The 66,007-nt window shown below is 38.7% G+C and overlaps 3 protein-coding genes across 5 annotated transcripts; 2 read left to right on the top strand and 1 right to left on the bottom strand.

Moving 5' to 3' along the window:
* The first annotated feature begins 28,781 nt into the window (after positions 1-28,781).
* Positions 28,782-34,748, top strand: LOC131229743 (uncharacterized). Its single transcript, XM_058225786.1, has 7 exons — positions 28,782-29,100; positions 30,014-30,697; positions 30,796-31,016; positions 31,306-31,537; positions 32,839-32,924; positions 33,409-33,500; positions 33,604-34,748. Exons 2-7 carry the CDS (start codon positions 30,605-30,607, stop codon positions 33,840-33,842), a joined length of 963 nt encoding a protein of 320 aa, XP_058081769.1. The 5' UTR covers positions 28,782-29,100; positions 30,014-30,604; the 3' UTR covers positions 33,843-34,748.
* Positions 34,749-37,642: 2,894 nt separating this feature from the next.
* LOC131229606 (alpha-galactosidase-like) lies at positions 37,643-47,369 on the top strand. Of its 2 annotated transcripts, XM_058225626.1 has the most exons (13): positions 37,652-38,016; positions 39,139-39,197; positions 39,982-40,038; positions 41,423-41,561; positions 43,570-43,645; positions 43,858-43,916; positions 44,110-44,175; positions 44,298-44,381; positions 44,495-44,559; positions 45,243-45,325; positions 45,410-45,550; positions 46,353-46,493; positions 46,745-47,369. In XM_058225626.1, exons 1-13 carry the CDS (start codon positions 37,850-37,852, stop codon positions 46,832-46,834), a joined length of 1,227 nt encoding a protein of 408 aa, XP_058081609.1. In that variant the 5' UTR covers positions 37,652-37,849; the 3' UTR covers positions 46,835-47,369. The 2 variants fall into 2 exon arrangements, with proteins under 2 accessions (XP_058081668.1, XP_058081609.1); XM_058225685.1 differs by lacking the exon at positions 46,353-46,493 and having other exon boundaries at positions 37,643-38,016.
* A 6,565-nt stretch (positions 47,370-53,934) lies between these two features.
* Positions 53,935-61,807, bottom strand: LOC131229484 (beta-glucosidase 18-like). 2 transcript variants are annotated; one of them, XM_058225541.1, is made up of 12 exons: positions 61,488-61,807; positions 61,343-61,409; positions 58,384-58,442; positions 58,234-58,309; positions 58,081-58,155; positions 57,732-57,819; positions 57,380-57,632; positions 57,115-57,230; positions 55,863-56,112; positions 55,333-55,435; positions 55,016-55,124; positions 53,935-54,344 (listed from the first exon to the last, which is right to left on the bottom strand). In XM_058225541.1, exons 1-12 carry the CDS (start codon positions 61,785-61,787, stop codon positions 54,236-54,238), a joined length of 1,605 nt encoding a protein of 534 aa, XP_058081524.1. In that variant the 5' UTR covers positions 61,788-61,807; the 3' UTR covers positions 53,935-54,235. The 2 variants fall into 2 exon arrangements, with proteins under 2 accessions (XP_058081524.1, XP_058081463.1); XM_058225480.1 differs by having other exon boundaries at positions 53,935-54,349; positions 61,488-61,799.
* Between the last annotated feature and the right edge of the window lie 4,200 nt (positions 61,808-66,007).

The raw sequence follows: 66,007 nt of genomic DNA, 5'->3' as shown, positions 1-66,007 counted from the left end.
TACGATGTAGCCTTTGAATTACCTTAATTAGACTCGTACTTAATTAGTTATGAGTTTTTCAAATTAGGTGATTTTCATTATTTAACAAAATATAAGAAGTAATTTTTTTTAAAAAAAAATATTATAGGGTCTTAAGTTTCAAATATCATAACAATCAATGATATTATATATTGCATCTCTTAAAATAACCAACGGAATATTTTAAATTTGAAGTCACATACACAATGTTATTTACAGAATTTTAACATTTGAATCAAAAGTCAGAATGACTTGAAATTTGGAAAGTTTGTCATTAATTATATAATGAAAAAAAGAAAAAAAAATCAGATTAAAATTATTACTTTTACTATGGTTTTTATCGCTGCTAAGGGTGAAAAATTATGTTGTCTAACAGTCGTTCTTATTATTTACAATCTAATGCTTAAATGTTTATAATTTCTCTACAACTCAAATCATCATAAAATTTTATGGAGTTGTTTAGGGGTATTTATATGACTAAAAAATATATTTAGAAATTATTTTGAATGATAATTTTATCTGGTTTGATCAGGGATACTAAACTGGTTTAGATTTTCACTCTGTAATGTTGAAATTTATTAGAAAATTAGAAATAATTTAACCATACCTTGAAATTTAGGGAAGACATTGTCCTATACTTGAAAAAAGTTCTAGTGAGTTTGATATTTTAAAATTTTTTTTTCTATTTTTTTAAGTAAATTTTTTTCCACCAAATATGGACTTATGATCCTATAAGAAGGAATTTTTAAATTTTAATAGATATTATGGTTATTTTATTTTATTTTATTTTATACTTAATATATTTTTTTTCTTTAAGTAAAATACTTTAAATAAAAATATTTATTTAACCAAAGGTAATTATCAAAATGAAAATTTCTGTTAATTAAATCTATATAAAGCCAGTATGGGCAGATTGAATTTCGGTTTGATGATTATTGTTTATATCATATTTTATTATAGTTTAAAATTTCAGATTAGATTCAAATTTTTTTCTGAATATCTTATTATAATTTTACTATGTCTTTGTAAAATCTTATCTAAAAATTTCAATTATAATTTTTTTTCTAAAATTCCTGCAGTCAGACCTCTCCAGAATTTGATGATTTATGACCAGCGTATACTAATTCACTAGAACATTATAGTTACTATGAGACCCAAATTTTATTATTATTTTTATCTTAATTTAGACTTCTTTATCTTCGATCGGGCTTTTGAATCGCCTCAATCGGAATAGTATTTTTATAGTTATGAATTTTACAAGTTGGATAATTCTTGCTGCCCATTGCTGTCCAGCAGAATTTTATGAATTAAAATATCTTTAAAATTCATTTTCATTATATTAATCCATCTTGATCTAAATTATATTCAAATAAGAGTATGGAGAATCTAAATTCTTATTTCTACGTTTAACAAAAATTAATAGGAACTTAGTTTTGAGTTTCTAAGTTCATCAATCCATACATCAATCAAGAGGGATATCCTAATGAAATGTTTCTAATTTCAAGGGTCTAATATTTATGAAATTTAATGAGGTACATAACCTACAGGTCACTCTAAGTTTTAGAAAAGACCTTTCTCTGATATCATTCTGTCACGCCCCGAAATTCGAGTACAGAGTGTGCACCCTCAAACCCGAGTTTCAGTTTGTAACTCGTACACAAAGTGTACTAATTTAATTCATTAATCAGTTTAATCAGAGATAATAATTATATTCAATTTAAGGTTCACCATAATCTCAATCATACATGCATAATACTTAGCACCAATCAACTAAACATATATAAATCTTGACGACTCTTAAAATAAAATGAACCTTAAAATTATTAATTTATTATTCCATTATAATATAATGATATTTATTCCATGCTAACATTATTACAAAGAAATAAATCTAAATAATTGCTTAAAGTCTTAAAATAAATGCCAGTATGCATTATTTGTTGATTAAACTGTGCTAACAAAATAAAAAATATAATAAAAAATTTTCTAATGCTGTCATTTCATCCTTGGATAAGTATGGCCATGTTTCAGGTAGGTCGTGTTCAGGTACAGTAGATCCTTCCGGTTCCTGCGTCACATCATCTGTTAATGGCTCCTCTGTACGATTTTTCCATCAATAAAAATGTAAGCTGGACAGGCTTAGTGATATAACCCAGCATTGTTTATAATCATAGCAATTAAAATAATATATAAATACATGTACAAAGATATGAATGTAAAATGATGTATGAATGCATCAGATGGGATGATCGTCCATCTGCTTGAGTTGGAGGTCGTCAACCTACATCCAGCCGTTGGGTAGGCTTTTACTTTTCAGTAGGCTTGGGCATAACCCGCATCTGGTAACGTTCTACCAGGATCGACATTTCTTCCAGGGAGGGCCCCTAGGATCGACCATGTATTATGCAATGTAATGAATGGAGGATGATATGTAAATGAATATTTTTCATATTTGGCATAGTTGTTTCGATTAAAATATTCACATATAAATTTATCGTACAATTATCATATTAAAATATTCAAACCAGTAAATTAATCAAACAATCACAATGATTTATTTTAATTTTAATGAATTATGAGACAAGTTGGGTTACTCACCTGAGTTTCGTAGTATTGACTCTGCAATGTAATTAGGTTGATTTGAATTCCGGGGTCCTATCAATTATATCAACAAATTATTATTCATTTATTTATATTACATGGTGGGGCCCACCTCTGATTAACATCCTAGGTGACTAGATCCAAAATAATCAAATAACTAAAATTTTTATTCTATTTTTTTTTTCATTTTTAAGATTATAAAATTGAATGATAATTACTTGATCGGGGTGGTCCATTGGATGGTCAGATCAATCAGATTCTTGAGGTATTATCATGTTTTGCCTCTACACATTAGATGGATGGTGTGGATCTAACCACACATACACCGATGGCCCATCTCGACCTTCTACGCCAAGTGATACCATCACTTGCGCAAAAATCTAAGATTCCTTTATTAAACACTTTTAGATCTGACTAATGTGGCCTATCTGATTGTTAGATTGATCTAAAAATTATGGCCCTTGTATATTCTGGCCTTAAGGATCATATGATCCGTACAGATCTATCTTAGCACAATCAGATTCCATCCATTTAATTTATTCCTAAAATATTACTAATTAGACCAAAATCATAAAAACATCACTTTATTAAAATTGCCTATATACACATATACAATGATGGTGTGGATGATCCACGCCATCCATTGTATAGATCAAGAAGAAATTAATAACATAATAAAAAGTTAAAAAGATCTAATGATTAAAACTTACCTGATCGAGCCTTCTTAGATTTTCCTCTTCCTTTTACTTTAGGGTTTCCTATCTCCTTTTTTTTTTAATGCAGAAACCTTCCGTATCCATTTTTAAAGAAAATTCTCATAACATAAGATGAGCACATTTATTATTACTACTTCAAGAATCGATCCCTAAACCTCTCTCTCAATTAAGAATTTCACTACCAACTCAACTATTGACTTGTTGTTATTTTTTATTTAAAAATAAAATCTTTAAATATTTAATTTAGTTTTTTTTTTTATAATGTACCAAAATTTAGGGTTGTTACAATATATGTCTGCTTGGTAGACTTCCAATAGATTACTCCTCCACTCAAAGTGAAGACATATTCACTTATAGATTTTGTCTCATCTGAATCACTGATCCAGTTAGCATCATTATATCCTTCTAATACAGCAGGATAACCGGTATAATGTAAACCATAAAGTATACTGCCTTTTAGGTATCTCAAAATCCTAAACAAGGCATTCCAATGCTCTTTTCCAGGGTTATGTGTATATCTACTTAGCCTTCCTACTGCAAAAACTATGTCTGGTCTAGTGCAGTTTGTTAGATACATAAGGCTATCAATTATTCTGGAATACTCCAATTGAGACACACTATTTTCTGTATTCTTCATAAGAGTCACACTATAATCATAAGGAGTACTAATAGGTAAACAGTTAAAATGGTTAAACTTTCTCAATATTTTCTCAATATAATGAGATTGTGATAATATAATAACACCATTTTTTCTTGTTACTTCAATACCCAAGATTACACTAGCCTCTCCTAAGTCTTTCATGTTAAACTTAGATGACAAGAATTTCTTAGTTGTATTAACTAATTAATATTAGTTCAAAAAATAAACATGTCATCAACGTAAAAACATATAATAACATAATCATTTTCAGAAATTTTACTATATACACATCTATCTACATCATTTATATGATAACCATTTGATTTTAAAACACCATCAAATTTTTCATGTCATTGTTTAGGAGTCTGTTTTAAACCATATAGTGATTTAATTAGTCTGCAAACTTTATTTTCTTTACCTGATATCTTATAACCCTTAGGTTGCTCTATATATATTTTTTCTTCTAAGTATCCATTTAGGAAAGCCGTCTTAACATCCATCTGGTGTACCACTAGTTTATATATGGAGGCTATCGCTATTAAGACTCTAATAGTTGTAATCCTAGTTACAGGGGAATATGTATCAAAGTAATCTATTCATTCCTTTTGTTTAAAGCCTTTCGCTACCAACCTAGCCTTAAACTTATCAATAGTTCCATCTGGTTTTAGTTTATTTCTAAACACCCATTTACAGCCTATCGGTTTGTTTTCAGGTGGTATGTATACAAGTTCCTAAGTGTTATTAGATATAATAGATTCTAACTCATCATTTATTGCTTCCTTCCAAAAGGTTACATCTGGAGAGTTAATTGCTTCTATATAAGTTGTAGGATCATCTTCTGCTAAGAAGGTGAAAAAACCATCTCCTAGGTTAGTTTCTCTTCTAACACTAATACTTTTTCTTGGTTGTATCTCTTCTATTACTTTCTCGTAAGCATTTTTACTAGTATGCGTGATATCTGATTCATTGACTTCCTTTATTCCTATAGATTTAGATTTCATAGGAAATACATTCTCAAAGAACTCTGTATCCCTAGCTTCTATAATTATATTAAGATCTAGAACATTATCCTTAGATTTTAAAACTAGAAACCTGTAGGCTGCACTGTTTTGTTCGTACCTTATAAATACACAGTCGGTCGCTTTAGGACCTAATTTTCTTTTCTTAGTTTCAGGCAATCCTACTTTAGTAAGACACCCCCACACTTTAATATATTTATAACTAGGAACATGATTCTTCCAAAGTTCATATGATGTTAGTTCAAAAGATTTATAAGAAATCCTATTTAGGATATAACAAGTAGATAGAATTGCTTCTCCCTACATATTTGAGGGTAAGCCTGAACTGTTTAACATTGCATTCATCATCTCTTTTAGAGTTCAATTCTTACGTTCTGTTATTCCATTTTGTTCTGGTGTATAAGGAGCTGTAGTTTCGTGAACTATTCCATTCTTTTCACATAATTCTCTAAATTGAAAAGATTCATATTCACCTCTTCTATCTGTTATAAGTCTTTTAATTTTTATAATTAACTGATTTTCAACTTCAATTTTGTATTTAGAAAAAGCATCTAAAGCTTCATCTTTGTTTCTTAACAAATATACTCTAGTGAACCTAGAGTAGTCATCTACAAAAGTTATATAATATCTTTTTTCACCTCTAGATATGTGATTCCTAAAATCACCTAAGTCACTGTGTATTAACTTTAATAGAATAGATGATCTTTCTATTTGTTTAAAGAGTTTTCTAATGAATTTTGATTCGACACATGTTTCACATTTATCGAATCATTCATTAGATTTATTAGGTAATAAACCTAATCTTTTCATTTTCTTTAAAGATGCTATATTCACATGACCTAATCTGCTATGCCATAGATAAAAAGGTTCAACGATATAAACATAACTGAATGTCTTCTTATTATTATCATTAGGTACATTTATAATGAATAAATCATTGCTATAGTACCCCTTACCAACAAAGGTTCTATTCTTAGTCATTACAAGTTTATCTGAATCAAATACTAACTTAACACCAGCCTTGTTGAGGAGTGAACTAGAGACCAAGTTTCTTCTAATGTCAGGCACATGTAAGACATCATTCAACATTAGAGTCTTTCCAGAAGTGAGTTTCAAAAGTACTTTCCATTTCCCTACAACTGGAACGTTCTAGCATTACCCATGAACACCTGTTCATCATCTCCTGATACTTGGTAGGAGGTAAACATGCTACGATCCTTGCACACGTGCCTAGTTACACCAGTGTCTAGCACCCACTCTAAGTTATTTACAAGGAAGACTTCTGACACCACAGCTACTACCATGTCAGACTCATTGCCTGTTTCTTTAAGAACAGCCTGCGGCTTATCTTTGTTTTTCTTAAGCCAGAAGGTTTTGACATGATGCCCAGGCTTTCCACAGTTATAGCAGTTTCTTTTTTTCTTGAATTGCTTGTTTGCATTTTTCTTTTTGAGCCTGCATTCATTTGCATAGTGTCCAGGTTTACCATAGTTATGATAGTTGCCTTTTTTCTTATTATTTACCCGACTTGATTGCACAAGATTTGCCTTTGAATCTATGTCGTTTTTATTTTCTTTTTGATCCATTATTCTATTGGCCTCCTCTATTCGTATGTGTACGATAGTGGTTTCCAAAGAAACACCGTTCTTTTTATGTTTCAATCTATTCTTATATTCTTTTCAGGAGGGCAGTAACTTTTCTATTAGCACTCCTGACAGAAATACTTCATCCAACTTAATTCCTTCTGTCGATAGTTCGTGAACTAGACTTTGAAAATCTTGAATCTGATTTGTGACAAGTATATCGTCTGTCATTTGCTAATGAAGGAAATTAACAATTGCATGTTTCTTAGCGCCTGCATCTTCTAATATGTATTTCTTTTTCAAAACAGTCCATATGTCTTTAACAGACACGTAAGAAGCATACACATCATATAATTCGTTGGATAAAGAGTTTAGAATATAGTTTTTATAATTATTTTCATCTGTTACTTCAGTTTGATTTGCTGGATCTATAGTAAGTGATTCAGATAAAATGCATGAAACTTTCAGGATGGTCAGAGCGAACATCAGTTTCTGTTTCCACCGTTTAAATGATTATCCAGCGAACGGTTCGATTTTGTCTAACTCAGCAGAAACATTTACTGTTACTGTAGCCATAGTCTATGTAATTCAACACAAATTCGATTTCAAGATTGTTGAAAATTTGGTTAAATTAAATAGACTATTAAAATCGAGAACCAAAAAAGGAAAATAAAATTTTGAGAAAGAAGAACTTATTGAATTGAGTCGAGGCGTGACTGAGTCACTCGGCTTGAAATCGAATTTGTTCCCCTTGGACAGCGTCCCAAGTGCAACAGGTTTCCAGAGCAATCGACCTCCAGGATACAACGACTATGACCCGGTCCCAGCAGTGCACTCACTGTACATGGGCTCGAACCACTTGCAGTTTAATCCGAACTCGGACTCGGCTCGGCTCGGCGCACATGCACACGGACTCGGACTCGGACTCGGCTCGGCTCGGCTCAGCACGGCACGACTCAGCTCGGTTCGGCATGCGCACGCGCGTGTGTGGTCAATGACATAAATTAGAGCTATTGGCATAACCCCCCCACAGGACCAAATTCATATGCCCCCTGAAAGGGGCTCAAGCCCTAGACAAAAATACTATCTTATATACAAGATAGTTTACTTTGTCAAATCCGATGTGGGACAAAACCCACAAGAAAAAGTACCACAACTTTTCAAAAATGGAGGAAAATCACCGAAAATTTGAAAATTCAAATTTTAATATTATTTTAAAACAAAATATAACAATCCCCCACATATTTTAAAATAAAACTCTTTCGGATTAAAGCGTAATAGTTGTGCAATGGTGCCGGTGTCACCATAGACTTGAACTGACATTAAGTAAGCAAGACAGGTCTACAAGAATCAGGTGACACCATTGTAATACCCAGTCCATTCCGTACTAGTTTCTATGCATATATGCACGATGATCGACACCCTTAGCTAGACCTAGATTAGCCGTTCATAGTACACACCCAACTAATCGGGACCTCAAGACCTTGAAACCTATCTCATATCGATCGCCCCATCGCCGCGATCGTGGGGTACCACCCGTGCATCGGTATGATACTCTGTTAGTGAGATACGCCGTGAAGAATAATAAGTGTATCATGTGCGCATGACACCATGTATTTCATTCCACACATGTGCACAACACATGGGTGAGAGAATCTCTACCCATGTGTGTGATGTCACATACACATACCTCTTCTCTCTCATGTGCATGAAAAGTCAACCTTTCTCCATGCCATACACTATGCATGACATCACCACACCATGTCATCCCATGCTCCTTTAATCCACCATTAATTACAAAGCATGAATTAAGTACCATAATCCTAACCTAAGCTAATATTAATCACATTAGATTAACTTAACCAAAATTTTATCCATTTCTTTATAAATACCCATCTATCCCTTAACATTTCACCATTTTTCCATAAGAGAGAGAGAGGAGTGATCTTGGTGGGCCATCAACTCCATCAATCCCATACCTTTCATCCATCTCAACCATCAATTCCATCCCTTCCATCCATCTCAACCATCCATCTAATTCATCAAGGTGAGTACACCCACCCTATTCATTCTTATTTTGTTTTTGTTGTGTTTTTGTATGGTGGAGATGATGTTGATCATAATGATGTGATAATGATGTGTTTAAAGGTGTGGATTCATGGGAGAATACAAAATAATAATAATAATAATAATAATAATAATAATAATAATAATATTTTTATAGACTTTATGTGGGACCCATTGATTGTGGGCCCCACTAGAATTTTGTAGGCCATCCAAACCATCCCAAAGTGAGGCCATTGTGCTGGCCAAACACACATGTGCACACACGTGCACACACACCAAATAAATAAAACAAAAAAAAAAGAGAGAGAGGAAGGCTAGACGCTGCAGCAAGCAGCGTCTAGACGCCCCTGCTGCTTGAAAGAAAAAGAAGGAAAGAAGTGTGGGTCCCCAACAGGCCCCACCCATGATATATTATTCAATCCACGCCATCCGTCCAATTTCCCAGCTCATTTTAGGTGTTGAGCCGAAAAATGAAACTAATCCAGCTCTCTGGTAGGCCACACCATTAAAAATCATGTGAAGGCATGATAAAACATATAAAAGTACTTGTTGGGGCCCACTTGAAATTTTTATACATCTTAAACTGGGACTTACCCCTCCACCACGTGGGACACACACAACAGATGGACTGCATCGTCCTGTTGTGGGCCCCAAATATAAAAAAATAAATTCAAACAGCCGTGACGCTGTTGCTGTCAGCGTCTGACGCTACAGCAAGCAGCGTCTGCTGCTGACGCTGGAAGAAAGTGGCCCGCACCACAGGCCCCACCTTGATGTATGTCGAACATCAACATTGTGCATTTGATAGGTCCCCTTTAAAAATGGGCCACCCCCAAATTTCAGCCGTACACGGAACTCAGGTGGCCCACACCATCAAAAAATAAATATAAATATAAATATATGAAGCTAAATAAATCAGCAATTTTCATGGGTCTAATCATAAGGTATATGTTATATCCAAACCATCCACCCATTTGGTGAGCTTGTGGAAAAAAAAAAAAAAAAGAAAAAAAAAATAGAAAAATCTAACTATCAAGTGGGCCACACTACAAAAGCAACTGGGATTGAATGTCTACCCTTGGAACCCTTTTGGTTCATAGAAGTTTTGGACCAATATGAAATTTACTTTTCCCCTTAATTCAGGACTTGTGACCTTATGAACAGATTGGATGGAAAATCAACGTTAAGGTGGGCCCTGTGAATTGTTTAACGGTGAAATCATTATCTCCACTACTATTTGTGGTGAGGTCCAAATAATCTTTGGATATGATTAATTTTGATTGGATAGTGCTCTAAAATGATATCTAAAAATAAATGAATTATGTATATATAATAAATATATCACTTTGGGGCCCATGTAACTTTGATCTCCTTGAACCTTTCATACAACTCAGAACTCGAGTATATAGAATTACTTCTGGGGTCCACCTGAAATTTTGATGCATATGAAACTTGGACTGAAGCCTCAACCAAGTGGGACCCACATAATAGATGGACTGGATTTATAAACCACATCTCTGTGGGCCCAACAAATGATTATGAATATTTAATGGAGGGTAAACCTCTCAACTTGTGTGTGGTATGGCCCACTTTGATGTAGGAGTTATGGCACTTAATCCACCATGGTTATGACATGATATATATTTAAGATCCTCACCGTTTATATATTTTATCAACCCTTTTGACGATATGTTACCAAGACTCAGGCTCATCCAATGATTAGATACTCATACATTATGAAATAATGTAAATTGAACTCTCATCACTAAAAAGTTATTATGGGTCATCCTGATGATGTATTAGATATCCAACCCATCTAATCCATGTACCAGGTCCCCTTTAGGGCATTGTCCGAAAGATCAGTCAATCCAACCTAAATTGGACCATACAATACAAGGCTGCGAGAATAAGGACCTAACTATTGAATCCAACCTAAGGCCTCCATGGTGTATCTATTTAATCCATACGGACCATCCACTTCATCATATCATTTTAGGATTTGGACTAGAATCAAGGTAGACCTAAGTCTTAAGTGGGTCACACACGACTTAACCTCATGGGAAAGCCCCATGAGCTCCACCACATAGATCTCATTGTAATTCCATTGATGTGTGGGCCTGTAACACCCCATACTTTCAGTACTTGGGTGTCACCACGTAGATCCAAATTAGCTTACATATATGCATTTACCCACATAATTTACCTTACACGTCACTATCCAACAACCCTCAATCTATCCATCTTAACCCCTAGATTTTAGACTATGACAACTCACAACATCATAATAAGATTTGGGATCAATCTGTCTGTTTGACTATCACAAGTTGAACTATATTTAAATAAATGAAAATCTTATTTGTATAATCTTGAGCGTGATGACATCTTATCATACACCTATTTAGTACAATCGATCCGTATGAAACCAGTGTAGGGATCAAAATTACAAGATCCACCATTCATTAGTCTACAACGCCCCGTAGAAAGATCCATCTTATTCAACTCCCAAATTTCACCTAAAACATTCATTAGGACCCTTAGAGTTATCAATAATGAAATATTAGGCAATCCAATCGTTGGATTGGTTTATAATGGTCCTAACTCCTAATGACCTACGGTGTGGCCCACAACATGAATTATATATATAGTGTGCAGACAATAGTAATAATAATACAAAAATAATATAAATACATATATACACATAACAAAATAAATGAAATAAAATAAAATTATTATTATTATATGGGTAGTAACAAGTCTTGAAGATGTGGACAACCCATAGGGCCACTTTAGCCATTGACGATCGATTTGGGTTAAATCTGACCATCAGAACAATTATAATCATTCGTTAAGGATCAAGATCTGGTTGGCATGGCCCACCTAGGTCTCACCATCGACCCGAAACGGGCTAGGGTTCCCAATGCGAATGGACGGTGTGGATTATGATACTGACATCTCAGCGGGCCCCTACATGGTGCATGTACACTAAGGATGCTGGTACATGAGCCACACTGGGACCAAGCCTTTTTGCAAACAAGAAATATCTCCCACCCTTCTCTCTCTGTTTTAAACCGACATACTTCAAACCTATAAGTGGGCCACCACAGCCACTTTCCGAGCCATCCAAGCCGTTCAAATTCTTCATGGGGCCCGGTTTAACAAAACGGTATGGTCATTTGATCACTTGTAATCGGACGAAGGAGATTGAATGCCACCGTCCAATCCATGCCAAAAACTGCCCGACCTGAGCCTGTGAAAGACGAGAGGGAGGACCGCCCTTCCTTTTTGGGAAGGACGAATCCTAGCCGTCCGTTGTAGGAGTAATCTCAGTCGTTCTCTCTCTCTCTCACTCCTATAAGATGGGTCCTGTAGCCCTAGGAATTTACACGAAGAGGGAAGAAAAGAGAGAGTATAAGAAAGAGAAAAACAGGGAGTTCGTTCCTCCCATTAAAGATCGAGTGCAGGGTCGGCACCCACCCACCTCAGGTGATCCATCTTTCCTCTATTTATTTTTATTTCTGCATGGTTTCAATACGTTGTAGGAGATGCTCATCTGGACCAGAACCAAGCTCGAGCAATGGCAAGGTTTGGACCAGCCATAGCGATATCAGGTTAGGCAGAACAATGGCCATTTGAGGCCACACTTTAGGCCTCAGGACGAGTCTGTTTTGAGCTCTCTGTAGAGCTTCGAAACTAGCTCAGAGGGCAAGCCAATCAATGGCAATAGATTGACTGTTGAGACTGTCGTTGGGTCCCTGTTTTTAAGCTGGGACGGAGCCAACCCATGGCCCTGTTTTGGTCTAGAACTGAGCCGATCCATGACTCTGTTTCAGTGGGGAATCTGACCCTATTACAACAACGGTTTCAGCCTGACCTGAGCCAATCAATGGCAGCAGGGTGAGCTGAGAAATCGTTAGGCTAAACCTCTATTTTGGAGCTTGAAAACTGGCCAACTAATGGCCATACTTTCAGGGTATATCAGTCGAGCAACGGCAACATTTCTTGGGTTGGAGAAAAGTTAAGAGAAGGCCTTGTCTTGAGTTGAAGCTGAGCCAAATGGTTGCTCTGTTTGGAGCTGAACACAGGCCATCCATCAGGCCACCGAATGACCCTGTTTCGGGTTTTGTTTGAGCCAAAAATGGATGCCGATGGGAGCTCTCAGATGGCCCTTGATCAGCTTTAGTCCGGCCTCAAGGACTGACCGAGGATTGGGTCGTGAGGGGGTCCCAAACCGGACCGCTGCAATGAGTTCTGGAGAAGAACTCCAAACGCATGCAGAAGCACCTGTTCACGTGAAACGATGGTGGGCTGCGCCATTTTTGGGCCCTGCATAAATGCAGGTGGGCCTCACCCAACGTCAGTGGGCCAACCCTGACTGAGAGCCTTGTATTGACTGTGGACCCCACCAAATGTCGGTGGATTGCTCTAATGCTTGGCCACCATGGGCCATTTGTGTATGAACCGTCCATCAGGGACGATGGTCCAGATGTGGGCCATGGGCTGGATGTCCCTCAATGACGTCCAGCGCTGGACGTTCCCTTTGAAAATATATAAATCTATATATGTATAGCATGTGCATATGCACCGTCCATGCGATGCAACGTAGGTGGGGTATATCCGGGCCGTCCATCCATTCTGGCTTCAGACATGGGGCCCACCTTGATTTGCGAACATGAAGGGTCCACATGGGACCCACCTATGAGGTGAATAAAGGGTGCATGCATGCACCAGGACGTTGAAACAGATACATGTATAGTTGAACGCTCCTCTGCCAATCAGTTCACGTAAACTGATTTCAAAATTTTGAGATCTCATCATGACTGATGAGTCTGGAAAATCTGAACGATCCACTTGGAGCAGAACCTCATGAAAACCCCTGGTTCCAATTTTTACTTTGAACCAAACTTCGGTGGGCCCTGAAAAGTGCAAACAGTTTCTTCCCTTGATTGGAAGTTATCTTCGCTATGGGCCACTGGAATCTTAGATCAGGGTGAAAATTCACCGCCTAAGGTTTCTTGGGATTCCATATCTTATGGACCGTTCGGATTCAACACCCATGTCACATGTGTAAAGGTGCACACGTGCCTGGGTGCATAGGTGAGCATGCCTCATATTCGTACCGTCCATCTGTGGATACTGGACCATCCATCCATGGACAATGTGTCCAGACCATCCATCTAAGGACGTCTGACCACTGGTTGTGGCTGCATGCAAAGATATATATATATATATATATATATATATATATATATATATATATATATATATAGTAAGAATAAAATACAAATAAATAACTAGGATGAGAAGTAGAATAATGTATATGTACTTTTGGTGGCCCCATGAGGGACCCACCTGCCTTTAGGATGGTTTGGGTCTGCTGATCCAGACCATCCATCCACTTACTCGCTGGACGGCACGTGTGGTCCCCACTATGACACATACAAGACGGTGGACTGGTGAGCTCACCTACTATATAATTGGTATGTTAGTCGGCAAGTGTGCGGGACCCGTGTGACGTAGGTGTGCATTCAAACCATCCAAGACCTAATGGTCTGATTGTATTGAACCCACCTTGATGTATACGTGTGGCATTCCACCAACAGTCAGGCGAACCACCTTGGGTCCTGCCTTGGTGGGTTAGATCGGACCCAGAGAGGGCTCACCCACTGGGCAAATTACGATGGGATTTAGACGCTTGTGATGTAAAACGAACCATCGTGATTTTAGGTCATTTAACCGACCCTGGTATTTCAAAAGCCTTAGAATCATTGTCTAATACAATCTAACTTCCTTTAGGAAATTATCCAAGTATCATGGAGCCACTAACTACCTGCAGGAGCCTGCATCTAGAGACGTGCTACCATAACTCAGGTGATGATTCTTCCCCTTGAGCTTTCCATCTTCTCATTAGCTTAAGTTATAGTTTTTATTTAAATTCATAATTGATATCTCCCTTTATAATCACATTTGTTAGCTGGTGGAAATTGAATTGATGTATTACATGCTTTATGATTATCCTGTATAATTGTTCATGCTTGTGGATTGCTTATGGAACTTAAATTGGTACATTAGTGAAAAATTCCCACTTAAGAATATACACCCATACTTGGGATGTAACTTAACTAGTTGTGATCGTAATGGACCTTCGACTTGGTGGTTATTGAGTGTGGTTTAGATGGATCATTGATGTGGGCCTACCATCTAGGGTTGTTGTGTCCAATGACTTTCAAAGATGGTCTTTTATCGCATGGTTCTGATACTCGCCCTATGTGGCCTTGTTCTAGTATTTTCCCTATATGGGTCCGATGTTTTATACTATGCAACCGTGTGATGCTAAGCCCCATATACTATAATATGATTGGCCACTAGTCGACAGGTTTCCATTAAACATCCCAAGATGGTAGCCTCATGGGCCAGGGATGGTAGTCATGGGATACTATGCCCAAGCCGTCGGCCTACGCTAGGCCATGTGCTCCCCGTAATGACTGTGAGCTTACTTAAATTGGATAGTTGCAAATGGACTAATAATGGGCTGACAAGTCATGCATACATGGCATATTTCGATGACTTGAATCACTCTGCCCTGCGATTACGCTGCGTGTTGCGCTTATGACCAGTTATTCGATTGTGATATTGACTCGGATTATCATGCTCTGCGATTACGCTGCGTGTTGCGCTGATAACCAGTCTTATCCCTGGGTGGCGACCCCATTGCCCGTCCGGATGTTTTACCTGGGGCACAGATCGTCTGGATGTTTTACCCGGGTCGATCATTACATTCATGCATCCATACATTTAACAAGACTGCATTTACTCTGTTTTGGTTGTCTGTATGTTTTATACTATTTCTTACCTAATGCGGCGGTGTGTAATCTTGAGGGAAATTCACACTGAGTTGGCCACTCATCCATCAAATATAAAACCGTATTGGTAGTATAGATGGCTTAAGTGATATGCATGTACAGACTTGATAAGGAGCAGGGTACGATCACCAGGAATGCATGACTATATGCTTGGAGGAGCTGTGTGATCTTGCGGCTTATATTTATATGCTTTCTATTATTTCTCATATATTAGATCATGTAATTCTTGTATTTGTTAATTTTGGAGACATTGATTTGTATAAGTCATTATGGGCATATTTGAATAATAATGAAATTTTTTTTATGTCGATTTATCCACACTACGCTCATTTGCTTACTCTGATAAAAGAAAATTATTATATCTGACCATCCTTTAAAGTTAACACTTGAGTTTTTGAGACACGGGTCATATACTCGGGTCTTGAAAACCGGGGCGTTACAGGGCCCAAGAATGTTAAGGCCCACTTTAAGTGAACGCCATGTGAGCCCATCAGTGGTAGCCTTGTTTGGGCCAACCATTGGGCTTCTTCGAAAGAATTTATAATCTTCATGTGTTGAACATATGACGAACTGGTATTATAATTCTTGATGTAATGATGATTAATCCCTTAAATGGGCTGATTGTGGACAGCCCTTGATCACTTGGCACTTTGGTTAGAGTGCAGCCCTAAGTAATAAGATCATGTTACATATGTTTAAACCCTTAATCATGTTTAATTATAGCAAATATGTAGACTCTAGTGGTGTGAGGGTGTGATATACCTGTTTGGTCCATTAATCATGTAGGTATTTGATGTATATATAACCACCTCATCATAGGCAATGGTGGGGTATATGTAGTATATGTAATCATCTAATTGTATGAATGTGAAATATGTACAAGGCCACCTAACCGTATGAAATCAAGTGGTATTGATGGCCATTCAACAATGTAGGTTTGTGTTTATCGATATAGATACCGCCACTTGAATCACATATAACCAAGTTATACACTAAACCGAATGTAATATAGGGTTATGTTACTCAAGCTAATGCCATCAAGGTCCTGTATTCTATATGTTGTGATCTCTAAACCATAATTGGTACGATGAAATGTGACTCTTGGCCCTTAACCATGCAACACCAAATATGAACCATTAACTATGTGACATGTGATATAAGACTTATCATAATTGGTGTAGCCCTGTATTCGTGGCCTATGGGCAAGGCCCATTAAGATATATTTTCGGCCCATGTGATGTGGTCCATAGTGATGTGTATTAGGCCTAGGTATGTGGCCTACCTGTGAAATAGATTTGAGGCCACTTGCAATGTATTCGAGGCCCAATGTGATGTATTTGAGACCCATGGTTGTGGCTCATTGAGATGTACTTTAGGCCCATGGGTTGTGGCTCATTGTGATATATTTGAGGCACATGTGTAGGGCCCACTTATTGTGTAGTTGAAGCCCATGGGTCGTGAAGCCTGATGTGGTGTATTCATGGCCCATGTGACGAGGCCCATTGCGATGTGTAAGGCCCATATGATACGGCCCAATGTGATGTATATGCGGCCCATGAGTGAGGCCCAATGCGATGAATGTGCGGCCCTTGTGTGAGACCCAAAGCGATGTATCTGAGGACCGATGTGATGTGTGATTTTACCATGATGTATGTATTGATGTTTATGTGGGTTATTCCTTGGGGGCAATGTTGGTTAAATGTCCACATTGTCGAAGTCGATTGTTGAGGCCGGTTATTGATACTGATTATGAGTATGTGACAGCATAACATCATTATACATGCCCATACGCATCATCTGCATGTTTGTTATGAGATGTGGTTGACCATTGCATATGTCGTTGGGCAGATTGTTATAAGACTCCCTGATAGGCGGAGTTATCTCACATGAGCGCACGGTATGCGCAGGATTGATGCATGATTGTATTGTATGACTCATGCATCTTTTATTGTGTGCCCTAGCGACATCAGGGCCGTAGCCTCCATAGGCATATCGTGGATGGCCAGATGGGACACTGAAAATATTTGGTTCTAGCATACGAGCGTCATAGATGTCCCTGGGTGAAAATCCCTAAACCTCCGAGGCCAAGAGACGCCCCAACGTCGAGACCGAGTGGATACATGAGCGCCCAAGTGCCGAATACCAGGAGGCCGCGTCTCCCACTATGTCGTGGTCGGTTGGGAGGGGGTGTGGCCTTACTCGCCCGAGGGTAGGGGGCATTACTAGGCTGAGTTTGACCAGCTCGTGAATGAGTCCTCTATCGACATGTCGGATAAGTATTGGCAGACTATTGGCCAAGTGGATAGTGAGGTTTCTTACGCTCACTTGGACTGTGCTGCTAGGAGAGAGACAGTGCCATTTGGAGTGTACTAAACCCCGGTGATGATCCCAGAGATGAACTGTACTGATATGTGGATTTATTGAGCAGGAGTTACATACTCATTCATTCATTCATTCATTCATGATCCACTCGGGCTAGTGGTGCGCAACTATTTGTTACGTGTACCTTTGCAATGGCTAGGATTTCGGTTGGGACGCGCGACTAACCTGAGATCAGTAGTTTACCACATTGAGTCTGACTATCCAAATTAGGTATGGGACTAGTTTGGATAGAAGTCTTTTATGATAGACCCCATATTCTGCGATACTACGTACTATCATCCCGACTTCACTCCAGCATAGTCATTTCATTCGCACCACATATTGCATTGCATTAGTAACATTTAGTATTTCAGGTTACTATGTTTCAGTATTTAGATACCGGTGATGGTATTTGTGAACTCATCCGGAACTATATATTGCATTGCATCCTCAACATCTGATATTTGGCTCTTTATAACTCTTCATTTGCATAGCTGATTTATATTGCGTACTCTGATATTGTATGACTCATGGACTTGTCAGTATTTTCGATATTGTATAATTATGGCATGACAATATGATGATGATGATGTGATTACGGATGCATGTAATATGGTTATGGCTATGGTATGATTTTCTTGTAGCATATTTATCTTGCTTGCATGTAAGACACACTACACACACGTGTGTACTCACTAGGCTTTTTGCCTAAGCCTCCTATTTTCCATTTTTTTCAAGGCTAGAGTAGCTTGGAAGACTTTGCTTTCTCGATGCGTTGTATTTATTTTTCGATTTGCCAATGTTGACGTTGTGTACCTTTGGAAAGTATTGTACTTGTAATAATCAGGATTTCTATTGGAGAGTGTTGCTTGGTAATTTGATCATGGATCTTTATGCTCAGGTATTACTGTGTATATAAATTAAAAAAATTTCAGTCAAAAAATCTTCCTTTTAGTGCGCCGAACTCGGGACTTGGTGTATGGAAGTCGAGTGCCGAATTCAGGGCATCATAGAAGCTGTCTGTCCTCGGATTTGGGGCATGACAACCACAGTCTTGAACCTAAATCCTTTTAATGTAGATCGCAAGTACATGCTACTCACACAACTCTTCCTCTACAAGTAATTTTGCGGTTCAGTGCGTTTCGGCCATACACCATTACCTGGATTTTATGAGTGCTCTAGAGAATTTGCCTAGATTCTCATAGGAAGCGGCCTCCACCTCCACACCCATATAGGTGAATTCCATCAAGTGTATGCAGCAACTGTATACACCACCAAATATATGGCTATGAATCCATTAAGAGTTCTAAAAACTCATCCTTCTACGTTGCTGCTCGCACTGTACACCATAGAAGGGGCTCATATAACTCAGTGCAATCATCTACCTCATGTCTTGTTGTTTACCCATTGAAACTATCTCATGGGATCTCCACTTGTATAGGTTGGGTTGCCGACACTGGCAACTCATATTTTAGGCTCAGCCCCATTCCCTTCGATGTATCATTGACTAACCTTTTAGATAGTCCTTTGGTCAGAGGATCTGCTAGATTCTTTTCTGACCTCACAAAGTCAATAGATATGACTTCATCACGCAACATGTTTTTCACTATTTTGTGTCTGAGTCTAATATGCCTGCTTTTTCCATTATATATTTTACTCTTTGCTTTTGCTATAGCTGCTTGACAGTTACAATGAATAAACACGGTCGATACAGGCTTTGACCACAATGGTATATCAGCTAAGAGATTTCTAAGCCACTCGGCTTCTGTTCCAGCATGTTTTAAGGCAATAAACTCGGATTCCGTATTCGACCGAGCGATACATGTCTGCTTGGTAGACTTCCAAGAGACTGCTCCTCCACCCAAAGTGAAGACATATCCACTTGTAGATTTTGTCTCATCTAAATCACTGATCCAGTTAGCATCACTATATCCTTCTAATACAGTAGGATAATCAGTTTAATGTAAACCATAAGCCATACTGCCTTTTAGGTATCTCAAAATCCTAAATAAGGCATGTCAATGCTCTTTTCCAGGGTTATGTGTATATCTACTTAGCCTTCCTACTTCAAAAGCTATGTAGTTTGTTAGATACATAAGGCTACCAATTATTCTGAAATACTCTAATTGAGACACACTTACACTTACATCGCACCCCAGCCCAGCCCAACCCGTCCTGTCGCGCACGCGCATTCGGACTCGGCTCTGCTCGGCGGGCGCACGCGCGTGTGGTCAATGACATAGATTAGAGCTATTGACATAGCCCCCCATAAGACCAAATTCACATGCCCCCTGAAAGGGGCTCAAGCCCTAGGCAAAAATACTATCTTATATACAAGATAGTTTACTTTGTCAAATCCGATGTGGGACAAAACCCACAACTCAAAAGTACCACAACTTTTCAAAAATAGAGAGAAATCACCGAAATTTTGAAAATTCAAATTTTAATATTATTTTAAAACAAAATATAATAGAGAATGCACATGTAGGAAATGTTGGCAATATTGTAATGCATGCATATTACAATTAATGAAGTTAGTGACTGTCGTTGGTTAGAAGACATGATTATGCTTCACTAATTGTAATTAAGGGAAAATAGGAGCCATTTGGTTTTTTGATACTATGAAATGGGTTCTAAAGGACTATGCAATCGATTTTAAAAAAAAATAAAATTAAGGGGCTCTTGAAAATCTTACGTATTAGTAGTTCAGTCTCATGACATCAATGGCCTCCGGTCTTCAGTTTCATGGAAGCAATGGTGAGTCTAGGTGATAAAACTACAATCTGGTTAGTTCCAGTTTATTAGGCAAACAATGCAATTCAATTGGAATGGGTATCCAAACAGCACTTTGAAATGACCATGTTTTTCCATATCGTTTCATTCATTCGTTTCCTAACCAAAATTAAATGGATTAGGCTAAAAAAGGCCCTTCATATTGGGCTTGGATACTTGTAACACCATATACAGATAAACGTGGATGGATGCACTTACAGGATTAGTTTAATTAGAAGAGCTATCCTGATAATGATAATAATGATTATTTTTGATTGGGGTTTCATGTGCACTTATAAACAATGTTTCAATTGCTCTTCTCGTACATGAAAACGTGGCACATGTATGCAAGATCAGATATGCTAGTTGAATGGGAAGTTGTTTGATACTATGGTGGAGTGTGATGGTTGACAGGCAAGCATTCATAGATATTATGAATGGGACATACATTAAAAAAAATATAACCATCCAAATAGTTGACACAGCCAGGATACATGTCATAGAGAAAATCAGACCGCTTAATCAATGGGAAACTTTGACTAGTTCTCATTTCAACCGTCCATTAAATGTCCCCAAATCTTCTAGTTGGAAAAATGAATCAGTGCAGATTTTGGTTTAAGATGCATGTGCTGAGAGCTTATGATTTGGATTGGTTTGATTTGACTTGCATGCTGAATGTTGAATGAGTGCAGATGGCGTTTTGAAATATGATGCTTAAGTGAGCGACAATAAGACAGGATAAATCAATGGCTAAGACAAATGATCAAGTCTTTGATGTAAAGCGGGTTGCGAACACTTTCATGTCCAATATAAATCAGTGAAGGCCCAATCAGAGGCATAAGTGATCAGGACCGTCAGAACCCTAAAACAGGAATATCTTGCAAATGGGAAGTGACCATGAGAAGCGACTTTAGCCAATCAACCCACTGTGTCGAGTTTCCCATGCCTGAGATTCTATCAAATCGATGGTTAAAAGTGCCTTTTATTTTCATTTTTACTATAAATAGTAAGTTTCAATTTGAGTATAACTTTTGATCTTTTGAGTTGTAGGAGTTGTGCCCAACGTAAAAAGGGCGTCGTTAAATTAGGAGAATAACATGGTTAGGCTAAATTGGACCCTTACTAATTTTGGCTGAAAACCAAGATGTCTAAGTAGAAATCATGACCCTTATTTAAAGGATTGTAAATTTGTTTTCATCATCAAGAAATCTATTTTCAAATTATTAGAAATTACCTCTATTTTTTTCTCCTACTGAGTTCAAGGAATCTCTACAAGGAGTACAGAGAAGTTATGTGGATTCGGAATAATTATCCCCTTAAGGAAGACAGTGATCGACCTCATCATGTCCATCCATGCGATGGAATTGTTCCTCCACACCTAGTAAATCATATTTGCTTGAATTTAAATGCATGGAATTCAGACCGTGAGATTCAATCTAACACGATGTGAGGCAGGTGCACCTTTAAAAAGCACTCTTGCAAGTACAATTAACATTTTCTGCTAAATCTACTAAAATTACCTTAGTTGGATGCTCCTGGACGTCCAAAAGGTGGGAAAAAAGAAAACAATTAAAGCAGAAAAAGAGCAAGCGCCTTCATTCAATATGTAAATTTTCATAGATATGATGGCTTAGATTTTCTATAGGGTGGCCCATCATCGAATTGATTAAGCTCTCCAGATGGACCAGATTACTATACAGTTGGCCCATAGTTATTTTTATTTATTTATTTGGATATTAAAATATTGAGTCGGGTTAGCACAAGAGTAGTAGCCCACCAAGTTATGGGTTTTGAAATTTTCAATGAAAAGGCAATGTTATTTCATAAAGAATTATTCTTCTTTTATTCTTAGAAAAAGGTGTGATTTGATTTAGTAGATATGGGAGCAGATATTGAATATTTCATTTAAAAGGGTGCTGGCTTCCCACCAAGAAACTCAGAAACTCGCCCCCACCTCTCTAATATCTTTTATTGGGACTCAGATTCGGTGGTGTACCGACGTTGGTACTAATATGTGCTGGAAAATTAGCTCTATGGCCCCCACCATGATGAGTGTGTTTTATCCACACTGTCCATTCATTTTTTTTCAGTTCATTATTGGGCATGAGCCCAGATCCAAATCTCAAAAGTACAACACCACAAAGAAACAGTGTTGATTTAAAGCTCACCATTAAAAACTTCTTGGGGGCACAAAACTTCTGGATCAAGCTGATATTTGTATCCTCATTTCATCTAGGTCTGCATGGCCTAATCACCAGGTTGGATAACAAATAACCATTACAGTGGGCCTTACAATGATTTTAATTGTTTCCTATAGGGTTGTTCCCATGATATTTGTATCTACCTCGTTCTTTGGTCCATGCCCTAAACTGAAGTAGCAAAATGAAAGGAAGGCAATGATAAAAGATATACATCATGTTGGGGTCCACAGGAGCCGATCAGTACCCATGTGGGCACTTGAGGGTCACTGCCAAATCTGAGTCTCATTTATTGACTCCGATCTTATTTAAAAAGGCATTAAGCTAAAATACTGTTATTTGTTTATGTAATAAAGAGACTCAATCCACCCATCTGTCTGACGTGGACCTGGGACATTCGGACGCAGATTGGATGACCCCTACATCACCCAGCTAGCTGGTGGAAAAGTTTTATGGGCCCACCATAATGTTTGTGTTTTATATATCCATGAGCCCAAAAATGAAGCAGAACCAAATCTAAGATGGACCATACCACAGGAAACAATGGTGATTGAACACCCACCACTAAAAAGGCATAAACTGAACTAGTTTTCTGCAGTTGCTTTGATGAAACACTGCACTAAAGTACTAAGAACTTACATTTAGAGAAATTCTGTTGGGATCCATTGGGGGATGTGAGAAGGCAGTAATTAGAGCCTGTTTGGGAGCGAGCGTGGATTTGTAACCCCACAGATTTAGAATCCTCTCGTTGTGCTTCTCACCGTTCATTCAGAATCCTCTGTAATCCAAAGGCAATCTATGCATAGTATATTTATAGGGTTTGGAATTTAATTATTAAATCAACTTTAATATCTCTAATTATTATATGTATATAATGTTTAACACAATGGTTGTAATAAGCTTGTTAAAATATATGCTTTGCCCAAAAATGATGAAATTCCAAGTCTTAGATGAGCCACAAGTACAAAAAATTGCATCCAAGTGACTAACCAACGATTTTTAATCATTGATTTACATGGATAATGTTTGGAGTATGCCTAAAGCTAAGATAAAATATAAGAAATCTGAATTTTGGCATGTCATGAGTTTACCATAAATGATATAATTGACAAATATAATTCACACATCAATTGGGATGACCATGGCAATTGTAACAATTGCTATGACTTGGGTGGAGCTCATGTTTTATAAGTCAAAAGATGCAAAGGCGGATATATTTACAAGATTGTTAATAGTTGATGGTCCCACAGATACAAACAATCTTATATTTCATAATAAAAACAAACAAATCATCATCAAGTATCACCATGTAAGTGATTTCATAAAAAGATTTTTTTTTTTTTTTTTTTTTTAAAATGATGCTCAAGTTTTATAGATTTGAATATTAGATGACCATTATTTTTACAACGACATTAAAAGCAGGAGAATTTCTTTAGTGGAAGAGTATGATGGAAATGAGATAAAAATTAAGTTTAAGAGAGGCTATTAGAAGTAAACTTGATTTTCAAATCTTTGTACAACTAAGATTAGAATTAGTTATTATTTTGCTTTTTTTTTTTAGCAAGTTGCTATTTTGTTAAAATAGCAAGTTGTTATTTTAACAAATCATGTCTGAGTTGTAAATAAGCCGATCTTCAGTCATTGAGCTGAAGACCTGTTACAAAACAAACTTCAGGCTGTTCCACTACTCATCATGCAGGCTATACTATTTTTTTTTTTGGTAGTTAGCTTGTTTAGTACACCCCCACGGTGAGTTCACACTTCACTGTTAGCCAACCCCACTAGGGATTAATACCAAGTCCTCAATGTTGAAACGAGGTATCTTTCACTCAGTCTACCACTATTAGCCACCCCCACTAGGGATCGATACCATACTTGTCACAAGAGAATTCACTATCCAGAGAGGATTTTGTTTTGTGTAGACATGTGTTACTCATTTTGAACCGTTCATGTCTTATGTAGTGTCATAGATAGCTTTGAATGAATCAAATCCAAACGCTCACTGATCATACACTTTGAAGTGAGGGCATGTTTGGCTTTGCTAAAAGAAGTATTTGTTTTTTTTTTTTTCGTAATTTTGATTCTGAAAATTATTTTTTAAGCCCTAACTCGTAAGTGTGTTTGGCTAGCCACTATAAGGGCCAACAGAATTGATTCTCGAGAAAAAATTCTCTGGGATTGTTTCTTTAGAATTGTTTGTGTGAAAAAGTACATCTTGATAAACATCCATGAGTAAAACAATTCCCAACTAAGTTTCAATTCGTGACCGTTGAATCCAATGGTTTCCCATGGTGTGGCCCACTTAACTCTTGGATCTACTTCATTTTTGGAAGCATTCACTAACATGATATGCAAAAATAGATGGATGCAGTGGATCATCACAGTGGACCCCATGGCCCTGCAAGGCCGGGTTATAAGAAAGCCTTGTTGGTATGCCTTCTCTATATATGGGATTTGCCGAGCCCACGCGCATTGTGCAAGTACAACTCATGGAGACGCCGTGCATTTACCATTATGGCACGTAGGTCTGACATCCAATTCATCTGTTAAAAAGGCACTGCTGTATTAATGCCCTAACCCAATAATCAGGTTAGTATTTATCTCCTTGAAGGTGGCCATAGTTAGCAAAACAAATTAGGTACGGCATTAAAACATTTGGCCTTAGTTTTCTAATCAATCCACTTGCTCCCAATATTGGGGCCACCTTCTAAGTGGACCAAATAATTTTAAGAAAAACATACTTAGAACAATCAATAAAAGGATTTGATCTCAGGCCTACATGTCATGATGGCACATGTGTGGAGGCATACAACTCAGCATTCATGTGCAATTAATAAACCTTCAAGAGGATAGATCTTTGATTTTATGAGTACTTTTAGCAAGTTGGTAAAAGCAGATGGACGGTAGGAGTCGGGCCTAGTCATTGCGAAAAAAAAAATGAAGAAGTGCAAATTTAGAAAAAAAAAAAATGATTAATAAATAGTTAACCAAATGCACAAAACTTAAAAAGTATTTTTAAGAGGAAAATTTAGCGAACCCAAAGAGACCCTTATAGAACATGTGGGGGGACTAGGGTATACCCATTTATGGATGTGGAACCCAATTAATACATGGGTTGACTCTAGGCTAATGGTAAAATCCAATCACCATTTGAAAAATGTTACCATCCAATTGACTGCTATCAAATGGATGCTAAAAGAAAAAATAATAATAATTTTAAAAAGGTAAATCAGTGAGTGGTCCAAATTCTAAGGGAAAAAATGACGGTTGCTATTATCTTCTCTATGTAATTTTTGTTGGTTAATGCTTCGTCACAACTAGGTCGGTACCGGTGATCTTGGATGTTCAGCAGGCTCTATATGGCGCCATGTATACGGTTGAAGGAGTCACTTTCATTATTAAAATGGTAGTAAATTATTAGGAGAGTCTAGCCTGTCAAGCCATAAGAGAGAGAGAAGGTTTGAGTTAGACATATACTAAGCTCTTCTTATGCTATGGGCCAAAAAACTCCCTCCCTTTTCAGTATTGTCAAATTTTTATTTATTTATTTATTTTTTTCATATAGTGTCAAACACCTTGGGTTTAACTTCCATTAGATTGGACTGTTGGTCATTGAATTTGACCACTAACCACATAAAACAACACTTGCATCTCTAGCTTTTTAGAGATCAAGAGATTTTCATTTCGTGTGAGATTCAAATTGTTTGGTTATGTGCACCCTAACATGGCAAAATGATCTAGATCATCTAATGATGGCCACCAATGACATTTGATTTAAACCATCTAAGTGGTGATTCAAAACTATCAAAATACCATAGAAAACATTTTCATGTCTGCGTAAGGAGCAAAATGCAAAATATTCTCGTCTTTACATAGTCAAAGGCAAAAGAATCATTTTTTGTAAATAATCGTTGACTCTAATGAAAGTTAAGCAAACAGTGTTTTATAATCGGATATGAAAAGGGGCCATTTAGCAATGCCAAATAGAAAAAGAGTATTTAGTACACGGTCACACGTGTATTCGAGAGCCTATATTCAAATCAATTATGATGTATGGGCATGCCAAAGTAGTATTCAACTCAATGTTTGATTAAATGTTGGTGACCCTCGTATTGAGATGATTGATTAAGACTATATTTGAAAATCCAACTTTCAAATCAAGCACCGGTTGTGATCAACAATAATGTGATTTGTGAAAGGGTAGGGATGAGTCTTTCTTGATTTTATTTATTTATTTATTTTTTGCGTTGTAACTTTAAGACTTTTCTTTCATCAATAAAAGTAATTAGTGTTTCTCAAAAGAATAAATATGGTAAATTACATTAAAAGAAGGTTAAAATAATGCCAATTTTATTAATATTCGAACGAATCTAATTACAATTGACAGAGTATCAAAATAAACTAAAGAAATAGATAAAATAAAGATAAATACCTGATCCATATGTAAGAATACATGATCAAGGTGGATGATCAGCAGTATGCGACTAGAAACTTTATCACCTAAGTAAGAACTCAGTTAATTGGAATCCAACAACTTAGCATTATTGACATTTAATCTAATTCTATGATATTGCAGCGGTGTTGCTGGATAGTACCAATCTATGCTAAGAGTAGGTTATGCTAAGATAAAGCTAGGATAAAAGTAAAGATAGATATAAAAGATATAGATTTGTGTTTGGTGTGTGACTCGAGCTTTTCTTTGCGTGCTCCTTTTATAGGTTGTTGAGGCGGTTAAACTTCGTTGCGTTTCCTTCTTCATCTAGGATCCTCCACTTTTACAGCATGCATTTTCAATATAAAGGTCTCCTTGTGCATCTAGGACCATAGGGTTTTTGAATCTACACGTAGGTGGTCTCCTGATGCTACATCTAAAAATAGATCAATCAGGAGAACATCTGTCATTGATTCCAGATCTCGAATCAATTATGGTCATTCATGTATCTAAATGACCCGATCAAACTACCTCCTGCCTGACCTTGAACACTCACTCCCTTTTGATCGCGATCCTGAAGGGGTCGGATGAGTTATTGAACTCTCCCATTCTCTTAATTCCGTTTGATAGATGACCAAGACTCAATTCGCTTGATATTCATCCTCTCTTAATTTGGGTCAAATTTGCAACCGGATTTACCCGCGTATCAGTTTGATCTTTGAATATTCAAAATCTTCCTAATAGTAATAAGGTCTTTGAACTTGTCTAGGAAGATAACCAATTTTAGGAGGATTATGAGAGACAACCTCATTGAGTGAATCATAACTAAATTCATGATAGGATTCATTCTCTTGTCGAGTCTCTATAGACGAGTTGGGTAAATTGCCTCATTGGCTTGCTAATTGTGGCCACGTGCCATGCAACATTTTGTTCTCTAAAAGGTATATATAAGGGTATGTGTATTTACATTGATCAAGGAATGTGTATACTTGAAAGAAGATCAATTGTATATATTTTTGGGTGCAAGTATAATTTCTATAAATACTAAACCCTTAGTCTCAACATGAGATGGATTCTTACTGGTCCATGGCAGGATGCCAAAAATGGATGGAAATAGAAGAGGGGGTATATGTCAAAAACTCTAAAAATAAACACCCATTAGTGGGAATCCCCTTGGTAGCTAGGTGGTATTGGGGTTGTGGGGTCACTGTGATGCATGTGTTTTATATCCGCAGATATTTGTTTCTCTTCATTCAAGTCTATGTGACTTTTTGAATAGATTGGATGGCAAATAAACATCACAGTGGGCCGTGAAAAAGTTTGAACGGTGAGAATTATTATCACCACTGCTTCCTGTGGTGTGGTACACTTGACCCTGGGATGATCTGCCTCATTTTTTGAGCAATATCCTGAAATGATACTTAAAAATGGATGGATGGTGTGGATAAGAACCAAAAATGACGGTGGTCACTCAATGCTCCTGCCCGTTCCCAGCTGGAGACGGGCGGGAGTAGGACGCAGTCCGCGTCCCCCATTTGCGTGTTTACAATAACAAACCGTATGGCCACAGGAAAACCCACTTTTACAGTCGGGATTTCACAGCCGGAGAGAGGAGACGGTAAAAGGACGAAGCCGTTTCGTCCGCTGGCTGTCAAGGAGTCGAGACGCCGCGCCTCTCTCTCTCTCTCTCTCTCTCTCTCTCTCTCTCTCTCTCTATTAGGATGGCATAGAAAGGGTGAGAGCTGTTATCGATTCCTTTCAAACATGGTTCGTAACTGATTCGGAGCTTTCAATCGAAAACCCGCACAACCTTTTCTCATATACAAAGGAAAGGTATAATTCCAGACTCTGATATCTCAATCTCGGGCCTCAAATCCAATCGATTTCTGTCCTCTCTCTTTTTCCCCCGAATTCCCGACTCAGAAAACGATTCTTGCAACCAGAAATGAGTGATTCCGATGTTTCTGATGATTGTTTTAAACCGGCTTTTTGTTCCTATTGTCTTTTTGTTGGAGCTGTAAGCGGGACTTGAGGATTTTAGGCACTTTTTTTTTTTTTTTCGAAGAGGTTGGGCGGAGATTGTTTCTCGTAAATCATGCCTGAATTTAAGGATTTTGAGCTTTTGACAAGGATTGATTCGTTTCTTCTTCATCTTCATCTTCATCTTCTTCTTCTTTCCCTCATGCCATGAATTGCTGGAATTTGGCCTGGAATGCTGTTTCAATTTAAGTAGAGGTTATTTCCTTGTTAGAAAATCCGAATCTTTTTCAATGAATGTTTGTGTGTTGGATTGAACTATACAGTGAGAGAGTGGGTTTTCTTCAATTATGATTATTGTAATCAGACCTTCAGTTTGTGCATTTGTGGGTATGATTCAGCTTCAAGAAGCAAAATGCTGCAATTGTCAGTCGAAGAAATGCCGGGTTTTTATTGTCTTGTTTCTCCTTGTTCACTTGAAACGCTGGAATTCCACCCTGGAACTTTTTAATTTTTATTATTTCTCGAGGTAGAGGTCATTTCGGGGTTGGGAATCCAATATTTTCCATGCTTGCTTCTTGTATTTGTTTTACCTTCCAGAAAAAAAAAGAAAGAAAAGGAATTCCTTCAATTTCGGCAAAGAAAGGGATTCCTTTGCGCGCGCTCTAAGCAGAGTGACGTCTTTGTTTCTTAATATCTGATAATCCTGCTTCAAGCTGACGTCGTCTTGGGATTGAATTTCTAATATTTTCTCTGACTTGAAGAACAGGTGCAAAACTCCCGGAATTTTCGACAGAGGGAAACGCGTTTCTTGTATCTTGCTTCAAGCATACAACCGTCGAGTTTTCTTCGAGGAAAGAAAAGAAAGGAAAAACACCGTACGCTGCAAGAGCCCTTCGCTGGTCATCTGGCCGGAAACAGAGGAACAGGAAAGAAGAAAACAGAGGAAGAGCATTTACTATTTGGAAATTCCAGAAAGAATCTCCAAGTCGTCTGTGGGTCTTTTGAAAAGAATTAAAAATAAATAAATCTTTTGACGGGTTCTTCAGAAGTCCTCTTTTTTGTTTTTGGGCGTATAGGATTTTCTAAAATCCTCGTCTGGATTTTCTTTCATTTTTAATCCGCAATAGACGGAGTCTGGGATTTCTGACATCGAAGGGCATTGTTAGGATTAGAAGCGCGGTTTAATTCCCTTTGCTGATTCCTCCCTTAAAATCAGCCGTCCAAAGTCAAAAAATAGAATTTTTGTGGACCGATTTCTTCTCCTCTCCTCTCCTTTAAAAAGCAAAAAGAACCCAACAGTCTCTCTCTCTAGAAAATCAAGCGTCAGTCCCTAAAGGGCCTCTCCCTCTCTCTCTCAATGATGCCCACTCAGAGAGGATCAAGGCAATCAAACCTGGAATGCTTCCTCGACTCCTCCACGCCAATCGTTCCATCCCAGTTTCTTCCCAAGGTTGTGTTTTGTGGGTTGATTTTCATACCGGAGTTTTCATCTGCTTACATCATTTATGTGAATTCATGTTTCTTTTCTTTTCCTTATTGATGTGGCAGACGTCTATGAGAAATCTTAATCGACTTTGGCATCCATGGGAGAGAGAAACCATCGAGTATTTCACATTGGAAGATCTTTGGGGTTGTTATGATGAATGGAGTGCATATGGATTGGGAGCTCCAATCATTTTGAATGATGAAGAGACCGTTGTTCAGTACTATGTTCCGTATCTCTCTGCAATCCAGATCTATTCCAGCGGTCGGTCCTTGGTCAATATCAGGTAATTTTATCATTTTTGCCACCTGGGTTCCTTTTATTTTGTGGGCATGGATCCTTTGAGAATTACCACTTGGAGTTTTGCTACATCAATTTAGTACTTCTCTGTTGATTCTTCACCTAGGAGGGAAAAATATAACAATCAAAGGACCTCTTTGGCTATTATATCCATTTTTTTGAGTGTAGAGGCACGGTAACTCAATTTTGGTTATTAATCTATTTAGAAGGTAGGAAAAGGGGGGAAAATGGTCTGACATTGTCATGTAATGGTGAGAAGGAATTCGATGATGCAGGAGTTTTAGAGAAGAGAGCGAGACATGTGATTACGAGACAAGGGATTCATTCAGTGATTCCTGCAGTGAGGAGAGCGAGAGCGAGAAGCTGTGGAGATGGGATGGAGGTTCTTCGATGGACTGTGGGCTTGAGCAAGAGAGCCTGTGGCATTTGAGTGATAGGCTGGGTTTTCTATACTTCCAATACTTCGAGAGATCGGCTCCATATGCAAGGGTCCCTTTCATGGATAAGGTAATCTTCTCATTCAATCTTCAATAAACTTTAAATCAAGTCTTGCTTTTTTGCATTGAAATTCTTGGTTTGTTAATGGTATACTCTGTTTTAAACTTTGGGAATATCCAATTTCTTATTAAAGAAGTAGAGAAGTGACTGGTGGATTTTCATAGATTTCATTGGTTCCATATGCTCATAGCAATTTGGAAAGCAGGCTGGGCATGAATTAGGGTATAAAGTCCAGGTGGAAGTGATTTCTGGACCTGGCCTGCTCAGCAGTCAGGTCTGTTTTGGCCCTAGACCCAACCCATGAATATCTGAGTCGAGTTTGGGAAGGGTCTAACTGTCTAATGGGTTAGGTTTGATATAAGTGGATCCAGACCCAAACCTTTACCTATTTGGGTCAGCTTTGGGGCAGGGTCAGGTTTGGGTTTAAGCTGAGTCTAAGAATGGTGAGGTTTTCAAATAAATGATACCTTAAGTATGTTGGTTGAGTCTAGGCTTAAATCATGTGAACTCCAAAACAACATGATCGTATGCCATCCTATATAAAAGTCGAGAAGAATTTAAAATAAATCCATGTATATATTGTCTTCAATAAACTAATCAAATACTACGGATTAAAAAATAAATAAATTTACATGCACAATATATGGTGGTTACAATCTAATTATAGTTCAAATCAATAGAGTCATATATGCATAAACCTCCTATCTCTTAACACAAGGTATGGCAAATATGTAAGGAATTTTAAGGGTTGGATCTTAGACAGGTCCAAGTTAGGGCTGTGAATGGGTGTGGGGAAAAAGCAAAATTTTCAGTAGGTCCAGCCCAAACAATTCAAAATCCAGGCCAAAGGCAACCCCAGGCCCCCCAGCCCGTTGACGGCCCTAGTCCAAGTTGGTTCTTCAGTTAGATTGGGTCTTGATTGGGTCCATTTTCAGCTGGTCCCAATTGGACCTATTTAAAAATTGGGTACTGGCCGGGTTGATTTTTGGGAGGTCCCTAACTCATTCCATTTAGCAACCGGGATGAACTTTGGGACCTAGATCAGTTCCAACAATTCAAAGTTAAGATCCAGACCTGTTTATTGCTGGTTTGGGTCTAATGACCTGACTGGTCGACCCGACCCATTGACACCCTTATGAGCATCTAATTCTCTTCTACTTTTGAGGAGAAACTTTACACCATTTATTTCATTACATGCATACGAATGATTCTTTTTCTTTTCTTTTCTTTTTCTTTTTCTTTCTTTCTTTCTTTTTTTAATAGTTAGACTAGCTTAACTATTTGACTCTCATTTATGGTTCGTCTTTCAGATCAATGGATTAGCCCGACGATTTCCAGGATTAATGACCTTAAAGAGCGTTGATCTTTCACCTGCTAGCTGGATGGCAGTGGCCTGGTACAAGCAATCCCTCCATTCCTTCTTATATAATAGGTGGACTTTTAGTTGCCGAAGTTGGGAAGGAATGCGGCTGCTGCTTCCTCTCTCTTCTTGTCTTCATCTTAAGCATATGACCTCCTTATTGGATGATATTTCGTTATATATACGTATGACCCTTGAGGATATGCTCAAGTTTTCAAAGCCCTGTGTCATCTAACCATGGTCTATCCTTGGGTGGATGATCATAAAGTTTCTCTTAAATTATTACCACTTGTTAGAATCTGAAATTCAGATCTGAATGCCCTTTTTTTTTTTTGTAACACACGCACACACATCGCCACACACTCACACCGTAGTGGGATTTCACCACCTATGGGTACTTGAACCCTTGACCAGGTGTTGAAACTCCTAAGAGTCTACCACTGGAGCAAGAGCAAGGACCCTGAAAGTTTGCATTATTCCACAGCTTTCTGAAAAGGAAAAGATCATTTGATTTCTTCAGGTATCCCATTTATCACATTCCCATGGGGAGAACTGTAAAGGACTTGTCCGCGTGTTTCCTCACTTACCACACTCTTTCATCTTCCTTCCAAGGTATATTCACATTCCCTCCCTTCCTTGCATATCTATGTATAAGAACCTCTCTTGGATTTGGTTTTGTACTTTTTACCCAATAAACATGCATTGTTGTTGATAGAGATTGGCCCTGAAGGAGAGGCCGAAAGTGATGAAAAGAAGCCAAAGGAAGAAGGGATAGCTCTCCCTCCCTTTGGTCTGGCGACTTACAAGATGCATCGGAGCTTGTGGGCCTCGAGCGATAGCGGTGGGGATCAGGAAAGGTTGTTGTCCCTGTTGAGTGCAGCAGATTCGTGGCTAAAGCAGCTGAGGGTCCAGCACCATGATTTTAATTACTTTGCTGGAATTCGCCATGGATAAACCAAGAGCCCTAATTTGTCCATTTCTGTGAAGTAGAGGCTTTCTTGCTGCAATGGTTTTGGTGGGACCTTTGTTAAAAGAAATGTAGGTATGATTGTATGTATGATTGTTATGCTTTCCAGAAGAGACGAGCAAGCATGGGCCCCAGTCTGGACCACCTACAGATTGGAGAGAGAATATGCCAATGTTGTTTTCTGATTTAGAGGGAATATGTTGGGTTTCTGTGAAGGTGTGGGCTCTTTTTTCTTTGGGCTGAGGGAATATGGGTCCAGCTGTTGGAGAATGCGATTGATGCTGGAGAGAGAGAGAGAGAGAGAGAGAGAGAGAGAGAGAGCTCCTGGCTCTTAAAGCTGTCCAACTTTGGTCGATGATACTTGTTCTCATCTTTGGAGCCACAAGAGATGTATTTTGTACTCTTTTCTGCATCCGAGCATATTTACATAAGCATGTGGGAAATGTTAAAATCTCACAGGCACGGGAGGGAAAGATACCAACATGCAATGTGCAACCCTTCACACATCAATCTCTGTGTGAATGCACCTTTTCCTCACCTGGGGAACGTGAGATTAGCAGTTCTCTAAAGACTTGTGTGCTTTCTATTTTCCTTGGGCCCGTTTGGGAGCTTGGAAAATAGGAGAGAAGGTGACTTTTTCTTTTAAAGTGTAAGCATTTGGAGAGAAGTAAAAACTAGCAGGGTTGGAAAAATCTTTTGGGGCTTTTTCCATTAAAACACATTCTTGGAAAATGTTTTCCACCAAAAGGTGAACTCCCAATAGGGGGAAATGTGATTTTCTTCTCCACCCAAATACTTTCCAGGCTCACAAACAATCCCTAAAAATTTTTAGTTCCTTAATGCATATGTACGCATGCTTCTTATTTAATATATTTGTTCGAGTACTTATCCTATTTCTTATTTTCAAGGTCATTTTATCACTACTTTTACCTATTTTTCAGAAAATTTCAATTAACGAAGTCAAAAGAGAAATCAAGCATAAATTTACATGGCAATGTGTCCAATCTGTAAGGTACAGAAAATGGTATGGTTCAATTGATATGGGCCCGGTTGAGCAGACTCAAAAAATGAGTTCCATCTCATTTGTATGTAATTACTGTTAACCAAAATGAGATGAACCCTTTATGTGTTAGTGACGAACATCTCTAATACATAAACACTGTTAAGTGGTAGGTGATGAGCTCAACTTTTAGTTATCTACCGAGAATGGCCTTAGGGTATGCCAGTAACTTTCAATCACTACTGCACCCAACAGGCTCTTATTGACGTGGGGCTATTGTAAATTTTCCTACCTCGGATTTCCTCTCCATTGGGGTTGAGCCGGTAGCCAAATTGGATGAAAGGTGACAAATGGGCTCTTCGTACCCCAGCCTATGACCTGACTTTGAGGTTGAGCTCCTCATTTGGTTTGAGTCTGCAGCTTAATTGGATGGAAGGTTACAAGTGGGATCATCCAACCCAAGCCATGACCTGACTTTTGAGTCCAGGTTCAGCAGCTTGTGAGTAGGCCTAGCAATGGGTTGGGTTCAATCTGGGTCAGGTTCAGCCCAAGCCCGGCTCATTTAATAAACGAGTCAAGAAATCCAGCCTTGGCCTGTAAAACAAGTCAAGAAATCTAGCTGTAGCCTGACCTGGTACCTATTACCCGATGGCTTGACCTGATCCACTTAAATTTTCTAGAGCCCAAAGTCCACCCGACCAGATCCATTTAATTGCAGTCGGGTCAGGCTCAACTGACCTGCCCAACCAGATCCATAAACTATAAGTTTAGTATTTCATATTAGGCTTCTTTGCTATTATTGGGGTTTCATGTTTATGGAGCTCACTATAACCGCTTATGGGATTGGATTTTTTCATGACACGCCTATATTTCATCTCACCTACACACTCACAGAAGATCAATTACATGTGAATATATTAGGATGCCTTTGTTTCGGGTTATGGGTTGGGTCAGTTCGATCATTAGGCCTGGCCCCTTGATTCAATATATGGGCACTTAGGAATGGGTTGGCCTAAACCCAAGCTCGAGCCATTAGTTTAAATCAGTGACTTTTTTGGTCTGTGTCTGACCTGCACTTAGTCCTGAAACCGGCTCAGAAGCAGATTGGGCCAATGGAACCTACTTGTGAGGTAACGACTAGGTTTGGGTTGGGCTACACTCACAGTGCCATAATCCCCTGCCCAATGCTAAACAAGTTGAGCCAGGATAGGCCTTTCAGCAGGTGGATGTCTGGTCCAGCCATTTAAAGATTGGGTTAGGTCCAGGTTCAGTCCCAGCCCATACCCGGCCCAAAGAAATTTGGACTTTGGGTGGTCCAGCCCACCTCAGGTCACTTGCTACTCTTGGATGGTACTCTCTGCACCGTGTCACAACAATTGAAGAAGAAGAAGAAGCATGAGTAATAAATGAATAAGGGTGAATTCCAAACTTACCTGTTGTGAACCGAGTTTGTACATATATGCGATGGTTCATCTAAGCTATCTGATGACCCTCAGATCAGATGAATCATGCTAAAAAAATAAAAAATAAAAATCCTGAATTGTTCAACTTTAGCCTTTCCATTGTTGGCATGCAAATACATGGTTAAGAAGAAATCCACCAATATGTCAAATTCAATGGAGGAAAAACCAAAGGTTCTATAGTTAGGATCAACCAATTTCAAGGATTTTTGGGGCATGATACGTACATGATATGGGCTGTCAGATGAATGGCTTGGATAAACCAAGAAAAGGCCTGCATTTATAAACTCGATGCATAACAGGCGACTTCCCTGTTCGATTAAAATATTATTAATAATAATAATAAAGAAACGAATTAGAGGAGAGCCACAGCTTTGTAATTAGATTATTAGGAATGTTGTCAGGGATGCATGAGATGGCATGTGGGAAATACGGTTGCAACTTGGGCAGTATGGGTTGGATTGAGGGTCCATCCCTGCCAAACCCAACTTATAGAGGACCCAAAGTGCTCTAATCTCCACCCAACATGAAGTCCTACATGCTCGATGGGACCCAACCTAGCCTGGCCTGATCCAGCCCGACCTACCCAATTACATACGGTTATTCCCAACCCGACCTGAATTCACTCAACCGGAACCCAACCCAAATTCAAATTGGGTGGGCATTTTCCAACCCGAGCCCGACCTGATGACCTAGACAACCTAACCCAATTACACATGATTATTCCTGATCTGACCTGAATTTGCTTAACCTCAACCTAACCCAAATTCAAATTAGATCAGTGTTTTCCAACTTGCTGACCTAGACAACCAAACCAACCCAACCCGATCCAAACTCAAGTTGCGTCGGTCAGGTTCAGGTTGACCCAAACCCAAGTTGCAGCTCTAGCAAGGGAAGCATATGATAACAAAAAATCAGTTAGATAATGTAATAGTAGACAACATCATCCAGCATCAGAGCTTATTAGGGAGTGAAGCAGGATGGAGGCATTGAATGTTATTAATTTAACTAGGGATATGATTCTTAACAGAGTGGAATTAAAGAAAAGGATTTGTATACCCCACTTGTATCTGGCGGGATGAGGCTTGTTAGATAGACTATGATTATAATATTTGTAAGGTGAAGATTGAAGTTTGGGCTAGATTAAATTAACAGTTAAGATAAATTGAATAACTGGTGAACAGATGAGACTGATTCTGAGACAGATTTATTAAAGTGGGGACTGCATGATAATTGGGTCGGTTGGTGCAAACACGTGAGGCGTTGGCACTTAGTGGTGTTGAGGGAGTAGACATCAGTAATTGTTGGTGTACCCATTTTGCAGCTACCCCTTGCCGACAATCTGTAAAAATTTTATCCTTTTCTAGTTTTAAGTAGGGTGAGGCTAGAGAGAGAGAGAGAGAGAGGAAATGCCCCACACCTATCCGATTTCAATCTCTTTCGTTCCTTCAGCCCCCAAAACTCAAGCTTCCCATTTTCAAATTCTCTAGAGAGAGAGAGAAAGAGAGGATCGGTATACATTACAGTACCAGTAATGGAGGGGATAGTGGGTTTCCTATGTGGTATTTGGTTGCTTTTACTCGTCCACTGCATTGAAGCATCATCGTTGCTTTCAAACAGTAGCAGCAGCAGTGAACATCATCACGACGTCTACACGACATTCCTGCTTGCCAATGGAGTCGGCCGTACTCCTCCAATGGGGTAATTACTTACCACTCAACCCCACACCCTTTTTTATTTCCCCATTTTCACATCTGAATCCCATCTCCCCAAAATCCCCCCATGAGATCAGGACCCTTCATCATGTAGTCTTACCTTCTATTTTCCTTGGCCCTATTTATTTATTTTTGCTAGTTAGTAAGATTTACAAGTTTTACGTTTAATGTGGTAAATAATTTATTTTTAATCAAGTCTCTTTCCTCATAACGTGTGTCCCACAGATGGACACTCCTGATATTGTACGTGCGTGCCACGGTGGCATGTGTTTGAGAAGAGTTGGATTGGTACATGTGAATTCTTGTTAGAAATGGCTGAGTTCGGTAAGAAATGGGTGAGGCCAGGAAATAGCCATTAAGACCTTAACTGGGTGTTTGGCACATGGAATTAGTATGCATAAATCTTATCTTATCTTAGATGGACCACACTAGTGGAAAGTAATTGAATTCTCACCGTTAAAATATTAATGGAGTCCACTTCAATTAAGCGTGCAGTCCACACGTTTGCTTACAGCTCAAGTAGTTAGAAAAGTCATTATTGTCATTTATCATCATTAAATGTTCAGTATGTGTAAGTTTGGTCCACTGACCTTTCTATTTCTAACCGTCCATAACAAGGTAAGAACCATATGATCAACATCATGTTTGTCTGCAGGCCACAGTTAATGGCCCGCATCTTCTATGGTTTTTATTTTTTATTTTTACAACCGTAATTTGTATCATTTAAATTCCTCAATGCAACTATATATCGCACACGCTTAATTGAGGAGCTATTTGATAGGCTACCACACGTGTCCCCATACCCATATTCCAAAAAATCAGATTTGACTTGCGTAACTTTTCACTTCTGATTAATAGACGTTTATTTCTTGAAATGGACTTAATTGTAGCTGTCTATTTGCTTTTGTTGGCCACTAGCCAGACACTTGTGATGTTCTTTTTCTTTTATATAAGATTTTTGTATTATGATCCATTGGTAGTGGGCCACACTGTTTGAACAGCTAAGGGTACAGCTGCTTTGTACTTGCCAGGCTATAGAAGATTTCATCTGCTCTGCATGATCTCCTAGGTTCTGTTTTGTGACAAAAGCCTACTTAAATATTTGCAGATGGAACAGCTGGAATCACTTTCAGTGTCATATCGATGAATGGACGGTTAAGAGAACCGGTACTCACTACCTTACCTTTTATTTATTTATTTATTTATTTATAGCTGTTAACTTTATTATTCATCTATTTACAATTACAGTAATAAAATGATATTTTCACCCCTACACATTGAAATTACCTACCTCATTCAGTTAATTTGGTTTAACAAAGTTTCTTTGTGAGACCTCTTGTGACAATCTCCCTAATTACCCAAATTAACCTTTGAAAGGGAGGAAATCATTTCCTTCTTTACTTCTATTTTCTTCTCTTGCAAGGGTGCCAATGGATTGGGTAGCCTGCGAGATTGGATGAGTCTGTCCTGTCTTTGGGCTGGGCTTGGGCCGTGCATGCATGGCCCAATCAATTTTAGTTCAGGCTTGGGCTAAAGTTAAGGTAGCCCAACTTTTTAGCTATGCATGTTATATACCATGAATATGCCATTCTGGTTAGGTAATTCATCCATCTTGAATATAGACAGTCTGCTTGATTCTTCATTCCTCCTTAATGTCAATTTCCTTAATGTCAATTTCTTTGTGCATGTGTGGCCCACCGATTGAGCAATGGATAAATTAGGAAAAATAAAGTGGGAAATAGAAACTTTGACAATTTTTGGGTTGGGTCAGGTTGGGTTCGGGCCTTATGTTTTAAGTGTTATGTCAGGCTGGGCCTGGGCCTAGCCTAGTCCCCCCACCCAAACATGGCCCATTACCATCCCTACTTGTAAATTTCTTTTCTTATTTAGTTTTTTATTTCTTTTTTATCTTGTAGTTTTTTGTTTTGTTTTGTGAAAATGGGATACACAGCTGATGCTCTGGTTTCAACGGGTTTGGCTGCACTTGGATACAAATATGTAAATATCGGTATGTATTGCATTCCTCATCATTTCTCATGGTCCTTTGTTTTCTAAGAAATTCAATGTAAAAGAATTGCAATGTAAGTAAGAAACTGAATTTTCTTGTTAGTTTAACATAGGGGTGGCAACCTGGATCAGGGCTGAGGCTGGCCCTATAAGTAAAAGATAAGTTACATGTATGCTATGTGTACAAATTGGCTGTACAATTAGTGAGTGCAGTTTTATGAACCATCATGCTCTTCTAGTGAATCTAAGTTTTCCTATGGCATGCGTATGTCAAATAAGAATATTCATCAAGAAAGCATATGCCCCATCCAATTATCCATTAGCTTCATAGACTTTAAGTGCATCAATATATTATTCACCATCTAAAGTGGGGTTCTTAATTTGGCAGTTTATTAGTCCCTGTGGATCATCCATCACACTCTACAACATATTACTATATACACTAGTATATAAACTTTATAGTCTCTGTTAATGATATCTATGTACCATGTAGTATACATTAGGGAAACAGACTGGGCTGGGCCGGGCAGGCCAAGCTATTCATCATTGGCTCTAGCCTAGCCTAGCCTAACCCGAAAAATGGTCCTGGATTTCAAGCCCTTCAGGGCCAGGTCACCTGGGCAGGGCAAGGCGGCCTGGCCCATTGCCACCCCTACTTTTAACCCAACGGCAAAAATGGAGTGGTACAGAAATTGGAACTGATCACATACAGTTGGCTGCACGCTAAGTTAGCATGCAGCCCTGTTTACAGCCACACCTGCAAAGGCTGGTCCCTATCCATGAATATCATCCATGTGAAAAATAGGCCATTGAGCTCATTGGATGAGCCACACCTGTTTGTTGAGTCACACCATCGACATTAGTTGATCTCAACAGTGTGGCTGCCTGATGAGAGGGCCAGATTACTTTTGTTTGTCTCCTGGTGATCTTCATGATGGGGCCAACCATTTTCATGGATCAAATATCCTCCTCATCTCACACATTGCTGGGAAAGATGGCGCTGCAGGCGGCTTTAGCTGATCGGTACTTTTTCTCTGTGAAAATGTATATATGTGACACTGTCAACAGCTTGGATGGACGGGCTCAGACAGCTTGGGATGGATAATCGGTTAAGAGAAGCCTGAGAGCTACTGTTGATCCATCAGGCCCTGAGTCACCAGGCCTGGACTGCGTGCGTGAAATTCAAGCCCAAGCTAAGCTATCATTACCATAAAGGGACCCAAATCTGTGCTCTGGCTGCATCTCAATAGAAAATCTATTTAAAGTAGAAAACAAAAGTCTGAGAACATCCAGGCCCAGTTGGAAATCTAAACAGATAATGAGACACTACTAGGAACAACACAGTGTCAATACATGGTTTTGCAATGACATGTCCAACTAAACAGATGATTGTTGGGGAGAAGCGAGTAGGGATTCAAGAGGGAACCTTGTGGCCCGAGCCTCTACTTTTCCTTCTGGCATCAAAGCTCTAGCAGACTATGTTCACAGCAGAGGTTTGAAGCTTGGGATATACACAGATGCAGGGTATACAGTCTATCTCTATCTATTCTTACACCCGCTTAAAATTGAGTTAGATCTCATCTCATTTTAGTTAATTGTAAATTTGTAATTATGTTTTACATATCATGTTTCTTTTAGTAAGGATTAAAAAACTAAAAAAATAATAATAAAAAATAATAAAAATCCTAACAACGACAATCATGATCTCTAATGCATAATTATGATTAACCAAAGCAAGATGATTTCATTTAGGCATCTACCAAACATGCCTTAAGATTTTTCCTTCAGTTTACTTCTTAGTGGGTCATTTTTTTTTTCTTTTTTTTTTTTTGGGCTGGATTCATGCTTAAGCTTTTCTGTCAAGGCCACCCATGGGACTAGCAAAGGACTTTGTTCTCCCATTGGTGGAAACAAGAGGACTGTCCATGTATTTTGTGGTTTCCTTGTGTGGGTCCCATCCCACAGACTATCAAATACGACTACTTTAACACACACACACACACACACACACACACACACACACCAATTGCTTTGCTGCAATTACGGTACAACGATGGTTATTTCCATTGGATCAAGGAGATGGGGAGGGAAAAAATTTTAAAAACTCAATATCAACCACTCCCCCCACCCCCAAACATTTATCATATCCAAGGGAAGCTGTAATGGGCATTGTGTGGTCACTACCACACTATGGCCTCTATTGTATTGTTCCCCATTCATGTATCTTCATTCTATTCCTCAGTTGCATGCTAGTACAGGGGATGCTTCGTGGGGTGGAAATAGTGTAAACAGGGTGGAAATTTCACAATTTAAACGGCGAGGGCCTTTTTGGAATAAACAATAGGAAATACTTGAATGTGGGGGTATTTTTAAAATAAATGGTTCAAAAGATTTAATTGGGTTGCATATTTGGAGAGGGATCCCTCGGAATATTGAGCCACTTCAAGTTAATGCCACCTGCATAATTAAATTGACGAATAGCTCCAATCCTGATATTCATCGTTCATGTTAATGCTTCTTACATAATTAAATTGATGAAAAGTTCCAAACCTGATATTACGTCTTTGTGTTGAATTAGAAGCTTAGATGTTTGTACTATTTAGTAATTGTCGTTGTTGGAACTGTCAACAACTGCAAAGTGCCTGTCTAGGCTACTCTGCGCCAATCACCTCCATTTAATGCCCAGCACAAAAGGCATTGCTTTAGGATTTTTCTTGATACTCTCCTTCTGCCTTGCTTTTCCCCCAACTACAAAAAAATACGTTGAGCAAAGTAAGCATATCGGTTGCTCTTACTGGTTTTAGTTTTGAAGGTCTTCATTGTAACTTGATAACTAATGATTTCTCAAAGTTAATGTTTCGAAGCTGGTTATGAGTCTTTCATTTAAAGAATTTCTGCTGCAAATGGTATGAAACTGAAAAAGGGGAGTGTACTGTTGCTTAATGGGGTTGCAAATTTGTGAATGAGTTTTGAATTTAAACATGCTTAGCTCTCCGTATATTACAGACTTCATAGCTTTGGGTTCAATTTATTTGACTATCTGGATGGTTTTAACGTTATGGTGTGAAAAAGGTACATCACGGGCTAGCTATTTATGGACAGGAAAACAAGGGTACTGCACTGCATCTAGCAGCATTTATAGCACATGATATGGTATTGGTATAGATAATTCAGATAAAATTGCATTCACTTTTCAAATTATTAAATGATTACCACCTTGTAAAAATCGGATGATTTTCTTCGTATTTTAGCACATATCTTATAGAGAGATGAGATCCTAATCTGGAGGAGATTAGGATATTTTCTTTCTATTAATATCGACACTGGTGAAGATCTTGTGTCTCACAAATGCAAGCATGGTTTTTCACCTTGCTCTCTCAACTTTAAAACCTTACAATAAGGGTCAAGCATAATTTCTTTGTATATCACATTCAGACACTGATGAGAATTTCTTGTTTCTTATTAATGCAAGTATTTTGTACCTTTCTCTCTCAACTTAAACCCTTACATTAAGTGATCTCTTCTTTGTCAGTTACACAACTTGCAGCAAAACCATGCCAGGCTCCCTAGGGCATGAAGTGCAAGATGCGAGAACATTCGCCTCATGGGTTAGTTTTATCTAATTTAGTTAATTTGCCTATAGCAATTATGGGCAACTTCTTTTTTGGTTTTTTTCCTTTTTCATAGTTTGTATGATTCTATTCTATAATTTCGTTTCCAACCTGTCCATGTTCGGTCTTATTTCTTTTCTACAGTGCTCGCTTCCCCATGACAAGGTTTGTTTAATTTAATTTAACTATTTTAGTACTTCTCGTGGCAGGGTGTCGATTATTTGAAGTACGATAACTGTTACCATGATGGATCAAGGCCTCAATACAGGTACCTTTTCTCAGAAAATGAGTTCTTGCTGCATATGTTTGAAGTACAACCCAAAACAGGAAGTCAACCAAGTGAAGTTCATGGTGATATCTAAAATTTTTTTTATCCACTTTTAAAGAAATGGGTTCGACTGAATTGTTCAATTTCAATCAGCAAATGTCACATTGCCATGCATATCCATCATGTCTTTCAGGTATGCAAGGATGAGTTACGCATTACGGAAGGTTGGCCGACCCATTTTATACTCTATATGTGAATGGTAAGTCATGCTGCACTAAAAGTTACACCCTTCAGCACTAATTGCTCATTGATTGGCAGTACTCTTTCAAGCTTCTTATTTCAGTTATGTTTCATAGTCTCTAAGGGGTATGTTTTCTATAGGGGTGAACAGAATCCAGCAACATGGGCTGGTAGCTTTGGAAATGCATGGAGAACAACAGGCGACATTCAAGACAAGTGGGAGAGGTTTAAATCTTGTCTTTTGGATTGATCCTTGAATGTAAGGAAACAGTGCCACAAAAAAAAAACTTACTAATTCAGTTGCTTTGGTTGAGTACGGGTTTTTTTTTTCCCCCCAGTATCACAACAATTGCCGATGAAAACAACAAATGGGGAAGATTTGCAGGTCCAGGAAGATGGAATGGTATAGATACTTTTAATTAAATCCCTTATCTGATCTGTTTTAAACTACACAACATTGACATACACAGAGAAACGTGACATGCCAAAACATTCATTTGAGTTTTTGCTATTGTTCAAATATATGTTAAGTACTACTGCATACAAGTGTAAAATTTAGAAATATAACCCACATCTGAGAGCAAGAGAAGGATACATTAAGGTTCTCTTCAGATTTCTACGTTGATGATTCTGTCCAAAATGCATATCAAATATGACGATTTTCTTCGAAAGGGGAATGCCCTTGTTACAAGAGAACTGAAATCATTCTACTTCTCTAGCTTTTTGTTGTCATTAACAGTCCACCTGTAATGTAAATAAAATAGCTGATCTTTTTTCTTCTTGAGTTTCCAGATCTTGGTTACCTTGTGGTTCTTTGGGTTTGATATGTAGCAAAAGTTTATAATTCAAATTCAATACACTTGAAAAAGCTTACATCTGGGTAGAGTTATGCTACTGTGCAAAGAGTTTTTTTTTGTTTGTTTTTTTTATTTTATTTTTTTTATTATTTTTTTTAAATTTAAAAAACCTGTAAATATGATTAGCATCTTAACATTTCCATATGCATGACACTATCTTCATGTTTAAATACTTCACTTTCTTCTTAAAGGAATATGCACATTCTAATTTTGTTTCTGGTATTGATAGATGCTGACATGTTGGAAGTAGGCAATGGAGGAATGAGTTTAGAGGAGTATCGCTCTCACTTCAGTATATGGGCACTTATGAAGGTGAATTTTGAATATCCATGCCATGTCTAGACTTGTCCACCCTTCTCTACTTGTGATGATAAAAGGAAAAGCTTATTGTGACAGTCTCCTTTACTCATCGGCTGTGACATCCGATTTGCAAGCAGACAGACTCTTGCAATCCTCAGAAATAAGGAGGTGATTGATGTTAATCAAGATCCACTTGGAATTCAAGGGAGGAAAATTAGATCATTGGCTGGTCTCGAGGTATCTCTCAGACTTTTTCTTTTTTTTTTTTTTAATTTTGAGGGTTTTGTTTTTTTTTTGTTTTTACTTGTTTTTGTTTTTTTTGTTTTTGTTTTTTGTTTTTTGATTTTTGATTTTTGATTTTTGATTTTTGATTTTTTATTTTTTATTTTTTTGTGAATCAACTATATAAGAAAGGTTATGCATAGGAAATGACCATGGTCAAGCTTAGAATTTTATTTTATTTTATTTTTTTAACACTTAGTTGTGTATGTTTACCCAATCAAGTTCTTAATCATTTGTTGCTCTTATTGCAAAATCCATAGAGAAAATATGAAACCCTTGAATGGTGTTAGGGTCTGTTTGGATGCACATAAACTGAATTGCCATTAATAGTCCAATAAAGTCAAAATAACTGAATTTTGTTTACTTAGCACTTAGCACTCATATTGAGGGTATGGGCTTAAATTTGCAGTTAATATTACTCTCTAGTTTGATTGAAAGAAATATGATTGTAGTTTGAGGTCTTCTTCCTTAAAATGAATTTTGCCTCTTAATTAAACTGAATATTCACAATTCAATTTACTCGTGCATTCAAGTGCAACCTTTCCATCTTTTTAACCAGACTTTGATGAATGTTGGCATTAGTAATGGTGGGGCATGTGATCAATATATGGTTGCAGGACCTCTGTAGTGGCATTCCAGGTGAAAGATGGTTGCCATTTTCATTTTTCACACAGACACATAAGCAACAAACATGCTAGGGGTTGATAATAGAAGGATAGATTACTCGATCATTGACACAAGTGAGGTGGTAATGCAGGTTTGGGCAGGAGCCTTGTCAGGGAGACGGATAGCCATTGTGTTATGGAACAGAAGTGGTTCTCAGGCTCCCATAACAGTGGGTTGGAGGGAAATTGGACTCTCCCCATATACACCTGTAGTAGTCAGAGACTTGTGGGTGGTATAAAATTTATTCTTCAGCTCTTTGAACTAATTAAGATAGTTAAAGCTAATGAATAGATAAGGAGTAGATTTTTTTGAAAGGTAAAACTACCACGGATTGAACCCTGGATCACTTGCACACACTACACTGTCTCCACCAGCTCATCTATGGTAAAATGAATATGCATCTTTTCTGTTTTGCCAAGGTAAAATGATCTGTTTATGAGATATTATTATGATAGATGATGTTGTTGTTCTTGTTTCTTGCAGCATTCATATGTGTCAAAGAGTTTGCGTTTCCGGCTGACGGCGTTTGTTGGTCCTCGTTCTTGTAAGATGTATGTACTCACCCCAGCATGAATTGTATGAATGAAGAAGAAGAAGAAAGAAGGAGCCTGCCTACAATTTAGTAAAGAGGAATTTTAGGATCCCATTTCTTTAGATTTCAGTTTGTTTCAAGTGAGTTCAATGAAATAATCCCGACTGCTGGGTCTATTAAGGCCCACTGTGGATGGACCCTGCCCTGAAAATATCGTCAATAGGATAATTCCGACCATTCAATTTGTCACCTGCTGGTAGATGGCTGAAACTAAATGTAGCAATGGTCCATCTTCAACTTAGAAAAGGCCCGTAATTGGTGGCTTGATTCTTCTGAACTGGGAGATCTGTTTCAGCATGATCTATCTAGGGTGTGCTCAATGGACTGATCGTCTGGATAGCTGAATGATTGGGACCCACTTGTACAAACTGAAAAACCCAGTATAGTGCGCAAATCCTTGTGCCGGGCATCATTGAAATCCTCTTTATTAAGTAAATGATAAATAATGCAGTAGATTTCCATAAAATAATTAGTAATAATGCACTACATATAAATTGTGCATTTTATTATTTTTTTTCTGAAACACAGAGTTAATAGTAGTTCAATAGCATTCTTTTAATTTAATGGAGATTACAACTGTATCCATTTGGATTTGAGAAAGGCATTTAGTACAAAAGTGGGTTTTGAGAGGGGTTATTAAACATTTGGTACAACAGACCAACCAAATAATTACTTGTCTGAGCAAAGCTTTTCTTATTATCAGGACTCATCATTTGGAAAATTCTACTTCATGCTCAGAAAATTTGTTTGAGAAAACTATTAATACTTTATTTAAAACAAATTACACCACACTAATGCTAGGAAGGTGACAATGAAAATGGCAAGGAGGATGACGATGACCATGACATGGTATCATCACTATCATCACATGTCCATGTCAAACACATACAGCCTGGTGGTCATTATGGCATTCCTTTGAATCCCATTCTCATTATTGGAGGTAAATACCAAATCTCCTGATGTAACAGAACAGCCATTCGTAATTCTCCAACAAGGACCATACAAAGTTGCCATGAACGTTTGTGCATTTCCTATCAATAAAGTGTTCTTAAATTAGGATGAGACTGTGAGAAAACTACATCTATTTTGAGGTTGATGGGAGTGAGTTCCCAGGCACATGTCTTTGAAACCACCATAGCAACTTGAGCTGGAATTGATTTAATCTTTTGTAGTTTGCTACATGTCCAAGTGAAGTTAAGAAAGAATAGTGAATGAAAACCTACTTGCTAAAAATCAGTTAAAAGTCGAGTTAGAGCTTAGTGAGTAACTACCAAAAAAAGAAAAAGAAAAAAGAAAAGAAAAGGACCAATGAGACATCTTTAAACAATCAATAGGCCCATCTAATAGTCATATACCTGGACCTCACTTGGAAGGTTATCCTGTTTGTCAATCAGGCCTGTAATTGAGGCTTTGACCCTACACGGAACAGTTTTAAAAGATTGAGGACTCAGGATCATGGTGGCCTTAGTTGAAAAGGTTGTCCAAACATCAGCCTGAACAAATCTTAATTATTCAAGACTGAAATTTAGCTTGACCTGACACCAAACCCAGAAATCAGGCTCAAGGCCAGCCAATGAAGGGTTGGACTTGTGTTCACTCCCAAGTATAGGGTTGTGATGTAGTAATAAACTCGGTAAGACCGAGGTCGAATCCACAGGGACTGAAACTTGTACGCTTCCTGAAACTAGGTAGAAATAGAACTAGACTAAGATGTGATCTAAACCAAATAGAATTTAGAAAGTAATTGTGGAATAATTATCTAAAACTTTAAGGAATTCAGAAGAAGGAAACTAGGGATTCAGAGGATCCACTTGTAGAGATCAGGAAGATCTTATGCTTGCATCAATGTTTATGGAATTTAAACTGAACTTACTTGATCTGGTTTTCAAGAGATGAAAGGTATATGAATTAGAATGGATTCCATCATCTAACCATGCCAGGAGACAAAGCAAACAACAGGATTAAACTAATTACCAACCAATCAATAATGTATGAGGATCAGGAAGGGTACTGTCATCCAACCATGCCCATGGAGCAATGATGAACAACAGGGCTTCCTGACTTCATAAACTTAAAAAAAAGAAAGAAATATTCAAAGCCCTTGCAATCCCATTGTAATTTCAGTCACAACAGACCATTAAAGGCTAGGAAAAATATTCCTTTAATAATTAAATATATCAAATTCAGTTTAGAAATTTGGATTAAATTACCAGCATACAATGGAGTCTCCCATCTCGCTACAGGCTTCACCTCTTAGCCCTAGCTAAGAGGTTTAGCCACACATGATATGGGCTAGATTATAGAAAAAGAAAAGAAAAACCAGAACCGTGCCTTGTCCAGCTTCTGCTCCTCACGTGCCAAACTATTCCACGTTCAGCCCTTCTCTCTCCGTCACATGTGCCAGCAGCCACGTTCCAAAACAAAACCGAGCCTCCCCCACGTGCAGCAGCAGCAACTCCCTTTTTCTCTCCCAGCCGTTCACAGCAGCAGCCGTAGCTCCCCAAAACGAGGCTGATTCTCTTTCCTCACTTCCATTCCGTTCCGTCCTCCCTTCAAACCCAAGACCGGGACCTCCTTTTAAAGATGAACAGTCTCCTCCGAGAGCTGCTGTCGAGTCCCGAACGGAATAGGTTGCGGAACCCGTTTTTACGCAGCCAGCTTGCATACGAACGCAAAACAGTTTGCGTTTGTATGAATTTTGAGATGGAGGAACGTCCCAAACTCCGTTTTTTTCTTCTTGGTTGGGGTAAAGACCCACTTATAAGAATTTTGGACGGTCTGGATCACTGATCCGACCCTGATAATGATCACAGAACGGACCACCGTGGCCGGTTTTCACGGACGCGCGTCCCTGCGTAAACAGGGTACGCTGTGACAATCGGTGGGCCCCACAGTATGGTTTTTAGAGAAATCCACCCCGTTCATTGGGTTCCTGGCGAAAAAAAAGGCTGGAAGGAGTGGTTTTGGTCAGGTTTTAGTGCGGCCCACTGTATTTTCTCCCTACCGTCCATCCTGCGTTTGGACGGTTAAAATCCGATCTACGCTTTCTTCTGCAGTTCTGCCACCTAGGAGTTGGTTTTGATCATCCTATGGAATGAATGTACGGTCCAGATCAGCTTTCTGGGGAGCGAGGGGGGCCCACTGATGAAAATCGGACGGACAGCGTCCGTCCGCTGTTGCTGCGGAAGAAGGAGACGGGTCAGCCCGTCTTTGACCGGGCTGACCGTCCGGTGCGGCGCGGGCAGCGGTGCACTATGTACACGCGATGTACATGCGGAGTCCACTGAGATGTTTGTGAGAAATCCGCTCCGTCCATCCGTATTGTCAGCTCAGATAACGCGTTGGGACCAATTTTCAAGTACATCTGGATAGCGGGCGGGCCCAAAATCAATGGTTTTATGGGCTGATATGTCTGTTGGGCCAATTCCACAGCGATCCAATGGATGAAATTTTACGTGTACGGTTCATTTATGGTCTTCAGGCCACGTATGGAGTCTCGAACTGATTGGATGGTGGGAACCTTATGATCTTGCATTCTGGACACTTTTCAGGCCGCTTGAGCTTCAATTCCTCGATTTTCTTGGATCCCTGGCGTGCAAATCTATCGATCTTGGTCTCCTAGGGTCCGTCCCATGCTTTGGTGTCATTAGAGCGTTAAGTCCATGCTTTAAGCACCCTTTTCGGTCCAAGCTCGTACATACACTCTGCATTACAAATACAATTAAAGCAGGCTATTAAACGGTATCATGCTTGTAAATCCATGCAATAAATGGGTCTGATATGCAATATTTGACCCTCAACAACTTGAAAGCCAGACGGATCCACAGTCATCAAGTTAGGTCTGAATTTTGCCTAGACTTGAGATTTGAAGTTGTCACCCATAATTCCAACTCATGTTAAAAAGGAGAGAAGAAATAAAATAATAACATGAAATGCTATTTCTCAGTTCCTGGCATTAAAGTACAATGCAGCTCCTTCCCAGCACTCTGGTGAGAATGTGTAGTGATTAGGAAAGTTGAACTGGTGGGCCACCTTGTCGAGGGGCTATTGGCTGCTGAAATCCTACTTGTTGGACAACTCTTGACAATCTAGTTATGGATATTACTGATTGAATGTGGAAAACTGCATCGCCTTGTGCTAACTCTTCCTTATTTGATTGTGAAACCAATCCATTCCAAACCTCGCCTCTTTTCGGATATTGCCCATCACCGGGTCAACAGTCTCCATCAACCCACATGTTTGCAGATTGTACCATGGCCTCATTCAATAATGGCAGATAATACTTCCTAGTATTCGTCCTGCGATGGTAATGCGGTCTCTTTTTCCTGTAAGATGTGCAAAGCCTTCAATTGCATGACCACTAGAGTCACAAGGAGAGTGAGATTGCATGCATTCCTTAGCATAAGGAGCTGAGTAATGGTTGATGCTGATGAAATCAAGCCCATCTTTGCTCTTCTTACATCTCTAGGGGAGAATTTGGGCAACCGAGTGCCTAGAATTTGGTGCATTTCACGAAGGTAATTCTCGGTGAATGAATTGATCGAAGAACCTACACAGCAATGATACTCTGCATTTGCATTACTCTTAAAACCAAGGATGTTCATCTCTTGAATTTTAGCAAACTGAAGCTTTGGCAAATCCTTAAAAATCTTATTTCCATTTCTTTGGGTTAGCATGTACAGTGCAGTGCAGGACCCTGTGCCCTCTCTTTATTTGGAAAATGTGGTGGGCCCCTACCATATGTAATGCATTATGTAGTTTTTGGCAGGTAAGGCCCAGCCACTTTGTTGAAGGTAGGTGCCTTGATGATATCTAACCATTCTATTTAGTTCTTTTTAGCACCCATTTGACATAATTTAAGATCTGAAGTTGTTATAGTTAGAATCTATCATTCCATGATTTATTTAAAAAAAAATAATAATAATAACTACCTGTTATCTGGTCGATTCTAAACAGATTAGAGGTTGTTTGGCTGCTTTGCTTATTAATTGAACTTGGAGCAGTTTTAAATTTCTTATTTCTTCATTGTTTATTTTTACAATTGATTATACTGGAATCATCAGCATATATCTCTAGGATCTTCCAGTCAAGAAAATTTGGACGGTAAATGATGTGGTCCCCACCATGGATTGCACATTTCTCCCAAAAATACTCTTATATACATTATCCTAACCATGGAATTAATCAATGGATAGGAACTAGATCGTCCACATTTGTTTTACTAGGAAAAGGTTAGATCAATCATCTAGATTGCGTAAAAAATCAATTTTGATATGGTGATCCTAACCGTCCAATCAATGGATGGGAAATGGGCAGCCCATGTTTATCATAATAGAAAAGGCTTCATCAATTATCTCGACATCCCATCACATGGAGCTCATTTTTTATTGCCAATCCCTCCGGATGATCCTAACCATCCAATCATCACATAGAAATGGATGGTCCTATTTATTCTACTAGAAAAAAATGTCTGATAAGGTATCCCAACTGTCATCATGTGGGTCCCACCTTTGATTGTCCATAACACCCAAATTTCGCTTTAATTGGACGCTCCTCACCATCTGATCATTGGTTAGGAAAATGTACAATCCATATTTGTTATCCCAAAAATGGTCCAATTAGTGATCTAGACCGTCCATCATGTGGGGCCATCTTTGATTGGCTAATCCTTCCAAAACATTACTCTGACCCAATGTATGGATAAGAAAATTGATGATCCATATCGATTACAATAGAGGATGGATAATTGATCTGGACCGTCCATCATGTGGAGCTCATCTTTGTCTGTAGTCCTTAAACGTCACTTACATCTAATCATCCCAGCCATTTGGAATGGGAATGCCTTTGAATCTTTTATTTTAGGGCTATTAATGGGCCATACTAAATCAAAGCCAACCCCAGGCCCAGCAGTTGGTGGTCCTTGTTGATGTCCACATGACCTCTCTCTAAGAGAATTTGAAGCAAATTTAATTAATTACTTATTTGATGTTGGAAACCAAACATACATTTCTACCATACCTGTTGAATAAGCAGAAACCAAGATAAGCTACTTGAGGCCTAAGTAATTTATGTATAGTAACTTATGATGCAAACGGATCCTTAGCAGTTTTTGGGGGATAAAATGTCTTCTTGCAGACTTGGAAGTAAGTTAAAAGTTAATGCATAGATAAAGAGTAGATGAATATGCATCTTTCCTGTTTTCCCTAGTTATGATAAACATGATAGATGTTGTTGTTCTTGTTATTTCTTGCAGCATTCGTATGTGTCTATGAGTCTGCATTTCCGGCTGATGGCATGAGTTGGTCCTCATTCTTGTAAGATGTATGTAAATTGTATGCAAGAAGATGAAGAAGAGCGGGCGTACAATTTATTAAAGAGGAATACCAAAAGATGTATAAATATAAATGTTGAGATTTCAGTTTGTTTAAGTGGGTTCAATAAAATAATCCTAACTATTGGTCTATTAAGCTCCACTGCAGATGGGCCATGCCCTGAAAATCTCGTCAATAGGATAACTCAATTTGTCACCTGCAAATAGATGGTTGAAATGAATGTAGTAACTGCTCATCTTCAACTTGGAAAAGGCCCATGATTGGTGGCTGGGTTCTTCTAAAATGGGAGATCTTTTCTGGCATCATCAATCATGGGTGAGCTCAATAGACTGGTCGTCTAGATCACTGTGATGGGGACCGACTTGTACAAACTGAAAAAACCAAGTAGAATGCGCAAATCCTAGTTCAAGGATCATATAAATCCTCTTTATCAAATAAATGATAAATAATGCAGTAGATTTCCATAAGATAATTAGTAATAATGCAATACATGTAAGATGTGTGTTTTTTCTTTTCTTGAAACAAGGGGTTAATAGTAGTTCAATGGCATTCTTTTAGTTTAATGAGGATTACAACTATATCTATGTAGATTAGAGAAAGGCATTAAGTACAAAAGTGAGTTTTGAGAGAGGTTATTAACCTTTTGGGGAGAACACACCAATCAAATAATTACATGTCTGAGCAAAAGTTTTTTTCTTAATATCTGGACTCATCATTTGGAAAATTCCACGTCATGCTCAGAAAATAAATTTGTTTTAGAAAATTATCAATACTTTATTTAAAACAAATTACAGGGCACTAAACAATAGGAAAATTATGTGTCATCATAGAAATTATTAATGCTAGGAAGGTGATAATGAAGTTGCAACAAAGATGACGATGACCCCGACATGGTATCGTCACATGTCCATGTCTTGCTCTTACAGGCTGGTGGTCATTACAGCGTTCCTATTATTGGACGGATTCCTTCTTATCCCATTCTCTTTAGTGCAGGAATTATTACTGGTGAGGAAATCCCGATACCATTTTGCTGATCGTTTCGATGTCCTTCTAAGCGTCTTGAAGTCTACATGGTAAAGACCAAATCTCCTGGTGTAACCAAACAACCATTCGAAATTGTCTAACAAGGACCATATAAAGTAGCCACGTACGTCTGCGCCTTTCCTATCAACAAAGTGCTCTTAAATTAGCATGAGATTGTGAGAAATACAGGTGTATTTTGAGGTTGATGGAGCATGCTCCAAGACCCATCAATCTTTGAAACCACTATAGAAACTTGAGCTGGAATCTATTTGAACTTTTGTATTTTGCGAAATATCTAAGAAAAATTAAGAAAGAAATAGTGAATGAAAAAAATACCTGGTGAAAATCTGTTAACATTGAGTTAGAGTAGAGTAGGCAACAACCAAAAAAAAAAAAATCAACAATAACACAACGTTGAACAATCAATGGACCCAGGTTTGTGCTGGCCAGAGGTTGGCCCATTTACTAGTTGTACCTGGATGCCAGTTTGAAGGCTATCCTGTTTGTCAATCAGGCCTGAAGTTGAGGCTCTTGCCCCACCTGTAACAGTCTTAAAAGGGTGAGGACTCAGGATCATGGTGGCCTTAGGAGAAAAGGTTGTCCAAATGTCGGCCTTAACAAATCTTATCATTCAAGCCTTAAATTCGGCTTGGACCTGACAGTACCTAACCCAGGAATCAGGCTCAAGGCCAGCCAATGAAGGGTTGGCCCTGAAAGCTCGACAAATCCTCATTCTGCAAGTTATGTCTGAATTTTTCCTTACAGGAGATTTAAAGTTACCCATTGTTCCATGTTTGTTAACTCTACCTCATAGCTCTTCCTAAAGAAGCAAGGTAGCTTTTATGATATTCCACTCTTTCGAAATCATCGAGTAACTTGTCTACCAAGTCACTAGGTTGGTCCATTTGAGAAATCCCTGAAATCATTTGTGGTTAGGTAGATCTCCAAGTTAGAAAAACTAAAATAAAAATAAAAACAAAACAAAACAACAATGGTGAAAATAATCTATCAACTTATAGCATGAACGAGTTGACTCAGTACTGTTGGTTCTGAGCATTGAGTCCACTCGGTTAAATTGAAAATACAAGCATCTGAGTTTCGACTATTGTCTACTCGTGCCTTACCATTTTCAGTCACAAACATTGGTGTGTTCTTGTATCTTGTCATAAGATAAATGATCATCTCTTCCATCGCATGTGGAACAATGAAGAATGTTGGCAGCGAAGTCTATAATCACTCACGAACAATTCAAACTCATGTTAGAAGGAGAGAAGAAAGAAAAATAGTTACACAGTAACATGAAATGTTAATTCTCTGCTCCTGACATAAAAGTACAATGCAGCTCCTTCACAGGACCCTGCAAGAATGTGTAGTGATTGACAGTTGAACTGGCTGGCCACCTCATCGAGGGGCTATTGGCTGCTGAAATCCTACTCGTTGGACAACTCTAACCATTCGGTTATGGACATTACTGATTAAACACGGGAAATTGCCTCGCCTTGTGTTAGCAATTCCCTATTTGACTGCTAAACCAATCCAAATCCCACTTCTTTTGGAAATTGCCCATCACCAGGTCAACAATGTCCACCAACTCACATGTTTGCAGATTGTACCATGGCCTCATTAAGTAATGGTAGATAATACTTGCTAGTACCCGTCCTCCAATGGGGATGCCGTCTCTTTCTCCTGTAATATATGCGAAGCCTTCAATTGCATGACCGCCAGAGACACAAGGAGAGTGCAAGCAATCCTCAGCATAGAGAGCCGAGTAATGGTTGATGCCGATGAAATCAATCCCATCTTTTATCTTCTTAGAATCTTTAGGAGAGAATTTGGGCAACCGATGGCCTAGAATTTGACGCATCTCAAGAGGGTAATCTCCATGGATGAAGGGATCCAAGAACCTACAGACAGATTATTCTCTGCATTTGCATTAGTCTTATAACCAATGATATTCATCTCTTGCAATTTAGCTAACTGAAGCTTCAGCAAATCCATTAAATTGTGCTTTCCATATGAATATAATAGGAATGTCTGAGTGATTCTGAGCATCATAATGCTCGGCCTACCTCTGGTTATCTATCTCTCCAAAAATCACTTTGATTGGATGATCCTAATCATGCAATCAATGGCTATGAAATTGACTATCCGTATTGATTATAATAGAGGCCCTGTTAGTGATTTGAACTACCATCATGCATGGCTCACTTATGATTGCCTATCCCTCCCAAAAATCACTTTGCTTAGATGACCCTAACCATCCAATAGATGGCTAAATGGATAATTGAAATTAATTATATAGAGAAGTATGATCATTGATGTGGACCGTCCATCATGTTGGCCATCTTTGATTGACTATACCTCTTACAGTTACTTTGATTGGATGATCCTAACCATCCAATTGTAGCCTAGGAATGAACAGTCTGTTTACTAAAAAGGTCTAGTTATTGATTTTGACTGCTCAGGATAAGGGCCCACCTTTGATTGCCACCTTTGAGAGGAATGAGAATGAGAGAGATGAGGGGACGAGAGATAAAGAGGGGATGGAAAAGCCATGTTGGGAGAGTAATTTATAATGACTTAAGATTAATTATAATTAGATCTTTAAAACTTGAGGTAAAAATGCATTATGGCATCCAGGATGCAATAGAAATAATAATTTGAACAAGTTTTAAAAACACCATTTAATTGATTATGGGATAATAGGTTATTCTATTAATTTGTTTTGGCTCCTTAGTGAGTCCTCCAAACCTGCCCTGATGTTGGCTAGACATTTTCTATAACCGGAAAAGGTTTTCTAGTCAATTTCTTTCGGTGCACCTTGTGAAGCCTTATGTCACTGGCTATCTATGTTACTGAGAACATGTGTGTGGATGTGTGCAACCCTGTTGAGCTTTAGATCATACCATGCAACATTGAAAGATAGAGCCCTGCTCACAGCTTCATGATCTGCCTCCTCATTTCTAAGGGGTTCATACATCACACAATTCACAACGATCCCAATCTGACCTCCTTGTTTGTGCTGCAACCCCATTAAGGAAATAGAAAAAAATAATAATAATAATTAAAAAATTTTAAAACAGAAGGAGAAAAAACATTAAGGGCTATATTTATAGAGACATGTACTATGTAGACACGCACACGTTGACACATGTAACCCATTGTAGTTACCTGGTAATGTTTTCGGTAGACATCAATTGCCATGGCATGAGATAGTATCATGTTGTGGCCTGCGATAAAAGGCTCAGTCTCTGAATCTCCAATGGAACAGTTACCAAATGGTGCAGAACACCGACCCGGCGGGTATGTTCCCTTGAGGTAGCCAGACCGTGCCACAATGTTTGGCTCGTTGAAGGTGGCCCACAATTTCACCCGATCACCATAGGCCCTGAAGCAGATATTGGCAAAATACGCGAATTCTTTCCTAGAAGAGACCAAATCCCATCAATGTTACAGGTAATTCAGTCATGGGCCTCACCGAGAATGTAGCATGGTACTATGGGCAATATGTCCCAGGACTTACTGTATTTGAGAACTCATCCATCCACCATATCTGTCCTCAAGTTGTTGTGGTATGTCATAGTGAGTTAAGGTAACAAACGGTTGGATTCCTGCCCCCATTTTCAGTCAATTTAAGCAGTCATATCGATGTTCAATAAGAGATTTACAATATACTAATATACTGAGTGAATAAATCATAGGCACTGTTAGACAAACCAAGTTAAGTCGTTGGATCAATTAGCTTTCAAACATTGGTCATATGCATGAGGTAATCTAGGCAAACAAAGGCGACTAGGTTGAGTTATGAGTCTATCAATCTAGTAATTTTCAGGCATCGTACATGATTGTGAAGCCTTTTTGAGTAACACTACCTCTGAGTATAAGAGAATCTATAAGCTTGTTATAGAACATGATTCCAATAGGATTGACATCCCCTGTTCTTCCACCTGAGATTGTTTAAGAAAATTATTAGTGTCTTCTGAAAAATTCTAATACTAGTATGAAATGAAAATTTTCTTACTCACGAGGTAATATTCTTGCCCAGGAAATCGAGAAACGGTAAGCATTTACACCAAGAGAATGCATCAACTCTATGTCTTCCTACATCAAAAAATGCATCTCGAGTTTAATTGATGAGGAAATTCTCATGTAGAAAAAGGAAGGGAGATGTTTACCATGTAACGATGGTAATGGTCATCTGCTATATCTCCATTTCCTCCATCCACAATGTTTCCTGAATATGGTTGAAGGAAAATATCAAGCCCAAGCACCCCAAAAGAAGTCAATACTTTGTAGCAGGATTATAAATTTCATTGAGTCAACTCAAAACTCAGTAAAATGAACTAGCCAACTATCTAGTCGAGTCACCTTGCAGGTTCGGTCATGATTCAATCAACCCCACTTGATTCAAGTGACTTGTTTTGTGTCTTGTTTTTAGGCTATATATATATATATATATATATATATATATGCTGTTTTGGGACAGCTTGGTGATTGCTGCATCCTCAAGCAGCTGCATTCCTTATGGACATAGTCCATCTTTCTGTGCTGCGAACATCGATAACTGAGATGAAAAGAAAACTATTTTCTCAAAATTTCCCCCAGTTATTACTAAGGGTCTGTTTGGATACCACCAAATAAATTACTTTTTATACTTGCAGTAGTAGATAAGTTAACTTATTTGAGATAAACAGTTTTGGTTGAAGATCAATTATACTTAAAGTTACTTAATCACTTCAGCTTAATAAGTAGAAACCAAGATAAGCTTACTCCAAACACCCGCTAAATGTTGGAGCCAGTCAGACATGCTCATGTGTGTCGAATGACATGCAATATTATCATGAAATTTTCAAATGGTCATCAGCTTGAAATTATTGGTGATTTTATCTTGAAATTATTGTGATTTTGTAGAAAAAAATTATTTGAAAGCTAAAGTAAATCATTTTATACCCATATTTTCTAAAATTTAGATTTACTGGTTAAGTTATAATAACTAGTTTTTTAATACTTTATTTTGAGTGAGGGTGTCCCGATAATATCAGGACAAGAAAACATAAAATTTTAAAAATCTCTCAAGAAATTACTGAGAAAGAGATTTGCCACTATGAGTTTGTCTGCCTAACCTGCGCAAAAGTGGCACTTTAATTAGGAGTAGGATACCGTACTAAATGCAAATGTCTTAGTTATCAAGCACTCTGTCGATGTATTAGCAGCATATGTGCGGTGACCCACCCAGAATGTTCATCTGCTAGCCCTATTACAAATATAAGATCATAGGTTGACTATAGGTTTGGAGTTTTCTTACTGCCCAAGTGTCATCCCGAAAGTCATCCAACCATTGGTTACAAGTGCCAAACTGGTATTGCTCCTGTGTTGCTGCTTACCAAGGTGGTGGCCCACCATAATTCACTGGTTCACAAATTGGGAAGTGGATTGCGTACTAAGTACCTCAGGATGCGCCCAACATGAGTTATGTGTCCATCCACCAGCTTATTTTAGGGTATAAGCCCAAAATCAAACCATATATATCCAAAGCTCAAGTGGACCACACCACAAGGGACGGTGTGAATTGAACACCTATCATTGAAATCTTAACAAGGCCACAAAGGTTTTGGATCAAGCTGATATTTGTGTTTTCCCTCCATCCATGTGTGTGATATGGTGAACAAGAATAAATGTTATTGTGGACCCTAGAAATGTTTCTAGAGTGGACATCATTATCCTCACTGTTTCCTGTACTGGTGTGCACTCCAGCTTTGGATTTGCTTCAGTTTTGGGCTCAACCCTTAAAATGAGCTGGGCCCAATAGAGTTTACTTAGTACCCAATCCTCTTCCCATAAATTGAGTACTTGATAATTATGTCCGGGGACGCGGATTGCGTCCTACTCCCGCGCAGACAGTAATCCGTCTGGGCAGGGCTCTGTGGGGCTCACCATGATGTAAGTGTTTTATCCAAGCCGTTAATCGCTTTTCTCAGATCATTTTAAGATATAAGCAAGCATTGAGGAAGGTAGAAGGCATAAGTGGACCACAAAGTGGGGATTTAATGTCCACCGTTAAAAACTTATTGGGAGCTGGAAAATTTTCGGATCAAGCTAATATTTGTTTTTTCACTTCACCCACGCCTGCATGACCTTGTTAATAGGTTGGATGATATAAAAAAATAAAAAATAAAATAAAAAAAACATCGCAGTGGCCCTTAGAAAGGTTTCAACGGTGGATGTCATTATCACTGCAGCTTCCTTCTGTGTGGTCCAGTGGAGCGATGGACCTGCTTCAATTTTATACGCATACCTTAAAATGATCTTAGAAAAGAAATTAACGGCTTATATAAAACACTCAGATCACAGTAGACCGTCCGGGCGGGGGTAGGACGCGATCCGCGTCCTTATGTCTGGTGCTTTCTCATTTAATCTACGCTAAGAATTATGAACGCCGATTGCGTCCTACCCTGGACAGGGCCTCCGATTGGCCACCGTACTGTATGGATTTCATCCACACCGTTCATACATTTCATCGTATCATTACAAGATATAGACCCAAAAATGAGGCAGATCCAAGAGACAAGTGGACCACACAATAGGGATTAACTTCTTGGGGCCACAGAAATTTTGGATCGGGTTGATATTTGTGTTTTTCCTTATCCAGGTCTATGTAAATTTATGAATAGGTTTTGGATGGAAGATAAATAAAATCACGGTGGACCCTAGGGAATTTTCAAGGGTGAGCATCATTATCACCGCTGCTTCCTGTGGTGTGGTCCACTTGAGTCTGGGATCTTCGTGAATTTTGGTTCAAATTAATAAAATGCGACGGATAAATGGATGGACGGTGTGGATAAAACTCATACATCACGGAGCTTCTGCCCGTTCCCAGGTGGACATGGGCAGGGTAGGACGGTATCTGCGTTCAAGAATGATTTAGTTTGAAAACTTGGAGGTTGCCTGCCCCCCTAAACTCGATAAAGTCTACCCACTTGACTGAATATTGGGTCGACTCGATTTTGAGTTGATTTAGAGACTCAGAGATTTGAGTTTCGAGTATTCGACTAATAAAGGGAGGCTGGTTAAACCGAGTCTGACTCGTCCAAGGCAAATTAAAAATGGGAATTATTGAAGGTTGCCTTTCCTGACCTGATACGTGACTGAAAACGTCCCAGTTGCTAAGACTCTTGCCACCTTCTTGAAAAGCTCCCTCGAACTGTGTGAGATTACAGCACAAACATCTTACACAAAAGAAAGAAGATAAATAATAAGAAAGAAATGGAAGAAGAAGAACCTGATAAGAGGAAGAAGCGGTTCCAAAGAGAAACCCATCTGGAAATTGACTTCTGCTAATATCTTCCTGACACTTTTCACTTCCAGCCCATGACAGATCAAACGTCATAATTAGGAGCCATAGACAAAGGAATGGTCTTGGAATTTCCATTAGCTTCCACTTCATCCACCTACAATCACCCTTCCCATCTCTACTGGTATATATACACATATGAGTATGTATGTTCATGCAAGCATGGATTGCTTTTGTAAAAACAGAGGTTGAATGATGTAAAAAGAAGTTAACATCGTCGAGGGCCATACCCGGCCGGCACCTAACCTTGGAGCCATATGAAAAAGTACCGCTGATTTATGAGAGTTGGGGTGCAACATTAACCATTCGAGCCTACCATGATGTGTGTCTGACATCTACTGTCTATGTCGTTTTCTCCCACTTATGACATCAGAACAAACCTTTGGTCCTTCAATCATGTGATTAAGGCTGTTGACTTGATGGGCCATCTCATGATGGTATATGCCCAAATTAATCTCCTCAACACAATAGTAGTCCTAGTATTTTGAAGGTAAATTGTTTAAACCGCCACATCAGGGCTTCACTGAACTTGATATTTACCGGACTCACCAAATCCAGTTTCCCCTAAAACAACTGTTGCAAGAAAGTGGGGAACATGAAAAAGTTACTCCATCCTCACGAACGAATATGCTACGCACATCAATTCATATTTATCCGCAGCCACTTAGGTGAGTGAAGCTGTTGACAAGACGGGCTAGACGCAACGCAAATCATTTTGGAAAGTGGTTCAGTGGAATACATACCAATGGGCTGGACTAATCAAATCTGGGAACATGAAAAGCTACTCCATCCTTCTTAAGGAAGACGTTACGTACAACATTTATCTGCAGTCAATTAGGTGATCAAGGCTGTTGATCAGATGGGCCAGACTTTCAATGGTCGTGCCCAAGATATCTCAGTGATAGAATAGTTGTCTCTTTGAGATGGCCCACATAAAGCATCGTTGAAAGTGGCTCGGTTGAGTAAAAGCTACTCCATCTAAAGATATTAAGTCCAGCATTTTCATGACAAAGGCTGTTGACATAACGAGCGGAACTAAAAGTGGACGTTGACGTCACCAATTTCCATGAGTCCCACCACGAAAATGAGGTATATCCAAAACTTTAAGTATAGCCCACCACAGAAAGCAGAGGGGGAATGAACGCCCACTATTGAAAACTTATCGGGGGCACAGAATTTTGGATTAAGCTGATAATTGTGTTTTCCTTTCATGCAGGTCCTATGAATACGAATGGATGATAAATAAACATCATGGTGGCCCCTACAAAGGCTTCACGGTGAGTGTTATTATCCTCACTATTTTCTGTGGTATGGTCCACTTAAGTTTTGGATTTGCCTCATTTTTGGGACCATCCCATAAAATAATTTTAGAAAAGTGAATGGACGGTCTGGATATAACACATACATGTGGTGGGCTCACAGAAGGTCCACAAGAAGCAATCGACCTTGAATGGCCATGTCCAAAATATCTCCCTGTGAGAATAGTTGTAGCACGACTTTGAAGGCTAGCCCTATTGATGGATAGTTTAGGAATAAAGACAGCAACCTTCCAAGTCAAATCAATTGAAAGAATCGACCAACGGGTAGGCCCAGCTCTCTCCTATCCTAGATCGCTGTCACATCACCTAGCCTCCTCCCTAGCTGAACCTTAGTATTGACAAACCGGCACTTACGCCGAACCTCCCCTTGATTGTGGAAGGGATTAGACACCAAAGGGCTGAATCAAAATCAATGTTGATGGCTCGGCCTTGGGGAACCCAGGCCCGTTGTGGGGTGAGAGAGTTGAGAGATGCGCTCAGGGTGTGTTCCTCTTTGGTTTCTCATCTGGCTATGGCACAGGATCCAGTTCACGTGCTAAATTTTGTGCGGTCTATGATGGCCTAGTCAAATGTGCTAAGCTAGGTTTCTCTAAAATTGAAGTGGCATGTGACTCCAAATCTATTCTGGCGATCCTCTCCAGGAATACGTGTCCAACGTGGTCCTTACATTACCCATACCCCGATGGAGGCAAATGCAATGGCAAACAACTTGGCTAGGCGTGGCAATCCATCTCAGGCCAACCTCTCCTTTGTCTCTCTAGCTTCCCTCCCTACCTCCCCAGGAGGTCTTCTTTTCCTGGATATGGTATGTTTGGGCTACCTGAGAAAGCTTTAGTTTTTCTTTCTTTCTTGAGCCCAATTGGCTGTCTGCTTGGGCGGATAGTTTTCTATGTCCATTTGTGGATATTTAGGATCGCTTTAGGGTAGGGGGCCTTCGCCTTTTTTGTGTCGCCCTCCCAATATACTTGTATATCTTCCCTTATGAATGAAATCATTTTGTCTGGAATAAAAAATAAAAAAATCGACCGATAACAGAGTGGGACTCAATATTACAATCTGTATTACTTTGGGTCACACTAAATACATGTTATGTACATGTTTGGCTAATAGGTAATTGGCACAGTTATATATCTCTTTTCAGAAATTTCTCGGCCATATAGAATTACGTGTGCGTGTGACGCATGGAATGACATGAGGTCGATGGAAGCCCGCAGCCCTTGTACGGCTTGTCAATTTTTTCGCTGCGCTACTTCGAAAGCTGTCACCGTTAAAGGTAAATTCCCTAAAACACCACTCATGGAATTATTGCCTGACCCATCGTTAGAAGCCATCAATCTAAGGAAAAACCTCGCTCTGATACCAAACTGATGCAGGGAAGGACGTGAGGTCGAGCACCATCTTCCTCAAGAATGATGACTATTCTAAATCCACGGAACTTTTCTTAATTTTTCTGGACTCCTCATAGAGACTTCTCGAATCCACAAGGAAAGAAAGAGGGAAAATAGAAATAAATTCAAAATTGATTAATGAATGAAAAAAAAAAGTTCACAACCCTTTAAATAAGAATACCAAGCAATGGGAGAGAAATAAGAATCCACCTATGACTAAAACTCCTAGAATTTGCCACTTACTATAAATAGTAAACTTACTATATTTATAGATGGTGGTGATGTGTGCAAGTGGGTGAGGTTTTCGGCCAAAAATAATAAGTGTCCTATTTTGGCTTTACTAGTGAGCAAAGTAGGCCCCACCGCACCGTGTTGTGTAATCTGAAACGTGGGTCAGGTGAGTTTTATCGAGGATATTGGATTCCCATAAAATTCAACCTCATCTGGAGCTCAGTCGGCCGCACCATCTGTAACATTTATTACGCCTGAAACTTCTAAAACCACTTTAGTGTAGTCCACCTGAGTTTTTTATAGGAGCGGATTGCCTGTGAGCTGTGTGGGTCCCATAGAGATGACCGTGACAAATCCACTCGGTTCATCTGTTTTGAAAGACCTTAATAGGACAGGATTCTAAAATATACGTCATATCTAATACTCATGTGGACCACGCCAACAAAACAGTGGGAAGAGAAACAACAACGTCCAATTTTGAAACCTTACCTGAGCTGACCATGACGCTTATATGATATAAACATCATGGTCAGCTCTAACAAGGTTTCAACGAATTGTTGCCGTTATTTTTTTAGTGCGGCCTACTTGGGTTTTTGAATCTGCATGAATTTTAGAATCATGTCCTATTATGGTACGGGTCCTTACTCTTACCCGGGGTGGACTCCCGGGAGTTTCAACACGGGGTCAAGGGTTTGAGTACCCACCAGTGGTGAAATCCCACGATGTGTGTGGGGTGTGTGTGCGTGTGTTATAAATTTTTTTTTTTTTTTTTAAAGTCCTATTATGGTATTTCAAAATAGATGAACGGACTGAATTTATCAGGGACATCTCTGTGTACCGCAGACGATCTTCTCCCCCTGAAAATTGTTAAGCTCCTCATTCAGCTGATAAACACACGATGAAAAGGTCGGATGTCTGAACCGCATCATGATGGGCCTCGTAGGCAATCGAAAGGGGGCGTCCATTCTCAGCTGTTAATCCTGATGACATGGCCCACCGATGTTATGAATGGGGCTAAATTTTGGATTTCAGACCCGATAGGATGGGGTGCATCTAATGGACAGGGTGAAATAAGCATGATCCGTTGATCAGGTCGGCAAGGATGTGTGGAAAAAAATTTGGCTGTTAGAAAAAATGAATGACCCACGATCTAATTAAACTCAACAAAAACATGTGGAACGTGGCTTACAAAATTAGTGGACGGTTGAAAATATCCGGACCACCAGGTCACGGTCATTGTGGATGGACCACTTCATAAGAGGCTCTCGGATTTCAGCGACGGCACTTGTGGCATGTATCGCCTCAGCATTTGTCACGGATATGCATTCATCCCGAGGCAATATCATCTTTACCCTTTTAATTAAAGCTAGTAAAGATAAGTCTATTAAATGATGGTGGCCACCCATTACAACAATACGACCCCACCGTTATCAAATCAAAAGACAGATTTGAAAGCCTTGAAAGTTGAAAAGTAGACATGAGAGGTAGCCAATCCATCCCCGTTGCCCAC

Source organism: Magnolia sinica, chromosome 1, assembly GCF_029962835.1.
Source record: "Magnolia sinica isolate HGM2019 chromosome 1, MsV1, whole genome shotgun sequence".
Taxonomy (NCBI): Eukaryota; Viridiplantae; Streptophyta; class Magnoliopsida; order Magnoliales; family Magnoliaceae; genus Magnolia; species Magnolia sinica.
Note: the sequence above shows the minus strand (reverse complement) of the source record. Positions and strands in the feature narration are given on the sequence as shown.

Excerpts from the sequence above, each read along its gene's own strand:
- LOC131229743 (XM_058225786.1), top strand. The coding sequence starts at position 30,605 with ATGATGCCCACTCAGAGAGGATCAAGGCAATCAAACCTGGAATGCTTC. Across the intron at positions 31,017-31,305 it reads CGGTCCTTGGTCAATATCAG|GAGTTTTAGAGAAGAGAGCG; the intron begins GTAATTTTATCA and ends TCGATGATGCAG. Across the intron at positions 33,501-33,603 it reads TCTTTCATCTTCCTTCCAAG|AGATTGGCCCTGAAGGAGAG; the intron begins GTATATTCACAT and ends TGTTGTTGATAG.
- LOC131229606 (XM_058225626.1), top strand. The coding sequence starts at position 37,850 with ATGGAGGGGATAGTGGGTTTCCTATGTGGTATTTGGTTGCTTTTACTC. Across the intron at positions 44,176-44,297 it reads TTATACTCTATATGTGAATG|GGGTGAACAGAATCCAGCAA; the intron begins GTAAGTCATGCT and ends TGTTTTCTATAG. Across the intron at positions 46,494-46,744 it reads TAGTCAGAGACTTGTGGGTG|CATTCATATGTGTCAAAGAG; the intron begins GTATAAAATTTA and ends TGTTTCTTGCAG.
- LOC131229484 (XM_058225480.1), bottom strand. The coding sequence starts at position 61,787 with ATGGCCCTCGACGATGTTAACTTCTTTTTACATCATTCAACCTCTGTT. Across the intron at positions 58,156-58,233 it reads CTGGGCAAGAATATTACCTC|GTGGAAGAACAGGGGATGTC; the intron begins GTGAGTAAGAAA and ends AAACAATCTCAG. Across the intron at positions 55,125-55,332 it reads AATGTTTGTGACTGAAAATG|GGATTTCTCAAATGGACCAA; the intron begins GTAAGGCACGAG and ends AAATGATTTCAG.